Source organism: Protopterus annectens, chromosome 16.part0 (genome assembly GCF_019279795.1).
Source record: "Protopterus annectens isolate FY-2018-M chromosome 16.part0, PAN1.0, whole genome shotgun sequence".
Classification (NCBI taxonomy): Eukaryota; Metazoa; Chordata; order Ceratodontiformes; family Protopteridae; genus Protopterus; species Protopterus annectens.
Window position 1 is genome coordinate 671,625,419 of NC_056750.1, and position 72,089 is coordinate 671,697,507.

Consider the following 72,089-nt stretch of genomic DNA (forward strand, 5'->3'; position numbering starts at 1 on the left):
CTTCCCAACTTGCCACCCTAGAATCCACATCTAATGAATCCATGAGGTTGCTGTCACACCCGGCTGAGGGAGCAGCTAGAGCTGCGGGCGTAGGCATAGTCATGAGACGTCACGCCTGGATGCGCATCTGTGACCTCGCGGACTTCTTCAAGTCTTCCTTTCTAAATGCCCCTATCTAGCCCTCAGCACTGTTTGGTGCATAGGTCAAGGATGCACTAGCCAGGTGCGAGCCAGACGGGAAGACCTTGTCTGCCATTGGCCTACGTTTCTCCAAGCCTCAGCATTCATTCTCCAGGAACCAGAGGAGCAGAAAAATGTGGCACAAGAAGTTTCAAGGTCCTTTCCAAGATGCACATGGCAAGGACTCCTCTAAAGGCAGTGGGGGTGCCAATAATGGAAGATGCCCCTTTCGGGCAGAGGGGGTCCACAGAACCAGGGCTCCAGATATTCCTTCTCAGGTAGACCATATCAGTGCTCCTGAGGTGCTGCCCGATTGCTTTCCTCTGAAGCAGCCAAGGCACATTTCTCTCTACACCAAGATGCCTGGCTGTCCATTACAAATGATCAGTGGGTGCAGAGAATCATTACCAGAGGCTACTATATTCCACTAATCTCCTATCGAAGACCTCCAAAATCCCTTCCCGATGTTCCACCCAGTCAAAGTGAGGAGGTAGCTTCCGAAATACGAAAGCTACTTCAAAACCGAGCCATCCAGAAGGTCCCCTCAGATCAGTGTGGATCAGGGTTCTACTCAAGATTCTTTCTGGTACCAAAGAAAACAGAGGACTGGAGGCCCATTCTGGATCTCAGTCATCTAAACAAATCAGTAGTTCAGACCAAGTTCTGCATGGTCATGATTCGGTCCATCCTCCCCTATCTGGAGGAGGGTGTGTGGATGTGCTCATTAGATCTCCAGGATGCGTATTACCATATGAAAATGGACAAGTGCTCCAGGAGCCTCCTTTACTTCCAGCTGGGAGCCAGTCACTACCAGTTCAGAGCCCTGCCTTTCGGTCTCTTGATGGCCCCCAGTGTGTTCACGAAATGTCTGGCAGTAGTAACAGCTCATCTGAGACTTCAGGTGTTTCCATATCTAGATGATTGGCTCCTCTCCGCCCCCACCAAGTGTCTCCTGGTCAGGGCCCTCTGCTACACCTTGGCTCTAGCAGAATCATTAGGCATCACTATACACTGGAAGAAATCAAGCCTCCATCCATTGCAACAACTGGAATTCATAGGGGCAATATTCAACACGCAGTCAAGCCTAATTTCTCCTCCTGCCCACAGGCTTCAGAGACTCAGGGCACAAGTTCAGGTGATACTCTGCCAAAGCAAGGTGTGTGCAAGAGAGATTCTTCAAGTCTTAGGATCTGTGGCAGCAGCCATCCCCATAGTCCCCTTAGCCAGACTGCACATGAGATTACTACAGTGACTCCTTCAAGCCTAGTGGCTACCCAACCTTCATCCCCTGCACTCAAAGGTTCTCATCACCAACATTTGCAAACAAGATCTCCTCTGGTGGATGCGTACAGACAAAAATCTTTAGTGTCATCCCTTCCAGGTTCCACAGCCCAACACCACGGTGACCACGGATACTTCCCTGATGGGGTGGGGCGGCCACTTCCAGGGAAAATCAGTCCAAGGCACGTGTTCTGATGTAGCGTTCAGTTTGCATATCAATGTCCTGGAGTTAAGAGCGGTGCTGTTGGCATTGCAAGCTTTTCATCCGCTTCTTCCATCAGGAACAATTGTAGTCCAGTTGGACAACATGTCCATGGTCTGGTACATAAACAAACAGGGAGGGACCAAGTCTTACCCCCTTTGTCGCAAGGCCATGAGAATTTAGCAATGGGCAATAGCTTCCAACCACTTCCTGATCGCAACGCATATCCTGGGGAGCTCCAACATGATAGCGGACAGACTGAGCAGATGCATACTTCATCCGCACAAGTGGTCTCTCAACCCGAGTGTGGCGATGGAAATTTTCAGTCGCTGGGGCCAGCCATGCTGCGACCTTTTCGCCTCCCCTTCAAATGTGAAATGCAGCAGCTACTATGTCCTCTTTCCTCCTCTCTGGGAGTCACCGAGAGACGCTCTAGTCAACGATTGGCCCATGGGTCTCCTTTATGCTTACCCTCTGATTCCTCTTTCTGCAGAAGGTGATTCAGTTGAGAAGCAAAGTGATCCTCATTGCTCCATTTTGGCCTCGTCAAGTGTGGTTTCCCTTCCTCCGACCTCATCTGTTATGACCTCCTTGGATCCTAGACACTTGTCAGGAACTAATTTCTCACCCACAAGGGCTGACTCCTCTGAATCTGTCCACCGTCAAGTTGACAGCTTCATTTTCTCCACTTCCATTAGTTGCCAGGCAAGAAACCCTTTCTTCACCTGTTCAGGAGATTATTTTGGCTTCTCATAAACCATCCACCAGAAAACTTTACAGGGATAAATGGAAAAGATTCTGCATTTGGTCATGTAATCAGGAGCTAGACCCATTCACAGCCCCCGTGGCCACTATTCTTCATTACTTGGCTGAGCTGTTCACAAAATTTGCCTCAGCTTCTACCATTCGAGTCCATCTAGCAGCTATTTCCAACTTCCATGATGGGTCTGTAGGAGTACCACTCATCTCCACTCGTCTTTGCAAGTCCTTCCTCAAGGGTATTTTTCACAGCAGGCCTCCCATTAGACAGCCAGTGGAGGCATGGAATTTGTCATGGGTTCTGCAGGCTCTTTCTCTGCCCGTGTTTGAGCCAGCTGCCACCTGTAACCTAAAATTCTTATCTTGGAAATCCTTACTCCTGGTGGCTATAACTGCAGCAAGAAGAATTTCAGAATTGCAAGCGTTATGTATCAAGAGCCCTTATATGATCTTTCATAAGGACAGAGTATCACTTCGAACTAACCCATCCTTTCTCCCCAAAGTGGTTTCTGACTTTTCCATTAACCAGTCCATTGAGCTCCCTGTGTTTTTCCCAAATTACTCAAACAAGGGAGAATACTGCCTACATTCCCTGGATGTTCATAGACAATTATGCTTTTATCTGGACAGAACTAAATCATTCCGCAAGTCACACCAGCATTACGTTTCTTTTGCAGGCCCTAGAATGGGAAGTTCAATATCAAATGTTACTCTGCCTAAATGGCTCAGGCATTGCATTTCCTTCACATACGGAGGGAACTAAGCTGGGCCAAATCAAAGCTCACTCAACTAGAGCTATTGCAACATCTGTTGCCTTCCACTCTAGGGCCTCCATGGATGACATTTGTGCAGCTGCCATTTGGGCTAAGCCCTACACTTTTATCAAGCATTACAAATTGGATCTGATCTCCAGGGGAAGAGCAGCCTTTAGCTCAATGGTTCTCAGGAATGTTCTTCCATAAGGGCCACCCAGGTTCTCCATGTAGCTGGGGACTCGGACTTGGTCTCGGTCCCATCAGTGATGAATAGGAAGAAGATTAACAACTTCTTCTTCCAGTCATCACACCCTCCCACTGACCCCCTCCTAAGGTTCCTGGCGGATCTTCTGGGTCTTCGTGGTGTATTAGGATTTTCTGCACAGAGATGGCCTCTGGTTTATTCTTTCTCTATATGTTGCATGCAAACTTGATCTGAGATAACTGAGCAAAGAGCATCGTGGGTAGCAGCTTAGCTTAAGAGTTTTTGGTGCACGCAAGCTTGGTATAAGACTGACTCAGTTCTGAGGGCTCAGAACCGAACCCATCAGTGATGACTGGAAGAAGATCAACAACTCAGATGGAACGTTATAGTAAGACATAACTTCTTTTTTGGTGGCTGTCCATTTCTGTGTAGGGTGGCAATGACTATGAGCTTCTGAGGAGTGTGGTAAATCAGCATGCATACAACCCAACAGCCTACAAGTGTATTGGAGGTAATGCATATGATTTAGGAGGAAACCAGTATGTCAGTGAATCCACAATGCCAAGGTGAATGAGGGGACAATAAAGCAACTGCCCAGCAAAATGTGTCTGAACAAGATGATTACTAAGAAATGTTAGGGTGTGCTAGCTATAGTCAATACACTTTGATGTGAACTACTGACTGGAGTGTAAGGCCTGTTTCTGGGGTCTATATTAGAACATCGAAGTTTCAAAACTTCGAATGTTCTAATATTGAACCCTATTCAGCAAAGGATGAAAACATTGAACATACAGAACAGCGATTTTTTTTCCTAGTGAAAAAATTTGCTGTTCCAAAACGCATACACACAACACAAGCACACCAAACAAACAGCAATCCACACACATACACCTAAAATCTTACACCTAACCCTACACTAAACTATACACACACCACTAACTATCCACTTACCTTAACCCAAACCCTAACCCTATGGTCCGTCACTATCGCACACTCACCTCACCCACTCCCTAACCCTAACTCACCTACCCCGCCCTAACCCTCATGTCCACACAATCGCACACATACCTAACCCACGCCCTAACTCACCTAACCCCCCCTAACCCTCACGTCCACACAATCGCACACATACCTAACCCGCACCCTAACCCTAACTACCCTAACCTGCACTCAATCGCACACTTACCTGAACCCGACCTGTAGCTTTCCACCACAGTGCTGAAAATACCAAAGCAACAGAAATGGACAACTGAATTCTTTCCCTAGAAAAAAATTTATTTTTCTGTTGCTTCGATATTTTCATCTTTCACTGAATAGGGTTCGATATTAGAACATTCGAAGTATTGAAGCTTCGATGTTCTAATATAGACCCCTGTTTCTGTATAAGATGCTTAAGGTTCCTGTCCACACCTCCAAACAATTACTTTGGGATCTTGGCATCACAAATGTGTTTGATGCATGAATCTCCTACACCAAGTCAAAAAATATCATCAGTTGCATTTCATTCATGGCCTGGTGGACACGGGTGACAGGCAGAAGTGCCTGTCTCTTGTCATGGCACCATTGTCCCACAAATGTGAGTTTGGCTACAACATATTATTTACCTGTATACTGGAACAGAGGGAGGATAATGTTGTGCACTTAGCACCAGATTACAGCATGTGTGCCTCAAGTTGGCAGGGATTAAGGCAATACGCAGACATTTCCAGGAGTCAAACATTAAGGGATGCAACTTTCATTATGGAGATATATTGTGGCTGCAGTTTCTGGACCGACGTTTGTCAACAGAGTATGGAATGGACCCACAGTTTTCCCTGCAAGCACAGCAGCTACTAGCCGTCACCTACATCCCACCTGGTGACATCCCCTCTGCTTTGGACACCCTTTGGAAGTACCTGACAGGAGACTCTTCTGCATGCACTGAATTTCTTTGAGAAGAACTATGTGACAGAAAAGGTACATCATATGACTGGAAAGGTGTCTCACAAGCATTACTATTCTTCCTGCTATGGCACTGAATTCTAGAATTGCTTGACATTATGCCAGCCTCCCTGACCACTACCCAGAATGTTGCAGAATCCTAGGCTAGGAGAATATGCCTGTTGCTGCCAAAGAAACAGCTGATAGTCACTGACCTAGTAGTTCTTTTCCAGAAGATGCAGGATATGATGGAAGAGATCTGTGAACAGACCATCTGTGGATTTCCCCCTTCACTCAAACAGCACTGGTCCTCTGACAATTCTCCAGAACTCAGCAGGTCCTGCAGAATCATGATACCCAACTGATTCCATCCATCCTACAAGCTCTTGTATACAGTCTATTCATGTAACAGCTTTGTAAGGTAATAAGCGCATTCATTACCTTTATTTGTAAAAATGGAACGGAATCTACACTGGTTGTCTTTTCAAAATGAAATTATGTTTTTTTTTAATGAAATGATGTTTTTGTATGTAATTTTATTGTTTAAGTGTTTTGAGGTTCTTATTGGCTGAATGGAATCGGAGCTGTTATAAAAGAAGAAGTGTGTAAGGTGTTTTTATCTGATAAAGTTCCTTTTTACAAATAAAGGGAACAAAAGTGCTTATTACCTTACAGTGGTCTCGTTTTTATTGCAAGGAAGCTTTGCTTGTGGTGTTTTTATTTTTTGTTTTGACATGAGTGTATTGGATTCCTGTAACAGCTTTGGTAGACTAGACATGGACTCCTTTGGATGGTGTCTTGGGTCAAGGATGTCAGGAGGCATGCGCATTGTACTGATTTCAGTACAACTTCTTTGGAAGAGGGGGTATGACTAGGACCCTGAAGTTGCCCCATGATTTAGTAAAAAAAAAAAAAAAAAACATTCTAAAACAAGGATTTGAGACTGCGCTGGAATTTCCATCTAAATGAGATTTTTACAAAGGGTGCATTTTTTCACACCTACCTCTTAATCGGTCCATAGGTAGGTGATAATGATATGTAAATTACCTTACAGAATGGGTGACCTGTAGATCGCATCCTGATTGGAGAACAAGCATTCTACAACAGGGTGTTAATCTCCAGGCAATGCCCACTGAAAAAAACAGTCCACTGCTTCACAGTAGCATATTAAGCTGCCGTGGAGGACAGACTGAAAGTAAGATAATGGACACCATTATTTTACGCCTGCTAAGCAGTGCTTTTGCTGTTTAGCACGTGCAAAATAAAAATAAAACCTGAAAATTAGAGGTGTGTGTGTATGCATGTATGAGAGTGAGAGCGAGATCGAGCGAGCTATTATTTTCCAATCGGCAAACAGTGCTTTCCTGATTTAGTGAGTGTAAAAATAAATGAAATAGAAAGTGTGTGTGTTTCTTTCTGTGTGTGTGAGTGTATGCATGCCTGCATGCATGAAAGAGGAAGTGTGTGTGTGTGTGTGTGTGTGTGTGTGTGAGAGAGAGAGACAGTGCGTGTAGACTGAGACTGGAATTCTTTCTCCCTCTCACATATACATTAGACACCTTCTGTGTGTATTTGTTAACTAAATTTACCTGGAATGCCCCTAGTAGGGAGCCTGATGTGATTTAAACATAAATGAACTGCTGAGAGATAGAGTGAACAAACTGGCGAAAAAGGCACAGAGAGTCGCAGATAAACCAACGGGCTTTAATCCAAAAGTAAAAACTCACAAAATTACAACGATAAAAAGCAGTGAATGAAGCGCTTTTCGTCCTGCTCACTAGCAGGACTTCTTCAGATCTGAAGAAGTTTATCTGTGACTCTCTGTGCCTTTTTCGCCAGCCTGATGTGATTTGTACAGTAACTATTTCCACCCCAACCCTGGCCCTACCATCTCCAACCCCAGTCCTCATAATCAGACTAGAAACCACAACTTCTCCCATATTACAGCCAATAGAAAGCCAAGTGACTTCCTTCTGCTAAGCCTAAATATTACAAGTATATCCAACAAAGTCCATGAACTCCATGCCACCATACACTTGTACTCCCCAGATATAGTCATCCTGACAGAAACCTGGCTAAAACCTCACATTACCAGTGAGCAAATACTCCCTACAGGTTATGGCATGCTAAGGGTAGACCGGCTATACAAGAAAGGAGGCGGTGTAGCTATAATATTTAAACAGCATCTAAACATCCAGATCTTAAAATCATCAGCGCCACAAATAGGCAATGAAGAAATAATATATACCAACCTTAAAATAAACCAAAACAAAACCATCAACATAATTGGATGTTACTTCCCACCTGGCCAAAACATCCCTCCACTAGAAAACCTCCTGAGCTGGTCTACCCACCATCTCCCCCAAGAAACTATAATTTTAGGTGATTTCAATATTGACTGGCAATCCTGTTCTGGCAACCATCCAACCCATCATGTAAACCTTCATGGCTTCACCCAAATAGTCCAGTCGCCAAACAGGATAAATAAAAACTCCAGCAAGCACACTACCCCGGATTGGATACTAGTCAGTAAGAGCCCCAGTCATATATAACAGGCTGCTTATTAGATAGCCTCAGTTATCACTCCCCAACATTCCTACTCAAAACATACCTATACCAAGCTAAACCTGTCATCTACCATCAAATACGTAAAAAAACTAAACTTTAACCGACTCACATTCATCTCATCCCTCAAAGAATGTAACTGGCATCCTCTAAAGTACCTCAGTCTTGATGACGCAGTTGAATTTTTTAATACTACCTTCCTGAGCATCCTTAATTGCCATGCCCCCATATGACTTTCCAGAATCAAAGCAACAACCCTCCCCATGGCGACAGAAAACCACTAAGTCAGAAATGAAAAACAGGGATAAAGCCTGGGAGAACTGGTGCAAAACCAAAACCCCCTCAACTAGACAGAAATTCCTAGAACTACGCAATAGAGTCAAAAAGCTAATAAAACAGGACAAAGTCCAATACTACCAGTCTGCCCTAGACGTCTCCCAACACAGCCCCAAACAATTCTGGTCCTCCATAAACTCCATCCTCCACCCAGGTAAAGTCAGTACCCCTCCTCCTAACATCCCTCACTCCTCAGAAAATATTGCTACCTCATTCAACACACACTTCACACAAACCATACTATCACTAGCTAAACAACACAACCCCCCTCCCCTCCAACTAGTAATCTCCCCACTGCCTTCTCTTTTTCTCCTGTACCTACCTCCAACATAAAAAAACTCTTAACTAAACTTAAGCCCACCAAATTAGCAGCAGACAACCTCCCAAGTGAATACCTACAAATCGCAGCTGATGCTCTGGCCTACCCAGTATCCATCTTGATTAACCGATCTCTGTCAGAAAGTTACGTTCCCACACTGTGGAAAGTATCACATAAAATTCCCCTCCACAAAGGCGGACCCACCACAGAACTAACCAATTACCACCCCATAGCTATTCTCTCTCCACTCTCCAAAATACTAGAGAGATGCATACACTCTCAGGTCTCAGACTACCTCCTTACTAGCAACCTCCTTTCCAGTACTCAGCATGGTTTCTGACCAAACCATAGCACCACCACTGCCTTACTCTCCTTTACTAACACTATCCTTCAGCATAAAAACAATGGGTATCTCTCCTCTGCTACTTTCCTAGACCTATCTAAAGCATTTGACATTGTCCTACACTAACAACTTATCTCTGCCCTAACCTATCCTTCTCACAATCAGTCACCAACTGGTTTCAGAGTTACCTGTCTGACCGCCAACAATCCATTGTATGGCAGAATGGCATATCTCCCCAACTGCCTGTCTCAATAGGGGTTCCCCAAGGATCCATCCTTGGACCCCTACTCTTCTCTGTTTTCACCAATAATTTAGCCTCTGCCACCAAACATGGCGCACTCATACAATATGCAGATGACTCAACCATCATCTGCTCAGCCTAGTCCCTACCCAAACTGCAAAAAGTCACACAGGAAGCCTTTTCCTCTGTTGAAACTTGGTTATGCGATGCCCAATTAATACTCAAACCAAACAAAACTAAACTACTCATCTTCCAACCCACCAAACATACTCAAAACAACTCTCACTTTAACATCACAGCAAAAGACACCACTATATACCCAACTAAACACACCAAATTGCTAGGAGTGGAAATAGACAATAAACTAAAATTTGACATTCACATATCCATGACCATAAAAAAAGTCCACAAAAAACTAGGAGCGTTATACAGAAATAAGCAACTTCTCACCAAAGCAGCAAAGATTTCAATAGCAAATTCCCACCTTATCTCCACCCTACTTTATGCCTCTCCAATATATACCAACCTAAGGCAATGCGATCTAAACAGGCTAGAAACCTGCTACAACAAAATCGCCAAATTCGCCACAGGGGCATCCTACCGTAGTCACCACCGTCTCTTACTTGCTGAACTGGGCTGGCTTGAACTCCCTCACCTCCTTCAGTGGTATCAACTCTCACTCACCCACAAACTAGTAAACTATCCACTAAATGTCCCATCCCTCCAGAATCTACTCCAACCCTATCGCACCACCAGACCACTAAGATCCAGCAACAAAAATCACTTGCAGATCACTAAAGCCAATAACTCTGCTGGTGAAGCACTATTCTCTTGCACCATAGCCAAATTATGGAACTCCCTCCCACCCACAATTACCTCCATACCATCATGCACCCACTTCAAAACTTTACTAAAAGCATACCTAAAAACAGGCTATGCCCTTGTAACTCCCACTCTAATATCACCCACCCCATCCAACCACTACCTTTCTTTCCACTCCACTAACTACCTTGATTATAGCAAGCTCAGATGCTCATAAGCCTAGTACTTATTATACAGCAGGAACTTCTTATTGTAACATTTGTTAATGTCTGTTATGTACTTCACAGATAAAGATTCTAGTTGTCTACTGATGTACTATGTTCTTCATCTGTAAATATGTTGTAAGTAATTGCTATGTAAATTGTTAATCACTATGTAACCGAATGTAACTACTGTCTGTTTATTTTAACTGTGGAGCTTTTCTCTCTATGGACCTACGTCCAGTCGGACACTCCCGGTCAACAAATATAAATAAATAAATAAAAATAAGTACACTACAAGGATGAGATTGATTTTAAACTTATAAATTTCCTTGTATAAGGGCATATGTCTTCAGATTTTTCTTCTACAGTTACCCATTCCACACAGATACTAAGCTGAAACTGGTACATTAAGGAAAAGTGTAAACCTCTGTGCATTTCCAGTATGAAAAGTAGGAATTGGCTTGCTGTTGGCTGTTAACAAATTAAACTTGTCAGTGATGGGAAGTTGTAGTTTTTCTGTGGTGTTTTGTTTCATTTATCACTGTCTCCAATGAGAAAACTCCAGGGTGTCATATCAGATATGCCAGTCCTTGCTTTTTGTTTCACAATGCTTTAATATGGTTAATAAATACATATAATAATTGGGAATTTGCACACTGCTGCTGGTTATAAACCTGAAGTTAAACAAAATCATACACACATATTTTACATCCATATCAACAGAAGGGTGGCTTGACAGTTAATGGGTGCCAACTGAAAAAAAAAAAAGAAATTAATTTATATGATGCTGTAGCCTGGTTGTGTGTGTGTGTGGGGGGGGGGGGGCAGCAGTCTGAGAGCAGTGAGTACAAGTTTGAAAATCCCAAATACACCCCTGTTTTGTGCTGATCACCAGCATGTTTCCCTCTGTGCTGGTGAGTCCTATCTTTGGTGATGTTGTGTCTGAAATGTAATGTAACATACAGGTGTGATGTGTACATGCCCCAGTCAGCAGTCTTTTGGGGTACATTGCTACATGTCTGTTTACATTTGTAAGGTTCCTGCTGTGGATGTTTTATGTTTTGTAACCTTTCTGTTACTGTACTAATAAAGTTCATATGTTTCTGGCATTAGATGTTTTGATAAAGCTGGAAACACTGCTTGCCATGTCTGTCTCTCTTCCACATGCCCCCAACATTCAAGCTTCCTTCCCCACTTCTGCTCATTTATGTTTTTCTGTCTTCATGGCTGAATGCTGCCAACATCCTGCCCCATGATATTACCTTTCACTGTTCTCCATCTCTTTTTGTGTGCTTCATGTTTCCAGCTTGTTCACAGTCATACCTCTCAATCTCTTATGGCAAGAAATCTGAACAAAGCCATAAATAAAAGTGGGATAAACTCCCAAAGATAGGGACAATTTTTAAATATTGCTCTTACAAACTCAGAAAGTTGATAGAATAGCAAGTTTTGTATTAGCATGAATTTTCTGAAGGACATAAAGTCTGAAACTTAAATGTCTGTCATTATTTTCTAACTTCAATCTTTAAAGATTTACCACTAATTTGCCAGAAATCCACAATTTTATGAAAAACAAACCAAAAATATGAGGCCGAAATCTGGACATTCTGTGAAAATCTATACAGCTGAGAGGTATGTTCCCAGTATATCAGCTAAGGCAGATTATAGTGGTATTTTGGAGAAAAATGAAAACAAGCCTATTTCTCAAAACTGTACACTAGGATGCCTTTTTAAATGTATCATCTTTGTACAACAGTGCATAGACATAATGAGACATAAATTCAAATTATTTAAATGAAACAATTCCACTAGTAATGTGCACTTCGCAAATTATGCTAAATATTCTTTATAAAAAAATTACAACTGAAAATAAAACTTACAAGAAATTGCTTAAAAGAAAATGTTAGAAATAGCTAAACATGTTTTGTGTTACGATAAAGATGCAAAAATGTGGGCCCAGTGTTCAAAATTTATCACTAGAAATTACACATTTTCAGTTTGATAAGAATGGAGTATTGGAATAGTAGCAGATATAACTAATGAATATTTTAAACAATAAACAGTTTATAACTTCTATAGTTTTTACCTTAGAAGACATTTGAAAAGCAGTAAAAGTGCTAAAAGACAAGCATGGGATTCAATAAAGCCTACACAATAATTTTGAGTGTGTACATATCGCACAGTGATTCACACACAGCTGCAAAAATATTTAGATTCAGTAGACTGTGCGTAGCAGTGTGCACTCACAGAAACTTTTGTGGCATGCAAATTGCAGCATAAGTAGCTGAATTGTCTGCTAATAAAGTAAACCAACATGGTGGAGTGATTCAGCAACCTCTAAAGCAACCTTGTAGACTCGTTCGTGTTGGCTGTGTATTCAAAAACTTTCTGACTATAGCCACTTAAAGGAGTCTACACGGAAACAAGAGCAAGTAAGAGCTCTTACATTTGTACAGAAATTACCTTAACATGTAACACCACGCACATTACCTAATTACACAGTGTGGATTCTAGAAAATCAGAGTAACAAATATAAAAATACCTTTTTAAATGGCATGACATAAATGCAGCTTTGCTGCCCCACTCCCAAATGAAGAATATGCTCATTAGTAATACAGGCTGCTAAAACGTTTAAATGTCATAAAACAGAGTATTATACTGTAATCTAAGCACATGCATTATGTAGCTGATGGATTACAGTACCATTTTATTAAAACAAGTATTCCTCCGTGCAGATATATAGGCAAAATAATACCCTCCCTTGTGTTTACAACATTGGGCTCCTGTGCAGTTTCCCTGCCTACACTGTTACTAACCATGTAGATTCCAGGCTGTCAGCACTGTGAAGATGCAAATGAGGTCAAAACTCATTGGCATTGTTGAATCTCAAAACAGCAATGGTGGTGCAGTGGTTTAGCATTGTCGCCTCACAGCAAGAGGTTCTCCCATTCGATTCTTGACTGGACTGCCTTCTGTGTGGAGTCTGCATGTCCTACCCGTGGTCGAGTGATGTTTAAAGACATGCAGGTAGTGTGTGTATGGGTATGCCTTCTTTGAAGGTTGGGCATTGGGCTGGCAACTTGGCATGTAAAAAAATCTACTGCCAGTCCATTAGTGGACCGAAGTTCTGCTGTGGCCACCCCTAACCGGGAAAAGCCGAAAGACATTACTATTGTTGAATCTCAGAAAAGAGTAACCATGTAGGGATGTTCACTTTGTGTAGGCACTTCTGCAGTGTTTGTGTTGAATGCATGGCAACAGTGAATGATGACATCAGGGGGTCAGATTACACTTGCAGAGGTGAACATGTACAGCTGTGAAGGGTGAAAGTGCACAGTTCCCAAGTTCTGTGTCATCTTTATTATTTTCTTGTTAAAATGTGTGGTCTCTGTCCTGCTTTTTTTTCTTTGCCATTGTTTGTGCAGTATGGCATTTAGAGCAACCCCAAGAAACAGAAAATTGAATGGCAGGTTTCTCTGGGTTGTTACATAACTATCCCTGTGGCAGCACATGTATGTATTAGGGCTGCAGTATAGATGGTCCTGTGTTTGACTACAGGGTGTGCAACCTTTCTTTCAATTTTTATGGTTCATGTTTGCACAATATCATGAGAACGGAGGAAATAAATATCAGTTTTGCCTATGCTTACCTTATTTTTGCAAAGGTGCATGGACATGAGCATAGTGCATTAATGAGCAAGCAACAGGTGTGTTTACTAGATGCTAATTATAGCCTAAGCAGGTGAATCGCATGTTAATCATCCAATCCAACACAGTGGGGACTATTCACCAATGTATAAACCATCCATGTAGCCTCCATTCTGTTTTGTTCCTCAATACTTCAATACCATTGGAGTAGAGACAAGGTAATTTTAACTGAAGCAATGCTAGGGGCTGCTGCAGCTATTCTACATCTGTATGTGCTAGAGGCTGAAGCCAGTGCTGATGGTGCAGCTGACAATAGGCCTAGGCCAAGAAGGAGAAGAGTGTTAAGGCCCAAGGTAACTTTCCAGGTCCTACATGAGCTGGAGATTGTAGAGCACTACAGGATGGACAGGGACACATTACAAGAATTCTGTGAGCTCTGCCACCCTCAACTCAGAGCCAGAGCCAACCAAGGGGAACCCATCTCAGTGGAAACTAAGGTTTGTGTAGCCCTTAGAATATTTGCTACTGGTACTTTTCAAAGACCAACTGGGGATATACTGGGTGTGTCGCAGGCGTCAGCCTCCAGGATCCTTCATCGGTTTATGGATGCTGTGCTCATACATGCCAGTGAGTACATATTTTCCCTGTAGTTATGAAGAGAGGGCCTGCAATATGGAACTGTTTTACCATGTAGTGCACTAACCTAAAGTACTGGGTGTCATAGATTACACTCATATACATTAAGGCACCACCTGCTCAGCAGGGTAGAATCTACATTGACCGCAAGGGATACCACTCCATCAACTGACAAGTAGTGTGTAATGCCCAGGGAATTATCTTGGATGTATGTGCTAGCAACCCTGGCAGTTATCATGGCCAACCATATGTTTGCTGGGAGGACATCCCACTGGGCCATTTACTGGGGGATGCTGGCTATGTCCTGAAACTGTGACTGATGACACCCATCAGAAGTACGCACATACCCACAGAAGAATGCCATAATGAGGTACATTCTCAAACTAAAAACATCATAGAGCATGTGTTTGGGCTTCTGATCTCATGGTTCTGGTGCTTGGATATATCCATAGGTTCACAGATGTGTACTAGGCTAATGGCCCTGGAGCCATTAAAAGCCTAGCCCATGGGATTACCCTGGCATCGTGCCACCCGACCTTGGTTCCCAGTGCCTGTCGAGTAGAGCCACTGAAGTGATAACCAGAGCAAATTTTCTATATCCAATCCACTCATGAAGATTTCTCTTGAAGAGGGCCAGTGAGGTGCTATGTTTGACATGTATGTGAAGCTCATTCCATAGCATGGGCAAGTCTCTAGGTTATGAACCTGTCACTCCAGCATGTTCTGCTGATTGTGGTAATGAGGTTGAGATCTGTGGAGCATGTCTTGTGGAGGGATTGGGATTTCTTTAGATGTAGCATTTCTGACAGAGCTGGGTCAGACATGGCTTTGTAAGTCAAGCAGAGATTGCCTCAAAGTAGGCAATATGAGACAGAGAATAGTTGGAGTTTTTTGAGTCTGTCCATATAGGACAAGTGTTTAAGGCCTAGGATCCTATTTGTGAGGTACTTTTGTGGCCTCTCCAGTTGTTGTAGGTGTCTAGTGAGGTACATGCCAAATGGGGCATTGTACTCAATGACTGGCCTAATGAGGGAAGAGTAGAGAGAGACAATGACCTCTTTCTTCCTGGGTGCAAAACCCTTAGTAAGGAGATGTGCCACACAGAAGGACTTTCTGACCACAGTGACAATGTGGTGGTCAAAAGAGAGGTTGCTGTCAACCTGTGTTCCCAGCTCTCTTATAATGCCTTCTGTGTTGAATGGACTACCATCGATGTGGTAATTCATGGGAACTGGGTTTTTCCCAAAGGGGATGACGGCACATTTTTTGGCATTGAGCTTAAGGCCATGCTTCTGATACCAGTTGTTGGTCTCAGTGAGGCCTTTCTGTAGGATGTCAACATCAATTGGGAGTTAATAATGGCTCCCAACTTGCAATTGTCTGTGAACTTTGTCAGCCAGAGTCCCTTCATGTTGGCCTGGACTTCTGAGCAGTAGATACCAAACAGGAGAGGACCCAGGACCGACCCCTGTGGGACTCCATTCGTGACCGGTCAGCAGTCTGACTTGGATTCAGCTACTTTCACACTGTGGGTTCTGCGAGCCAGTTTGCAACTCACCTAGTGATATAGGGTTTGATGCCTAGCTTAGTGAGTTTTTCTATGATTCCTGAGTGGGGAATGATATCGGAGACCTTGGCCAGATCAAGGTAGGCTGTATGAACCAACTTGCCTTCATCTACAGCTCTGGTGACTGACTCTAAGAAGTCAACCAAGTTGAGCAAGCATGATCTACCCTTCACACAACCAAACTGTGTGGGATCCAGAGTTTGGAGATTCCCTATATCCTTGTTTATTAGGTCCATGATGATGCGTTCCATAGCTTTGCATATTAGACTTGTCAGTCTAATGGGGTGAGAGTTCTCAGGGTCTGTAGTCACTCCTCCTTTGTGGAGAGGGATGACTGTAGCAGTGCACCATTTGGTAAGGACAAAGCCTGAGGTGAATCTGTGATTGAACAGGGCACACAGGTGAGGTGCCAGTTCACTCAGTAGTTCATGTAGAACACAGCCAGGGATATTATAAAGTCCAATAGAAGCTGTATTCTTGGCCTTGGCCAATGCTGTTTTTAACCTGTGCATCAGTAATACTGGGTACCTGGCAATCTACTGGTATTGTATTTGGTCCTTTGGAGGGGGAGGGGTAAAGTTGGCATTGAATCTGTTGGCCAGTATATTAGCAATATCTGTTGGCCTGGTATAGGAGGTACCATTGTGCAGTAGCTCAGAGAAAATCTGGGTATTGCCATGGAGATTCTTTACATAACTATAGAAGGCCTTGTGGTTGTCTTTACTATCTGCTAAAATTCTGTTTTCATAGCTAACGTTACAGGATTTGATGAAGGATCTCAACTTTTTGTTGAGACTGATAAGGGAGTTTTTTCTGGCCTTGGGACTTCACCTTATTCTGCATCAGTTTCCTCCTTCTGTTGTAGAGTTTGTTTGTGGCAGGGGACCAACAGATTGGCTTCCTTTTTGGGTATGGTGAGATTCATGTATTTGTGTATGTGTTTGTACAGTGCATTGGTGTATGATTCGGTGGTCATGCAACTATTCTCCATTTGCATGGGTGCCGTGAAGTTAGCCACCTCTGTTTTTAGGAGACCAATGTTAGCTTTGGAGAAGTTTTCATGGTGGTTACCTTTGCAGGGGGGAGGTGGATTTCCAAGGTGATTAGTTTGTGGTTGGATCTAACCAGGGAGAAGTTGACTATTGGTGTAGAGCAATGGTCACCCGTGTTAGTTATGACCAGGTCAAGGATGTTGCTACCTCTAGTAGGGGTAAGAACGAGCTGGTCCAGGGCATTGGAATTAATGAATTCCAGGAAATGTTGGGCAAGTGTATTGGTACATGAGTAGTTTTCCCAGTTAATGGAGGGATAGTTGAAGTCGCCCAGTATGAGAATGTTAGTTTGGACCCTGATATTCTCCAGGGTGCTTAGGAATGTGCAGTGTGAGTCTTGGGACATGGTTGGGGACCTATAACAGGCTACAACCTGAATCGCTGTCTTACCCAGTGTTCACTGCACCTGAGGTATCTCTGATGCATTATGTTGGGCTACCAGTCTGGAGGTGTGTGGATCCTTTATGAATATGAAAACACCACCACCTTTGGAGCTTCAGTCCAAGTTCTGAGGCTGAAAGGTGTGGAATGAGTTATAGCCTGGTAGTGCAGGGGTGCTTTCTGCTACCTTGAACCAGGTCTCTGTTACAGCACAAATGTCGATGTTCTCCATTTTAAGGAGTGCTTCGAGCAAGTGCATTTTGAGATTTAGGCTTCTGGTGTTGAACAGCATGACACTTAGATTGCATTTGTTTTTAGCTGTTAGAGGGGTAATTTGGTCTTTGGAACACCACCTAAAAAAGGCACTATAGAGGTGGTAAATACCTTGGTCAGTATCCAGAAGCCTGGGGGTGACAGATGCAGGCCATCTCTGGCAAAGCATTGAGGACTGTCAATCATGTCATCCCAGGCAGACAGATACTGGATCCCCTTAGAATGATACCAGAACCTTAGCCAATTGCTGAAATCAATTGTTTTCTGCTTGTACTGTGGTATCATTCTGGGTGAGGGTAGGATGCTGCTCAGGGCTAGGGTCATACCCACCTGAGCTACATAATCTGAGAGCTCCTCCATGCCTTTTTTCAGTAGTCCAGGGAGGAATGTCTCAGGTCATTCACACCCACATGTACAAATATGAGTGCATGCATTATGTGGTGGATCCTGGCACCTGACAGGCAGCTAGCTGACTGTTACTTTCTCCTTATTCAACCTAGTGAGTGGGACATCAGTGTGCCTCACTATCAAGTAACTTATGACTAGTGTGCTGGGCATGCTGTTTTGTCTTAGGGGTTTTGGTTGAGTGGCACACTGTTTAGGAGAGTTATGTGTCTCATGATTAGTGTTATGTTGTGGTGGTCGAGTGTGTTTCTGCCTTGGAGGTCTCGGCTGTTTGGGTAGATTTTTATTGAGAGCCTCCACGAAGGTAGGTGTGTGGTTTGTGTTCTTTTGTGAAGGCAGTGCTGGTGTGTGTTCTGGAGGGCTATGTTTTCCATGTGGTGTGGTGCAAGTGTTGACCTCCTCTTGACCAGCTATTCCAGTCTTGGCTGGAGTGTCTGTGGCTTCCAATTTAAATATATAAGTGTATCTCTCACAAGTTTGAGTATTGGGAGGTAAGAGGAGAGAGTTGTAGGTGTACATGAGGCAGCTGCATTTTTGCTAAAAAATTCCAAATAGGTTTCAGTGCTTCATAGAGCCACTTTTCTTCTAAGTAGTCTAATTTACAAGGTTCTAAAACAAAATCACTTCCCCCTTTATGAGTGAAAGTACCTTTACAAAGACAACCCTTACGTATTCAGAAGTACACAGGAGAACTGTTTCCATTTAAAACAGCCATCTCTAGACTGATACCTGCTACCTGGAGCCACCTGCCTACAGATATCAAAAATCTGGAAACCATTAACATTTTTAAAGATGCAGTTAAAGAGCATATTTTTACTGAATCTACCTGCAACTGCTACCACGACAATGGCTAGGTAACTTATTCCATACCATGAATTCTAGAATACATTTAATACATTTTTCTCAGACTCTTAATGTGGTATCTTATATGCAAATATTTAAGAAATATACAGGAGTTTATGTATTATATGTATGATTGCACTGTTTTTTATGAACATCTTAGCTTGCATTTTGTATATATCATTTTGTTTCAATGCACTCTAACTGGATCTTCTAATGTTACTTATTTTGCATTCAATCTTACTATGTTCAGAATTTTGCTATGTACTCATTCTGTATATAATATTGTTGACTGAAAAATCGTGATACATTTTCTGCTTTTTGAGTGCAGGTTATTGCTGAAAAGAGTCAATAGACTAGCCCACTTACCCAGTGAACACATGGTAAATAATTTATTTTGTTATTATTTATATGACATTTGTTAACCGGGTTGATCTGACTGAGCCAAAGCCCATTTTCGGCGAAGACCCAAGGAGAAAAGCTCCAGAGCATGACAAACATTATCAGAATACATAGATTGAAACATAAAATTTAAACATAAATTGAAACTTAACCTAGTTGTGTAATCAAAAAAGATACAAAATAGTGGAACAATTTAGGAAGCTAAAACTACATCATATCTGAAATAAGGAAATATACAGGAAACATAAATTAAGACGTCACTTAGCTGTGTAAGCAAAGAGATACAAAATAGTGGAACGATAGTGGAACGATTTTGGAATTTCAAACTGCAAAATATTTGAGATAAGGGAGTATACATAGAAAAACATTGTAAAATTAGTAAGAATAGTTGAGGAGGCAGATATAGTGTACTGTTACAGATAAGAAGCATAAGATGTGAAGACATAACTTAGGAGTTAGGGGGAATGTTAGCAAGAGTTGTTTAATAAAATAAAGTATGTCACACAGTCCATTTCAAAATCCTTTGATTGTGCTTTTAGCTTGTATACTATTCATATACTGCAATGCTACTATACTAAAAAGCACCACTAACGTTAACTACTCATACTAACAAGCACCACTAACTTTACTCATTTTATTCCACAACATTATTATTTTGTTGTTGCCCTACTTTCATATTTCAGACACACTCTTATAAAATTATTACTGCCTCCACACATTCTACAGATTTGATGTTTTTTGAGGGAGGGCTTTAAATTTTACTGTATGTTACTATTGACACCACAGTGATTACTCTATAATACAAACAAGTGTTCATAAACAGATGTGCATGTGAACAGATTTTTACACAGAGCCAGCACTCATCCACAACACATAATTCAAGGGATTGTCAGAAGCTAATATTTTACAGTAAGTAGACTGAATACCAATGAACATGTTTATCATGAACAAATGTTGGAAATGTGTCGTGAATTTAAAGTTAGACAATATAGCGATACTCTTCCAGATGACACAAAAAATACGTGGATAGTTTAAGGAATAAGTCAACAAGTCCATATTTCATGCATAACGGCTATTTAAGGCAAAGCAAGGATAAAGAAAAATTTAACGTTTTCATTAGATATCTCACTAACTTTAATGTTAGAACCGATAGAGTCCTAAATATTATTAAGAATAATTGGACCATTCTTAGTGCACATCCTGAGCTTAGTAAAATTGTGGGGAACATCCACACTTCTCATATAGAAAAAGAAAGAATTTAAAACAAAGACTTGGTTACAAAAAAGTTAATAATACTAAAAGACCTACACCTAATAATAAAAAGGGCTCTTTCCTGTGTTATGACTGCATACATTATAAGTTTATATCAAAGGATACATTTTTTATACACCCAGACACACAAAAGAAATTTGAAATTAATTGTTTTGCAATTTGTATAACTGAGAATGTTGTTTATTTAGCCACCAGCTTAGCATGTTTAGCCTTCTACATAGGGAAATGCAGTAGGAGATTTAAAGATAGAATTCTGAGCATGTCTCTGATATTAAAATAAATGTTCTGACTAATGCTCTGTCTAAATATCATGAAGAGAAAGGAACGAATTATAAGTTCAATTTCAGAGTGGTACAAGTGATACAACCTAACATCGGAGGAGGTGACTTAAATAACAAGCTTGACATAGTTGAATATAAGTGGATTGTGAGACTCAATGCAGACAAAGCTCCTGGCCTTAATGCAGCTGTTAGTATTAAATCTAATTTAAAAGAAAAACAAATGAAATTATAATGGTCAGATATGGTTCAATTTAATGCATTTTACTTTTTCTAAATATGTTGTATTTATTTTTTCATTTTGAAGAAGTTTGATGTTTTATTTAGCAACGGTTTTAAATTTGATTCATTTAAATTTAAGAATTTATTAATGTCTAATTGTTATGTGTTCATGATTGGTTGGCTGTGTCTTCTGCTTTAAATATAATGGATTGAATTAACTTGCTTTTTATATCACACTGAAGAAGGGTATTTCACCTGAAGGTGTTGTGTACAGAGTTACTTGTTTTATGCTATTAAAATATTTATTGCTTCCTAACGTCAGTCCGGTTGTTTTGAAAGAATCGTTGCCTTTTTACTGTTGACTACGTTTGCACGAGATCTGTTCCTTTTTCGTCTTAAATCCTGTGATACCCACACCCAGTTATGGGTTATTGCTAAAACATCCAGCTGTCACTCTGGCTTTCTGTTATGAAACAAATAATGAAAAACATTTGCTGCAACACAAGTAATGAAAACAGTTCCTGGAACACAACACCATGCAGCATCTTCTATGCCCAGCAGGAAACATGTAAAATGCTACTTCTGACATCATGTCAGAAGTGCAGTGATAGACTTAAAACCTTTACTCACAATTGCATAACCACCTTGAGTCACATGACTAGCACCCAAGACTTTTCAAAGAAATATTGCATGATATACGTAGTATATGAATCTAGTCTCAAGAGTAAAATATTCATCTAAAATGCAATTTAATAGAGATTAAGCAGGAGGACGTATACTCATCTGTTTTTGTAACTGAGGGAGAAGAGACTAGTCTAAGCTTTAAAATTTTAGAATTCTTCAAAGAGTTGTTTTTAAGCTTAGAAAAAAACATGAAGAAAGGAAACATGTCAGATTAGAAAAACACCTTAGAAACAAAGTACCCAGTTTATTAACTTAAGTACTTTCCTTCTAAAAAAACGAGGACCTTCATTACAACAATTGGAACAATTTGTCTCTGCCATTTTAATGTACCATTGATAAAACCACATGAAAAGCATCTACAATCAGGATGTAATAACTATTATTAAATCAACTTATGCAAGTTACCTAAGACAAGTTGTTATAAATATAAACATACTGCACTATTAAAACACTAAAAACATTTTGAATAAATATCTAAATATTTTATTGAGCATCTAAATGTTTTAAATAACATTTAATATTAATACTTTTGTTCAGACCAGGCTGCTGTCATAACTCTTTAAACTACCCATCTTGTTTTAATGCTTAATAGTCTAATATAAAAAAATAAATATTTCTTATGTCTTATCGATTTAGTGCTATACTTGTGCAAAGCACTGGTATTATTTCTTATTATAGTTTAAAGGTATTTGCATAGTCTCTGTCAGAGACTCCATGTGTTTTTCCTCACATAGAAGCTCTCAAAGGAAGAACACCTTGCTACACAAACTACCAGAGACTGGATGGTAGTATAGTGCGATATAATGCCATATGTTGTATCTAAATGCTTAACTGCAACACAAGTCTACCATCTATTTACTTACATTGTTTGCAAAGCCTACATGGATACACCCCCTTGAGTTTACTTCTTGATATCCAAATGAAAGTAAATCCACTCTTTTCAAATGCCTGTTTTAAGTTTCTGAGTTTTAGGGAGGAGTTGGTATAATGGTTAAGATATTTACCTCACAGACACCAGGTACAGGGTTTAATTCTTGCCTTTGAAGAGCAATTGGCTAGACTTGAAATGGCCTGCAAGGGCAGATAGTCAAGTACTTACCTATGACCTATAAACACAGTGGTATTTCTTATAACTTTAATTAACTCTAAATTACCTTGCATAACTTTCCAGTTATTATGTATAATATTTTAAGCTCTAAATTACCTTGCATAACTTTCCAGTTATTATGTATAATATTTTAATAACCATATTATTTTAATGACATAGAAATAGCAAAGCCATGTTTACTTATTCAAGTATTGTGCATACCACATAGGGGATCTTTGTTCAACACGATAACCAAAGAAAAATGAATGCACAAAAATCCTTCTTTTTTTACAATTGACTGAAGATGCTTTACAGGTATATATGGAAATGCAGGGCACTGACTACTTGGACTATGATAAGCAAAAGCTATGAACTTTTGTCTACAGCAGGAATTACTCATAAAATACATCTTATTTAATTAACACCTCAACACAAGATCTTAAATATACTGTTAAATAATGGTTAGAGCTAATGCAAATATTAGTGCAGAAATTATAGCATCATAGGTGTTTCCCAGGCTAAAGACCACAAGGACCATTTTAAGCCTAATTATGCATTCCAAATCTCTTACAAGTTCTTGTTCCCTTAGTAAGTGTAAGCAGGGCCTTGGGAGATGAAACATTTACAAGCAGGGGCTTGGGTGATGAAACATTTACAAGCAGGGGCCTGGAAGATGAAACATTTACAGGCTGTCTGTGCCCATTAGCGACATGGGTGCTAAACCAAGATGAATTTCCTGTTCCCCATCCAACTGGCGAAGTTACACTTGAATTAGGTTAGGGAGGAACTCTGCTTCACACGGATGGGGAGCCTGTTCCAGAGAAGGGATAGTCTCTGGGATACATACCTCTCTTTCTCCAATGGATCCTATTTATATCCTAGACAAGGTTTAAGTCTTTCAAATGGGTAATTCTGGTGATGTTTGTTTTACTTCCTATTAACAGATTTAAATTAACAGATTTAAAAGAGATTTGTCTGTTAATATAAAAAAGAGAATATATCAAAATGAACCCACAAGTTTAAATATACTGATCACTATAGTTGAATATGTTCTAAAGTGAAATTGTGTGTAAAACTGAAACATGTACATATAAACCTAAACCAGTATTGCATTTGAAACATAATGTGCCTGTTTCTGAGCTAAACTGTTTCAGGTAAGGAAAAAGGTCATATAGCCAACATTTGTATCAGTGTTACTGCCATGAATTTAAAAAAAATATCCATAGAATGTGATAAGCTAGATGTTAAATCTAAGGAAACTACAATGTTCATCATATTGATCACTGCTGCAGTAGTCTAAGCTCTATGGGTTTTATCCTGCCAAGGATATAACAGACCACTAGGTTCTAAAGCCTCTGGGCACCTCCCACATGCCAAAACTGTCAGTCAACTTGAGATGAGCTGAATAAAAAGGCTGGTTTGGGCACTAAGCTCCTCAGAGCTTTCCTGATGTTGGAGAGAGTGCTCCTCTGTGGGCTTTTGAGGATCGACAGTCAGTTTGTGGTGTTCCTTTACTGTCAGATAGGTTCCTGTTGGGGAAAAAAAACTTTCACATTAAAAAAATAGTTGATTTATTGCACTTTTCTGTTTTGGAAAGTTATTTTAAGCTAGGAATTTGTGTTTTAACAGACTGTTACGAGACTTAACTATACTTTTAAAAAAGAGTGCATTTTTTTTTCAGTTTAAAAGTTGTTTAAAATAATTGAAAAACATTTTTCTGCATTGCTTTTGCTCTGTTTTTGTGTGAAAAAGTAACTTTTAAAGACTTTAAATTTTTACCAGCTCTTGCTCCTTGTTTTCCACAGGAAAGAGGCACCATATTTGCTTGACCATTGGACAAAAACTACCAGTCCCTTGACCAGTCCTTTTTCAAGCCACAAAAAGAAAATTTTAAACAAACAGACTTTGCCACTGCATCAGGCTACTAATTTGCCTCAACCACAGGTGGGTGACAATGCTGTTACCAATGTTGGTTCCTCAGACCATAGCACCCACAGCCACTATGTACCAGGAGTTAACCACACCCTCTGCGGCTGTTGGGGTCCCCTCAGTGGGCAAGAAGGAGGCACTTTTGTCAGTCCTGGGAGAGGAAACATGGAAGACTTCCTTGTTTAGTCAAAATGTTTTGCCCATCCCTGGGGAGGCTGCTTCAGCCATTATTCATTCTGTTGGCCCCATTTTCCCTGTCAAAAGGAAACAGAAAAAATAAACATATATCTACTCCTCCTGAAATTTCTTTAAATAGGAATACTTTACTGTGTCTTGTCTGGTGTATGGTTTAATTCAGGCTATTGATGCTTCTTATAAGGTGCTTTCTGGTAAAAGAGAGATATCACTTTTCCTGAAGAAATTCAAAATTCTGAATCTGGATAGGAAGATGAAGGGACGGATACAGGGTTTTCTCCTCAGCTTTCTGATTCAGACTCAGATGAAAGCTCAGTTTTTGATTCTCCTTGTGAGGGTTTCTCTTTCTCTGAAACTATTTCCAGAATGTGCCAATGTTTCCATTGGGAGAACACTGAAGTTTCTCAGGCCCTCATAAAATACTATGAGCTGTTGCAGAAGGATTATTCAAAACTTTCACTCATTCCTCCAGTTCTCTTAGCTTTGGAGGATGTGTGTGTCACTGCCTGCAATTTTTCTGATAGACAGCTGCCTCTAAAAAGACAGATAGACTGTATAAAGTTTATTTATTTTACTTTTGATTACTGGGAAGGTCCAGCTGGACGCATGTCCTTTTTTAGCGGAGGCCCGGGGAGAAACGATCCACATAGTACATATAAGTTGAGTAAACTTTGAGTATATAACACATACAAGTTAATAAAGTTTGAGGATATTATAAATTACTCAGATTTAAACATACATAATGAACAGATTCCATACAAACATTATATAGTTACTGTACAGAAGTAGTTAGAAATACACATACAGAAATTTTTCTGAGCACAAAGTGCCACCTATTTATCAGAGCTTAAAGAAGTTCCTTAAGCTTTTACGTTTTTATACACATCCTAAAACTGATCCAGTAGCTGTAGTTTTAGTTAATCCTACTGTTGTTAAACATTTTAATTCCAACCCTACTGTTTCTGACAAGAATGGGAAGATTATTGATTGCTTACAGAGTGTGTATGACTCAGTTGATGCTTCTTCCAGGGCTATGGCCACTGCTACTGTTTTGAGGATATTTGCCTGGCTACATTCTCAGAACCTCCCAGATGATGTGAAAAATGAGATTTTAAATTGTCCTTTGGAGGATAGAGATTTTGTTTTTGGTTCCTCAGCTGAAGAGGATATCTAAAAAATGTGATGAAAGGGTTAAGGTGATATAGGGAATTTCTAACATTTTTCAGCTCTCCTTTTCCAAATTTTCAAAGGGATTCTCTAACCCCACATCCAGTTTTGGCAAAAAAAGTAAAAATAAATAAATACACACGTATATAAATAAACAGTCTCAACAAAATGCTGGTAAACAGATGCTTAAGAAGAAATCGCAGAGAAGTTCCAAGAATAATTCATGAATCCCCCCCCCAAACTAAGGACAGTCTAACAAACTGAATGATTATTTAAGGGGCTTTGTTACCTAACACCCCCATCTCCCCATTCCCACACTGGTCATCCCTTTTCCTTTCCAGAAAACTTGAATCACCATGTTTCTCTTTGGCAGCAGATAGTAGTTCTGATGACCATTCACCAAGGTTACAGGTCTCAGTTGATGAAAATCCTTCCTTCCCATGGGAGAAGGGGATTCCTCATTTACCAGACCAGACTCTTTTATTTCACTCTGTCCTTCAACACATGCTGTCCCAGAGAGTAATAGAACCAGTTCCTCCTTCTGAAGTTAGGAAAGATTTCTATTCGAGGATGTTTTTTGTGCCAAAGAAAGATTTTTTGGAGACCATTTCTGAATCTTTCTTTCCTAAACCTGTTTATGATAGTGCCAAGTTCAAAATGCTGTTACTTCACAACCTGTTACCTCTTTTTCCTTATTTAAGTTTCCTAGTAACACTAGATTTAAAAATGATTTTCATGCCATCCCTATTCATCCAGACTTCAGGAATTTCGTAAGGTTCTGGATCATGTTATTAGTTCTCTGTCTTACTTTTTGGACTGTCCACTGCACCAAGAGTGTTCACTAGCTCATTCATTGCAGTCTACAGTGCATCTACATTTTTTCATATATAGATGACTTGCTTTTCTTTGCAGAGTCTTTTTCAAAATGTCAGAAATTTTTTTTTATTCCTTCACACAGGAATCTTCATGGGGTGTCAGCTAGACACCTTGGCTCAAAGAGCTTTTATTCCACAGGAAAAAAAAAAAACAGAAGTTTTCCACTCAGACTTCAGTCGCTGGGAGGCAGTACCTCAGGATTTTGGATTTCATGGCATTTATGATTCTCATGATAGCCCTGGCAAGACTCCACATGAGAAAGAAACAATGGTATCTGAAGTGGTACTCCATTCTTTTGGAAGTAGTCAGGGGCAATTACCATAAACTTCCTCTCAGAATGGATTTACTCGCACAAGATCAGGGATGTTTGATACTCTCTGACCCCAATCAACGTCAACTGACTGACTGGATGATAGGGTCGTAATTCCCTTTAGGCACCTGTTTACTAAGGATGAACTAATGGAGGCAAGAAAGCCTGCTACTAGAAAATCATATAGCAGGTTTTCCATTTGGTGCCAGCAATATAATCAGCACCTGTTCAGGGCTAGTTGTGTTATGGTTCTACAATATTTGTGTGAGTTAATATCCTATGGCCTTTATTACTCTTCCATCAAGGTTAATTTATTGTTCATTTCAGCATGTCTGCCCATGGAATCTCCGCTTTCAATGCATTCTCATGTCAAAATGCTTTTGGTTCACAAGTAAGAACTAGGCTAGCTGCCCTTGATGGCAGTTTTAAGCCAAGCCAATTTCCTTTAAGTGATGAGAATCAAACCCTGTACCTTGTGTCTATAAGGTAAACACCTTAACCTTTATGCCAACTGTAAACCTAAGGAGTTTTGCATATGAGGCATCCAAGGAAACCAGTGTCCCCTCCTTGGGATCTTAATTTTGTGTTGCAAAAGCTAACACATATTACATTTGAACCAGCTAATCTGGCTAACGTGAGGTTCTTGACATGGGACATTGCTTTATTGATTGCTGTGACCTCTGCAAGTAGAGTATCTGAGTTGCAAACTCTTATGGTAAGTCAACCTTACCTCATTTTCCACAGGGAAAGGGTTTATTTTGGAACTAATCCTTCTTTTATGCCTAAAGTGTTATCCGAGTTTACTTTAAGCCAAACTATCCATCTCCCCATTTTCTTTCTCAAGCTCAAATGAGGAAGGAAAGATACTCCATCACTGGATCTCCACAGACAACTCATGTAGTATCCTGACAGAAGTAAATCGTTTAGCTCTTCAGATCAATTGTTCATTTCTTGTGAAGGTATAAAGAAAGGACAACCTCTATCAAAACAGATCATTTCCAAATGGTTGCCTCAGGTTACTACTTTTTGTTATACTCACCACAACAAAACTATTTCAGAGGGGGTCAAGGCCCACTCTACACGGCCTTAGCTTCATCTATGGATTTTTGGAAAGGGTTGGGTTCTAGAAGGATTCTAGAAGCAGTAACTACAACCTTTATACATACATTTACATAGCACTGCAAGCTTGATTCCTTCTCTAGGACAAGAGGTTTTGCTTGGACCATTCTCCAGGGGCTCCTGGACCCTTCCCCTTCCACCTCCCAAATATGGTTAGCTAGGACAATCTACCCATATAATTAAGGTTACTGCATTTGTGAGCAATACGATGAACATTGTATAGTTGTGTAAGTAAATTTACCATAACAATAGATGTCAGAATGATCACTGCTGCAATAGCCACTGCCTCCCTGCACCCCCTTTATTGTTGTGTTGTTTATGCCATTGTGTTTCTTGCGTAGTCCTTTCATGGCTCAGCCTTCCTTTCTCTGTTGGCATGAAATCTCTGAAGGGCTTGGCACCCAAACTTGTCTTTTTAGTCAGCTCAACTTGAGATGACATGGTTTGGGTGCATAGAAGGTGCCCTGAACATTTGCAAGCTGTCTGGTTGGTATATGCTTGGCAGGATACTGCCCATATAGCTGAGGCTATTCCATCACTGATCATTAAAGCATCTGTTGTTATGGTGTGCTTTCTGTCACTGACAATGACTTAAAATTAATGAAAAGCACAATACAGTACTTGTGAAAGATGTTGTTGTTGTTGGTCTTTTGGCTTTTCCCGGTTAGGGATCGCCACAGCGGAACTCCGATCCGCTAATGATTGGCAGTATATTTTCACGAATGCTGAGGTGCCAGTTCTATGCCCAACCTTCAATGAAGGCATGCCCATTTATGGATGTCTTTCGAATGCCCACCCAACTGTGGGGAGGACATGCAGACTCCACACAGAAGGCACTGCCCGCACTCCAGCTGAGAACTGAACGGGAGAACCACTTGCTATGAGGCAACAACACTACCGCTGCACCACTGTGGATAGTACTTGTGGAAGATACAATTGCAAATGTTGCTGCATTTGAGCACTATGGTTAATTTAGTTAGAAGTTCCTATGTGGGCAAGCATAACCTTAATAACAAGCAAAAAGCAGAGCCAGTTTGTGTTCTTGGATGTAGATACAAGTATTCCAATAATCTGAAGTTTCAAACCATCACTGTAAAACATAAGAATAAGGAAACTGAAAATAATGAACTTCTTACTAAAGTGTTGCTGTTTAAGGGAGGAAGCTGATTATAGGTGTGCTATTTGAATGCATTGCTTTTGACATTACTGGGCCATAGGTAAGCTCTAGTAGTTGTTATAATATTTTAGCTGTAAAATTTCCAGAAGCTGTACTATTATGAAATGCTAATGCTAAACTTATTACCAGAGAATTTGTGCTATTATTCTGCACCATTCAAATGCATTGCTTTGTACATTATTTGGCTATTGTTAAAACCTAGTAGTTGCTGTTACTATATTTTGGTCATATCAGATCTACGCTCCAAATTTTCCAGAAGCTGTATTGTTATGCAATGCTAATACTAAGTTTATTACCAGGGAATTGGTGTTATTATTCTGTAGAGTGTGGATCCTAAAGAGATACTTCCCAACCAAGGTATAATCTTTATGTCACAGGATATGCAGCAACTATGCTATTACTTTCAGGTTAAAGAACACGATTTTACTATGTGCAGACTAATGGTTTAATAGAGAGGTTCAGTAGAACACTGAAATTCATGCTAAGAAAACAAACTGAAGCAGACATCAAGACATGGCTTTAGTTGTTACCCTACTTGTTATTTGCCATAAGAGAAGTACCACAAGCATCAGTGGAGCTTGTCATTTGAATTCTTGAACAATAGTTTGCTAAATTCTCAGGGGGGAGCTTCATTAGCCTGAGCTGAGGTTTGGGTGGAGACTCATGTTGCCTCAGTCCTCAAGGAAGGTGTCTCCAACTACCTAGAGTGAGAAGCTGTGTCATTGTGGGTCAGGAGTGGGATGCTTTTGGTAAGGAATATGTTAATTTAGTGCTTGCAGCAAAATTCATCTTAGCTGGACCAGAAGTTGGCTTTATGTTTGGGATTTTTACTTGAATGGTGGACACGTGTACATTGCCATTTTCTTGTTGGTGAGGTTATATATACATGTAAATATATATATATATATATATATATATATATATATATATATATATATATATATATATATATATATATATATGTATAGAGAGAGAGAGAGTAGAGAGGCCCAGGAAAAGAGGCTGAGAGAGCGGCAGCATTTAAAATTAGCCCAGGAGAGGTGCAAGAACATAGCCAGGTATTTTTAGGTGATCCTTTAAATGTAGTTTGAAAGAAATATTGATTTTTAATATTGAGAGAGATAGGTATGGAATTCCAGGTTTTAGAGAGAGAAATAGAGGAGGAGGAGGAGTATCAGGAGCCTTCACCAGTATTGTTTGATTTAGTTACAGTAATATATTGTCAGAAGAACACAGTGATCTTTTGGGTCTGTAGAGTTGAACATTTTACTTAGACTTGGCCATTTGTCTGTTTCATATATTGTTTATATGTCATGACAAGCTGTGAGCATGTTAAATGGTGCCTTAATTCCAGCCACTGAAAGCACTTTTGTGCAAAGTAGTGATGTGTCCTACAACGATGGCTGTCAGCAAATTTTGCAAATTTATTAGAATATTGGTTGAATAAGGAGAGTTTATTTGATTGTAAATTGAAAAGTATGGGGGCTGCATATAGGAGAGTAGGGATGAGAAGAAAAAAGGCATTGCTTATCCTAGCCAGCTCTGTTAGGTAGGGTTTGCTCTATAGAGGCATCCCAATTTTTGATGGGTTTTCCTTGCAGCCTGTTTTATGTAGTAGTTGAATTTTAGTTTTTTATCAATGCTAATCCTTAGTAGTTTGACATCAGTTACCATGTCTGTCTTGGTATTATTTGATGATAGAATTGAGAAGGAATTTTTTGGGGTGAATAGTTGCTTTGGGATGAATAAGATACGTTTGGAATTTTTGCAGGATTAGAAGGAGCTGTGAGTCAGTTAGCCAAGTCTCAATCTGTAAGAAATCTTCATGGGTGTACTGTTGTAGTTTAATCACATTGTTGGCAGAGCAGATTATTGTGGAATTGACTGCATATTGGATGATAGTTGCTTGTTTGGTTGCTAAATGCAGATCATTAATGAATATAATAAAAAATATTAAACCCAATACAGAGTCTTGAGGGTGCACCAGCGGTAACTAGGATAAAGGAAGAGACGCTGTTTTGCCACTTTACAGTTTATTGTCTAAGAGGTAACTGTTAAACCAGGATAGTGAGAGTTTATCAAAGTGTAGAGAAGACATCTTGCATAATAACTTTTGTTGTGATACAGTGTCAAAGATTTTGGACGGATCAAAGAATATGGAAGAGACAAGGTTATTGTCATTTTTGCCTTGATTTCCTGAGTAACAATGCTTAGTAATGCAGTGGTAGTGGTGTGATGTAGACAGAAACCATGCTACATAGGGTAAAGTAGTAACTTTTCAGTAATGCAGGAAAGAACTTGGGATTGTATATACTTGGTCCTTGGTTATTAGACATAATGTTTACAAGATACAAGCACAAATTAATTATTTTTTACAGTAATGCAAAAAATCTGACAGACTAGAGTACAATAGGTACAGTGCAAGTTGCAACCATTGCAAAACTTATAAAAAATTAAAAATAATACATACAGTACATTGATAGAAATGTAGAACAACTTAGAAAAAGTGTATAATTTTGCATGCATGTCTTTCTATGGATAGACAAGATGGCATTTTAGGCTGATATGAATTTTCATTTTAAAATAAAGATGGGCATAACGATTGAGGTGCTTCGAGATAATAGAAGGAAATAAATAGTTGTCTAGCAGGTGGTCGACATTACCTGTACCGAATCTGGTAACGCCGACATCGCAGCATCGAATCTCACAACACTAGAAACCCAAAATATTGTAACACACTGAATCTGAAAGTCCCTGACACTCCAATCAAAGGAACAAATACTAGCATGGGTCACACAGGGGTGCAAGTTCAGGAGTCAGAATTCTATGTTTCCAGCATTCTGGGTTTTGATGTTGTGATGTCTGTGTTACCAGATTCAGTACAGGTAGCATTGAGCATCTGAAAGACAAGTGAAATAAACATAGAAGGCAAACAGTAAATCTTTAAAAAACGTATCATGGAGACAAGTAGAAGATACAGTATATGCTACTATTCAAATACTTAAAATGAACTGGAATGGGTAATAAGAAAAGTAACGTTTTCCTTCATCACAGCACTTGGTTTTCTTTGATTAGGTCTTGGCTCTGCTACCGTCAGCGTGGGATTTGCATTTCCTCTTTGTTGCTGCCGTGGTGTGATCAATACACAGAAAAACGCCAAGTCAGCTTTTATGTGCAACTCTTTACATAAGAATTCAAAATATGAATTACAAAGGTGAAGAGCTTAGACATAATAAGACTGTTACCCCTTCACAACTTCAACAGCCTTGACATTGTCGTCCTGATTGTTCTGATAATTTTGTTGCAAGATCAAAGTAATGATGGAATCCTAACAGAAAATATGATTTTTTCCAAAATGATGACAGTGGTATGCTTTTGGAAGAAACCTGAAAATGCACGTTTTTAATGTTCGCACAATAATACAGAAAAAAGGCTAGATGACCAACAAGCAAAGAATCTGAATGCTGTCTTCATTTGTCCTTTTTATAAAGCTACTTGTATCTAGTTTAGGGACAAGTCCTGCCACCCAAAAACAGCAAGACATGCCCAAGCTTCACATGTGATACTCTTCCCTGCAGAGCACAAGTGGCCACAAATCCATGTTTCCATGTGGACCCAGGGCATGCCACCCATCAAGCTGTCAGCATGCCACTGAAGTATGAAAGGAAACTGAACACTGAAATGTGGAAATCAACATTAAAAAGCAAACACCATAGATGAGAGTGAGACTGAAGATTTAAAGTATTGTGAGAAAGTAGTGGTAACCACTGTATTAACACACGCACACACACAAACACACAAACACACTTGTTGCAGTTGCGTATTCCCATAAAAAGTGTAATATGATGCTGCATGGATTTGGTCAGCTAATTTTTATTTAATTTTAGTTTATTTAATTTTGTATCCTGATTATCCATTTTGGCAAGGCCTATTTACATGACAGTCCTGTTGAGAAAACCTTCATTGAAATCAAAAAATAATGATATAGCATATTTAATAACTAGCAGATTATCACAGTGTGTTACATCACTTATTCACATATGTGAGAACAAGGGCAGAACAATAACTGGAGCTAATATAGACTAAGTGACAAGTAACACATAAAGTTTTATGTAAAGTCGCAAATTGTCTACAAGCCAAATAAAGAGTAAAAAAAAAACTGGCAGAAAACTAAGTTATCATACTTCTGTTGGTGTTGGGTTTCATTTAATAGAGGGTATGAGATCACAGCTTTTAATTAGCGGTTAACTACCAAAAATAAAAAGTAGTAAATGATTAAATAGTTGTGAAAGCCAAAAAGATATGATAATACAAAACCTAAGTAGTGAACATACTGAAGCAAGGAAGTAGGTGATGACTGGGAGCAGAACATGATCTGGAATAAAGGGAAGAGTAAAGCACAGAGGCAGATAGGAAAGACATCACAAATGTGGCATGGTCAGAGGGATTTGGTATGAAACCAGTCCTTGGGCCAGTGGAAATATTACTGGAGTATGACTGATACGGCACATATTTCATTAATACGTTATTCAAGTTTTAAGAAGGTTAACAAATAATCTCTTCAGGTAAGATGTAGGCATATCGTCAAATTTATTGTCACACCAGGGTTTAGTACGGAGAGTGTTGCTAGATGACTGTAGTGTCTGGTTTGATTATACTAGCTAAGGGGTGAGATATTTTTAAGAAAATGACAAGTGAAGTGTATTCTTTGACTAAAAATAAAGTGTGTGCATTTTAGTTTGCCAACTGACAGCCACGCTGGTCTGTGCAGTGGCAATGAATTTCTCTTTAGGAGGTATTTATTATAAATTTAGCTGTAGCATGCTGTTTCAAGTTTGACCAACTGAGACAGATGTTAATATTTTTATATTGGATTGTACTATCATGGAGCTTGGGAAAGATGAGGGCATTAACTTGTATTAGATTGCATTTACTGGTTAGGAAATGTTTCACAAACTGAAGAGATTATAGTTAAGTCTTTTTCGGAGTAAGGTTGTAGATAATGGTCATATTGTAACTTACTGCAATAATATAACTATATAACTAATATATAACTAATAATAGTACTTAAAGTGATTTGAGAATAGGATCCTCACTCCAAGCATGTGACTTTCAGAATAAAGTATTTATACTTTGGGGCACACATCCTTAATCAGTAACAAAGTGTATTTACTGTTAATTCTATTTGTAAGGGAGACTGGCACCCTCTCAGTTCCTTTTCTATTTGACAAAAAATTGGGTGGCACTCACAGGACTGCCAACCTCGTTTACCAATGGAATTAATGTAAACTAAACTAATATAATATACTATAATGTAATATAATAAACTTGCCATGATATGGGTGCTATGACATCACTCTGAGTTAAATTATACTGTTTATGGGGCAGGAATACTAAAACAGTGCTCTTCACTTTATTTTACAGTAATAATAATTTAAAGATGAAGATTAAATACTAATATTATTAATAATCCCATCAGAGTGAATGCTGTTGTGTTGTGTGAACTTCTTACATTATGTGAATTGTGCAGTGGGGGGGGGGTTCTTCATGCTGACATGTTGGAGTGTATTTGAGGCTGGTGGTTCAAGGGACTGGAATGTATTCATGGATGATGTTCCTTTTTATTTTACAGTAGTTAAAGTTAAAAAAACTTTAGGGAGACCTCCCTAAAAGCCTGGCTTGCTACCCCTAATAAATCTTGCACATTTATGATTTACTTCAAAATCACTTACAGTTTCTGTATCCTCTTGATAATTACACTTTGTATAAGTCCCCAACAAATCTGCTACCCGAGGTTGCTGCCTACATCCCTGAATTTTATTCCCTATTAGATAGGTGTTTTGAGGCACCCATACCTATCTGGCACAGACTTAATGGCAAGTTTAAGACTAAACCCATATGGTGGAATTCATACGTCAACATATTCAATAACAAAAAGAAAAAATAAACTCTTGGCCATCTATAAAAGATCTCTTTTTCATAATTTTAAGTTAAAAAGAGGTAAGTGACTCAAGCTACCAAAAAGAAATGCAAGGTTGATTATGGACTTGAGGTTGTAGTCAATTCAAAAGGCAACCATAATGCCCTTTTATGCTTTATCAGGAAGCTTAAAATAATCAAAAGTTCTGTATTGAACTTATATCTAATGGTACCCCCTTCTAAGGGTACTGTCAATATTCTTCAAGATAAATTCTCTTCAAAACTTAACCTATCAATTTTTTCTTCTTATAGGTTCATAGGTAGATACTAGGCTATCTGCCCTAGGGCATTTACAAGCCTAGCCAGAGTGTGTTTGGCTTTTGCCACCCTTTTAGATTAGATGACAGTGCCCCAGTATAGTAGGTCACAGAAGATAGCCCATTTAAGGTTAGTTTAAAGTGCCCCTGTCTAGCAGTGACACAGAGGAGATCCCAGGGGTAAATCTACGGTCTCCCATCCAATCGTCGAGATTCTTCTTGAAGAGGGTCATTGAGGGGCTCTGCCTAACATGGATTGGGATTTTGTTCCAGAGTGAGGGGAACCTCTGGGATATGAATCTGTCTCTCCAGCATGTCCTGTTTATTTCTGTGCTGAGGTTTAAGTCACTGGGCCGTGTAGCTCTAAGGGATTTGGATTTCCTGAGGTGGAGCATGTCCATTAATTCTGGGTTGGACATGGCTTTATACGTCAGGCACAGATCGCCTCTGAGTAGGCGGTAAGCAACTGAGTAGAGCTGGAGTTTCTTTAGTCTAACTGCATAGGGCATCTGCTTGAGTCCCTTAATCCTCTTGGTGATGTACTTTTGGGGTCTTTCTAGTTGTTGCAAGTGTCGGGTAAGGTACATCCCAAATGGGGCATTGTATTCAATTATGGGCCTGATGAATGATGAGTAGAGGGGCACAATGACCTCCCTTGATCTAGATGTGAGCCCTTTCATGATAAGGTGGGCTATATAGAAGGTCCTTCTAACCACTTTGGCAATGTGATTGTCAAAGGAAAGATTACTATCTACTTGGGTCCCCAGATCCCTAATTACTTGTTTCGTACTTAATGGATTACCACCTCTGTGGTAATTTGTGGGCACTTTGTTTTTCCCAAAGGGGATGACTATGCACTTTTTGGCATTTAGCTTCAGGCCATGGCTCTGGCACCAGTTATCCATCTCTGTGAGACCATTTTGGAGGATGCTTGTGTCAGTCAGCGAGTCGATTATTGCCCCCAGTTTGCAGTCGTCTGCGAACTTGGTCAGCCAAAGTCCTCCTGTGTTAATCTGTACCTCAGAGAAATATATACCGAACAAGAGAGGTCCCAGGACTGAGCCTTGTGGGACGCCACTTGTAACTGGTTTAGAGTCTGACATGGCACCTGCAATTCTGACCATGTGGGTTCTATCCCTAAGCCAGTTTGTAACCCATCTTGTGACATAGGGGTTGATATTTAAGCTGGTGAGCTTGTTTATGATGCCCGACTGGGGTATTGTGTCGAAGGCTTTTGTGAGGTCAAGGTAGGCTGTGTGGACTACCTTCCCTTCATCTATGGCCTTAGTGACTGTTTCAAAGATGTTGACCAGGTTCAAGAGGCAAGATCTGCCCTTAACAAAGCCGAATTGGGTAGGATCCAGTGTTTGGAGGTTCCCAATGTCTTTGTTTATGAGTTCCATGATGATACACTCCATAGCTTTGCAGACCAGACTAGTCAGGCTTATAGGGCGATAGTTACCGGGGTCCGTTGTGGCACCACCTTTATGGAGTGGGACCACTGTTGCTGTACACCATTCTTTGGGTACATATCCTGTTGTAAGGCTGAGACTGAACAGTGATTTTAAGTGAGGGTTCAGTTCTTCTTGGAGCTCGTGTAAAATGCAGCCCGGGACACCGTCCGGTCCCATAGATGCTGTGTTTTTTGCTTTGGAGAGGGCAGCTCTCACCTGTGCATCTGTGATGTCAGGGGGGCTACACTTTGTTGGGATAGTCATTTACACATTTGGGGGGGAGGGGGGGGAGAAGTTTGCACTGAACCTGTCTGCCAGGATGTTGGCAAGGTCTGTGGGTTCAGTGTATTTTTTGTCATTTTGCACTAACTCAGAGCATATCTGGGAGTTTCCACCCAAGTTCAAGACATAACTAAAGAAGGCTTTATGATTATCTTTAGCGTCTTGTGCAATTTTTCTTTTGTAGCTAGCCTTGGATGCTTTTATGAGGGATCGTAGTTTCTTGCTAGTACTGATCAGAGTTGCCTTCCCTTTTTGAGATTTTGCTCTATCCTGTAGTAACTTCCTCCTTCTGTTGTATAGCCTATTTATGGCTGGGGTCCACCAGACAGGTCTCCTACCTTTGGAGGAGTGTGTCTTGGTTTTGTTTGGGATAGCACAATCTATGCATTATTGTAAGTATCCATAGAATGCATTTGTAAGGGATTCTGTGGTTTGGGTCGTAATTTCCACTGGCTCGGGGGCTTTGTAGGATTCCATCTCAGTTCTGAGAAGTGTGAAGTTTGCTTTCGAGAAGTTTTTGACTGTGGTTTTCTTTGCTGGGGGTGTGGACGGGATATGGACATCCATAGTGATTAATTTATGGTCAGATCTTACTAAAGAAGGGTATACCTCAGGTATAGAACATAGAGTACCCATGTTGGTGATAATCAGGTCCAATATGTTTTCCCCTCTTGTGGGAGTGATGACCAGTTGTTCCATAGCATTTGAGTTTATAAATTCTAGGAACCGTTGGGTGAGGGTGTTGGGGTTTGAGTAGTGCTCCCAGTCTATGTTTGGGTAGTTGAAGTCTCCCAATATAATGGTGTTTGGAGAGACCTTCATATTCTCCAGTGTCTTCAGGAAAGCCGAGTGAGGTTCCTGAGTTTGGGAGGGTGGTCTGTAGCAGTCATCAAGACTGTGGATGAGAGTAAGGCAGTGCATACAGCCTATCTCTACCTGGCCAAGGCCTTTGATACCATTCCCCATTCAGGTATCATTGATAAACTCACCAATCTAGGCATCAATCCTTACATCACTAGGTGGGTTGCAAATTGGCTCACAGACAAGACCCATAGAGTGAAAGTTGAGGATTCCAAGTTAGACTGTCGATCAGTCATGAATGGAGTCCAACAGGGCTCAGTCCTGGGCCCTCTCCTGTTTGGCATCTACTTCTCAGAAGTCCAGGCCAACACAGAAGGAATCTGGCTGACCAAGTTCATTGATGACTGCAAGCTGGGAGTCATTATCAACTCCCTAAGTGATGCAGACATCTTACAAAAGGGCCTCTCTGGTGTCAGAACCATGGCCTGAAGCTTAACTCCAAAAAATGCGTTATCATCCCCTTTGGAAAAAAATCAATTCCCATGAATTACCACATTGATGAGAGCCCACTGAACACTGAAGGTGCCATAAGAGTCTGGGCACCCAGATCGACAGTTAACTCACCTTTGACCACCACATTGCCACTGTGGTCCAAAAGTCCTTCTATGTGGCACATCTTATAACCAAAGGTTTTGCATCCAGGACGAAAGAAGTCATCATCCCTCTCTACTCATCCTTCATTAGACCAGTCATCGAATATAACGTCGTGTTTGGCTTGTACCTGACCAGGCATCTACAACAGCTGGAGAGGCCACAAAAGTACCTCACAAAAAAAATCCTAGGCCTTAAACACATATCCTACATAGACAGACTCAAGAAACTTCAGCTGTTCTCAGTCTCTTATCATCTACTTAGAGGTGATCTCTGCTTGACTTACAAAGCTATGTCCAACCCAGCCATACTTGAAATGCTACACCTAAAGAAATCCAAACCCCCCAGTGCCACACACTCCAGAGATCACAACCTCATTACCACAATTAATAGAACATGCTAGAGGCACAGGTTCATCACCCAAAGACTGCCCGTACTCTGGAATATGCTTCCCATTCATGTCAAGCAGAGCATCTCACTGGCCCTCTTCAAGAGAAATCTTGATAAGTGGATGGGTAACAGAAAGTTCACTCCAGGGATCATTCCAGTTGCACTGCTGGATATGGGCACTGTGAACTAAGATCAGGTAGCATGGTGCCTGGGCAATTTTTTTTAGGCTAGGTTTGTAAAGGCTCCAGGGCCATTAGCCTAGTACATACCTATGAACCTAAATGTGTCTGTGCTTCTTGATGGTCTCTTTGGTCATATACTTAGTAGTTTGTTAACTACACTAGCTTGTAAACAATACCTGTTCAGTCTGTCTTCATAGTTTGTTACTTTCTGTTTAATCATCATGGTTTTAAACCATTCTGGTTGCAATTTTATGTTTTTTCACTGCTCAAGTTATCCAAGTGATGTTTACTTTTAAATGCAGTAAAAAGATGCTCAGCAAAAAAAAATGAGTAATAGATAATAAATACTACAATGTGCTCTCTATCCCATGTCGAGCTATTCAGTGTTGTTTCTGGTGAATGTATTTATATTTTATTTATTTATTTTACTTATATTTGTTTACCAGGCTGGTGCACTGATCAATATTGACCAAGTTCTACCTTAGCCCGGGTGAAATAAAAAACATTTCACATACAAAATCTACAGAAATGTAAGCAATAACAGAGTAGTTCAGACTAATTACATAGGAAAAAAATGAATCTACATTGAGCAGAGTGTAACATACAATATATATATATTAGATTCTAAAGTGGGTCAGTCTTCGGTGAATCTTGAGAGAGGAATAGAGACTGGGAAAGGAGATAGGTTAGACGATATATCCTGTATTGATTCAGAGCATTTGGTTTGGATGACAAAGTGCTTTTTGAGCTGCATTCACAATTTGGAATAAGTGTAGATTTCCGTAATTTCGATGGGGAGAACCTGCCAAAAAGTAGGTGCCTGAGAGGCGAAAGCATGTGTAGTGCTGTGGGGTTTGTTTCTAGGAGTAATGAGAGTCTGTATGCCATGTGAATAGCATCACAGGTTGTATGAGGTTTTCTTGTGAAGTCTATCTGTAAGGGAAGTAAATGTGTGGAGTTGGAGTAGTTTGTTGAGTTGAAACCTTAAAAGTAAGTTAGATCTTTGTTTTATGGGTAGCCATTTGTCTTTTTCTAGGGTGATACAGTGATGCTTACAGAGGGGTGGATTCGTAATGAATCAGCAGATGCTGTTAGAGATAGTCTGGGGTGTGGCAATGTTTTTCTTAGAGGCAGAAGCAAAAATTGGGACCCCATATTCAAATTGAGAAAGGAGAACTTCTGTGCCAATAGCTGGTTGGGATAGAAAAGAATAAAATTTACCTGTTGGTAACAACATCAGAGCACAGTTAAAGGTATGAAGAAAATGAAAATATCCCACCTGTTAATATTCATGCAATGTGTCTGCCTGCCTGCACATAACAAGCTGCACATGGTTACACTAAAGATTGCCATGACATTTTCCTTTGTTAACACGAAAGCCAAGCTGAAGTCACAGTAAACAACTATTAGTTACAGGATATAGGTCTGTGGCATTCTGTCATTACAATATACAGATTTTCTCTTATTTAATTTGCAACATTTTCTTTTAGAAATGTGCTGTTCTTCTTCCAGTACTTTATAGTTTACATTTGCAGAATATTGTGTTGCATGTTGGCCTGTCATTAAAAAAAAAAAATAGTTATTTCCTTTTTTTTTTTTTAGCCCTTGACTGACCTCTAGTGGCTAAATGGAGAAAGCTCCATGCAACTAAACTAGGACCAGTTTACTATCCAATGGTTGAAGTTCAAACTGTAAAGTTATCATAATGTAGAATCATATTATCTAAATTCATAACATGAAAGCTTTCAAAATGTCAAAATTCCAAATTTCAACATTTTCGATCGTTTTCAACATTTTTCCATCTTTTGCAAAACCAAACTTCCACCAAACCAAACCCAGTGTGATTAAACACTACTCTTAACAGAAACTAGTCAGTATGAAACCAAGCTACCCCCCCCCAAACTATAGATTCTAATTCCAGGATCGCACTACAGTGGGGAAAAGGGCATATACACTGCCACTACTATGTTCGGACGAAATGAAATTCAGCGAAATGAGTTTTTGGCGATTTGGGCTTTCAGCGATGACAGTAAAGTGCTTGAGTTCATTTAACCGAATTGCATTGTAGTTTTAACATTCTGAATGGGTGTTTATGGCAGTCAAATAAAGGATTTTCACATATATGTTATTCAGATATGTTACTTTCAACTATTGGCCTTTCAACCATTTGATAGTAAACCACTACGACCAGCACTGTGGCTGTGGTGTTACCTTTGTAATTCCTGATCCCATCAAAGTCTCAGTCTCTCTCTGTCTTTCTCTCTCTATGTCTCAGTGCTGGGCTGAAAGAAGAAAAAGAATTTTAACAGTACCACTTTTGCAGTGTGCTCCTGCTTTTAATTATGTTTCTTTCATGCAAATATTTGTTCATTTTTTTTGTACTCAGTCGGCCTTTCACCGACTATTCCTTATCTGAAAATAATACTTTATTAAACCTTAATTTTCCCATCTGCTTTTATCGTGACCACTTCCACCACCATCCAGCTTAAATAACAGGACACTCAGAAAAAGCCAATGCACTTTTCAGTCCTCTATGTTGAAATGAAGAATAGAAAGGAAAGCACAAAAGTAAGCTTGCCATAACAGTAGCGGTTCAAATGCAACAGCTTACCACATTTAGGAGGTGGAAATGGAAGTGTCCAGGAGCCCCTTGAGAATGGTTCTAGGAAAGCCTGATCAAGGCCTAGAGAAGGAATCAAGCTTGTAATGCCTTGTAAGCATATGTATAGAGGACCAAGTTGCTACTTCTAGAATTCTTCTATAATCCAAGCCTTTCTAAAAATCCATAGATGAAGCCAAGGCCTGGTAGAGTGGTAGTTTTGTTCTGGTGTGTATAACAAAAGGTAATAGCTTGAGACAACCATTTGGAAGTAGTCTGTTTTGGCACAGATTCTCCCTTCTTCTTACATTCACAAGAAACTGATTGAAGATCAAAAAGATTTAGTTCTGTTATGATATTACTTGAGTTGTTCTTGGAAATCCAAGGTATAAACTATCCTTTCTCCCTCATTTTTCGATTCAGGAAAGAAAACAGGGAGATGGAGAGTTTGGCTTAAGGTAAACTCAGATACCACTTTAGGCATAAAAGTAGAATTATCTCTTAAAGAAATCCTGTATCTGTGGAAAATGAGATAGGGCTGATTCATCATAAGAGCTTTCAACTTAGGCATTGTTATTGCAGATGTCACAGCAATCATTAAGACAATTTTCCATGTTAAAAAAGTCAGCTAAATTACCTAGTAGAAATGGAGCAGGTATTAGTTTTTCTAACACAAAGTTAAGATCCCAAGGAGGGACCACCAGTTTTCTTACATGCTTCTTATACAAAACCGCTTTCAAAAACATTTTGACATGAGAATGTATTGAAATAGGAGGGTCCATGGCCAGACATGCTGAAATGGCCAATAAATGAACCTTTATGGAGGAATAATAAGACCTAGGGCCATGTGATAGTAACTCACACAAATATTGTAAAAACAGAAAAAATAGCTCTGAATGAGTGCAGGTTATGGTGTCAGCACCATCTTGAAAAATCTTTTCCATTTAGTAATATATGTTTTGCTAGTAGCAAGCTTTCTTGCCTCCATTAGTACCTGCTGAATGTCCTCAGTAGACAGGTGCCTTAAGGGAACTAGGGCCCTATCATCCAGGCAGCCAACTGAAGTTGACTGGGTTTGGTTGTATCAAACACCCCTTTTCTTGTGTGAGTAGATTCATTCTTTGAAGATGCCTGTGGTAATTGCCAATAACCATTTCTACAAGAAAGGAGAACCACTGTTTCCTGAGCCAGAAGGGATTCACCACAATGATCTTGGGGGATTCCTTCTGAGTCTTCAGAAGTACCCTGAATAACAGCCAAAAGTGTAGAAATGCACACAGGAACATTCCTGTCTAAATGAAGAAACATAAATTTGTCTTCCAGGCATTCTTGCATGGAGTCCTGCAGCAAAATCTTGCCAGCTGATTCTTCAGAGAGGAGGCAAATAGGTCTACTTGAGGAACTCCCCAAACATGGATCAACTCTGAGAAGACCCCCAATCTAGTTTACTTCCATGAGGGTCTGCCCTTGTCCTGCTCAGCTTGTCTGCCACACAGTTTTGCTCTGATAGAATGTAGGATCCCTTTAGAGTTGTATTGTGCTGTGAGGCTACATCCCAAGCTAAAATGCCTAGTCTGCAGAAGACGTGGTCTGGTCTGGGAAACCAGCTTTGGTGTAAATAACATTTGCACACTTGGTGATATAGTGCAATACCTTTCTCACTAATTGTTCACAATATAGCTTTTGTCCAGGTTCACAGTTTCTTACTAAGATTATGGCTAAGGAGATCCTAGAGAAGATCAGCAACTTTACCCAGTTCTGGTGTCAGTACTACTGAGAGGGAGTTGGTTTAGCAGCGTGGCTGAAATTCTGCTTTATTATGAAGTTCTATTAATTACTTTAATATTGCTCATTTCTTATGCAATAGTATATATATTTCTCATTTTGACATTCAAAATCCTCCAAAATAAAGGATCAGTGTACTTTTCCACAGTGCCTGTGGCATTCTAAAGTGAAAAACTACATAATAATTTATGAAGTGCTATAGTCCACAAGTCATTTAAACATAATCGCACTTGAATGTACTGTGCCTTTAGTTTCATTTTTAAGTCTGAATATTTTCCCAATTTGTCAGACAATTAATTATTTATTTCGGTGAGGAAAGTTTAGAAATGTGGGCATGGTACATTAGTACTCATGTTGGATAAGTTGTGTGTGTAATTATACTCTGCGGCAGTTACAGAATCTTACTCCTTTTCTTTAATGAGTCCTTCTAGCTGATGGTGATTGATGAACTGTGATAACTTAAGTTTCTTTTATTATTGTTTGCCCTTAATGTATTTGTGGGGACAGCTAGACAGACAAACAGAGTGACCAGAGAAGAAGAAGTGAATTGTCTTTGAGAAGAAAAGACAAAAGTTCCAGAAGAGTTACCTACCAGGCAGGTAAGTATGTGGTGCTGGTACTTGGGGAACCATGAGTAGAACTTTACAGTCTCTCCTTAGCAAATGGTATGGAACTACAAGAATAGACTTCAGCAGCGTTGGTTCCTTTATGTAAAGGTGAGTCTAGTAAAGAATAAGGTAACTGCAGGTCATATCTTTTCACAGTTTATTCTGGTGACAGTCATGAAAAAGGATTTGCATGGCAGATTAAGGAAATTCATGAAAGCTAGTTGTTTCATTGATTGCAGACATTATGACTTTACAGATTGATTTGATCCAATTTGACTCCATTTTCTGAGTGAGTTACTGCTAAAGTGTGCAAGAAGGCATTGTGACCCCTACCACTGCTACCAATATGTGATGGGCACCAATATGTGTTGTCCCTATGCTGAGCTAATAATCAAGGAGACTGAATCCTGACCACTGACACTGGAGAGGGACGTGCACTTGGAATACAAATGGATACACTCAGTATTTCCAGATGCATGCCTCTCTGCATCAAGTACAATTTCCCTTAAGAGCACACAAGGAACACACTCAGCCCAGGGTCTGGATGTCTCTATATCTGTCTCTCTCCAGATTTCAAATACGACTCCCCACTGGTACAGCTGTAGGGTTAGGTCCTCAGCCAAGTGTCCAAGCCAAGTTCTCCAGCACCCTCTCTGTAAATCCAGTGCTTCATGTCCCTCTCCCAAGTAGATGGCACACACACACACCCTGAGAGATTTGATTTGCACACGCATGCACACACACACACATGCACACGCACACACACACACACACACACGCACACACACACACACACACACACACACACACACACACACACACACACACACACACACATACACCCCTCTGGGAAAGGCTGGCACAGGTCTATCAGCTATATGCCCCCTTCTGCCTAGACTATAAGGTAGTTACCACTGCCACCAGACACTTCACAATCAGCTACTCTATGGACCTTAACTAAGGGTGTCCAATTATTCTGTGTAATATTAATACTATTACAAATGGTAGTAGTTCACCAAGATGACTAGGCCTTCTGGAGTGGCCCACACAGTGTGAACAAATAAATACAAGTACTCTCAGAGGTTAGATACTCTCTGCAAGAACCAGCCACAATAAAGGTTTTAAGTATATTTAATAATAGATAATTAAAAGAACATGAAAATATTGAATATATATTCACAGTAACTCACAGAGGTCAAATCACAGAAAATATTGAAAAAAACATTGATAGACAGACTCATACAAGTTAAGAAAAACACTCTCTAAGCTAAGCTTCACTATATTTCTGACTGAATCTAAGAGAACTTACTGTTCCCTGATAACTTACTTGGGCAAGGCAAGATGAAATACATGAGCAGTCTTTCTAGTCAGGCTCCCAAACAGAATGCTCAGTATTCTGCAATTCCCTGTAAAATATAATATCCAAGATGACTTGCAAAATGACCTCATCTGGTCACCTGACTCTAGGTTCCCACAATATCTCCTTTTGAAGTTTGAGACAGGAATTGACCATAGACGGCTGCAATACACATCCAAACATTTATGGCAGTGCCTGGAAGCCTCCCCTCTTTTCAGTGAGATAATGAGCAAAGGCTCTGTCCCAGACCCAGTGTCTCCAGTCCTACTCAGCACTGTAGGGTGCCTTTTAATGATTTAACAGCTCATTTACATTTCCCTAAGTTTTCTTAAAATAAGCCAGCTGGTAAACCTTTGCTGTGCCGGTGTCCTCTATTAAAACATATACATTTAATTCTGTTACCATAATTCATGCATATTTCTCTTCATTTCAGCAGGGTGCACTGTTGATACATTTTAACACAATTAACACAAGCAAAGCTCTCAAATATATTTTTGCACAAGCATCTGTACAAATCAGCTTAATATACAAATGACATACAATTATTTACAAAATTCCAGCTATCTGTGCTGGCACAAGTCTTACATCCATTGCCCTACTTTTCTCTGGCATGGTTGGCAGTACCTCCTATTTTCACAGGAATAATTTGGTGTGATGTATTTGTAATCCCATAAACTGTTGACATTGTGCTATTCATGAGATTCCTGCAAAAATTAATGGGCAAGGGTGCAGAGAGCAAAATGGAGAGGTGGACTGAAAACGTATTCCCTATGATTCAGAAAGACTTAGAAGCTTTATCTAGGAAGGTTTTCACATCACACTAAGCCTTTCTGAGTCATAGACCACCCTGGTTACTGAGGTTTTCTCTTCATAGTGGTGTCATGGTCAAAGACGCATGCTGATGCAGCAGTCCAGGGAAGTGGCTAAAGCTAATAAGCCAGGGGCTCACCTCTGGAAATGTTCACCGGTCTTGAATTAATATAGAATTGCTTAGTCAAGTAAAATTTTACCCTGGAAGGAAAAGTGAACACCAACAAAAGACAGTGGTCACCCATTCATTCCTAAAGGATTATTCATGGTGCAAGTAAGTACAGTGAGTCATGGCAGTGGGGTGGTATCACTGTGTGTGTGTGTGTGTGTCATTTGGTATGCATGTAGAGAAAGTGCCTCAGTTAACATGATGCATGGCCGTTATGGAAAACACTATCAAGGTCAAGTCTGCCAAGTCAGTGTTCAGCACCGAGAATTGGTAGTAAGCCAGTATTTAGGTCTTTCTCATTGTATCTATACCTTTCTCTGAATAAGAATTTCTCACCATCACACTAATTCATGAGCAGGCACTAGGCAGTTGGCATGTGTGGTGAGCCTTTTACTGATTCCTGTGGATTATCTTGTTGGAAACAAAAATTAGTGGCAAGAGAAGACAGGAGAAAGGTTAGCACGCAATGAAGAGCCATATGGCTCAGTGTTGGTGCCACTCCTGTTAAATATTATCTTACTGAGTTTGAAAAACTAGATTAACTTACATATTGATGATACAAAGACTGGCACAGTAGTCACAAGAGGGGACATTTCAGAAAGACTTGAAATGGTTGATATTGCGGCAAATAAATTACAAGTCTGGAATCTACTGTAAGAGAGTGCAAGGTAAAATTATGGACAGAGGACCCATGGAAAATCCTATATTCTTCAAATAACCCTTAGTGGAACACAGGAGTAAAATCATTTGGGAACAAAAATCAGCCACAAGCTTAATAATGCTATGCAGTCTGCAGAAACAATGATAATGGCAAATAAAGTGGTGGACTGCACAGTGTGGTTAGTGGAGAACAGAAAGTCTGAGGTCATCCTTCCATTATGTAGGGTATTGGTAAGGCCACACCTTGGGTACCGGGTACTATGTAAAGTTATTTAAGTGTATATCCTAGGAGCAGATTCCAGAGAGGCTGAGGTCAACTTTCCACCGTACCCACACACACTGATAAGGACACATTTAGGGTGCTGTGTTCAATTCTGGTGGTACATAGCATGGGGTGTGGCTTCCAGAAATGCTGAGGTCATACTCTAATTGTACAGGGCACTATTAAGGACACATCTGGAGTACTGTGTATAGCTCTGGGGCTAAATACATGATGCATGGATTCCAGTGGTGTTTTGGTCATCCTCCCATAGTACAGGATACTGTTAAGGGCATATCAGGGCTACTGTATACAGTTCTGGGGCCACACCGCATAAAGAGTAGGTTCCAGAAATGCTGATGCCATGCTTCTGTTGAGCAAGGTACTAGTATAGCCACATAAAGAATACTCTGTGCAATTCTGAAGGTCATATAAAGAAATCAAAATTGTGCTAGTAGAATGCATGAGATGCAAATGTCAGACAGACAAAGGGTACTGAGAAGCTAGGGTGTGAGCAGAGTTTGAGAAAACTTGGCCGTTATCTTATGAAGACAGAAAACAAAAGGGATATGATCTGAACACACCATATTGCTTCAGAGCAAATGAGGGGGACAGAGAAAAGTGGAAGTTTCTGGAAGTAGAGGATATTCTTACATCTAGAAGCATAACTGTTTAAATCAGACTTCAGAAAAGAATGCTTGTATTTCACAGACAGGAGGGTTAAAACCTTGGAAAGTATTACTTAAGGCAATGGCCAAGTATGAATCATTAAGATGGATTCAGAGGTGCTTGTGGCACAGCAAGGAAAAGGTGGGTCAGGGCTACAGGAGGAATAGATATGCAGGTAGTAACTGCAACACTTAGGTGAGTTTACCTGACCATAGACGGTACTTTCTGACAACATACTTTTATGTTCCTATATAATGTGCTTTGGTTCTTCACCCTCTAAGCTGTGCTTATATTTTAAGCATGCATGCTGCATATAATATTAAAAACATTATAAGCTGAGCAATAATAATATTTATATAATGACAAAAGTACTGAATGTGCTGAAATGCTATGTCACCCTAACCACAGTGACAAGTGTTGCAAAGTGACATCATTGTCCATGGGATGGACAGTAGGTAACTCCTCAAACATTTATATAATTTAGGTTTTACTCACTCACCAAACTTCACAGTGTCATTGCCAAATCAGTCCTGAATAATTGTACCACATGCACTTTGATTTTCTTTTTCATATTTAAAGCCATCTAAAACCCTATAACATAGACACAGAATTGTGAAACATCCATGCCCTTTATTGTAGAAAGTCTTTTCTTTATAAAAGTTACAAAATGTACTAGATCAGGAATGCTGTGCATTTGGGATCTCTCTTTTCACTGCACCAAAGACTTGTCGGCATACATTACGTACTTGGCTTATTTTATTTATTTTCTTAGCAGGTAGCTACATTTAATTATTGGGGCCCTTTTTCCATCACAATCTTTAGCAACCTTCCGGATGTAACTTAACAATGTTTATGTATCACATAAGTTTATGGGCTTTTATAGTTTCAGTTAACAACATTCACTGTTGTTTAAAATCTTTTAAGTCCTTCTTACATAGCTTGGCTAGAATAAACCAAAATTTAGCTTTGTCACTGCACTACCAGTTATGACAATTTCACCATAAGATTTAAGTGGAGGCAGAGTTTCCCACTTGCACCATTCAGAGGGTTGTACTTTCTATGCATCTTAAATTATACAACTAATTGTAAAGTCACCATGACTTAGAAGAACTAGCGAGTTTGTGTCTGTGGTGATCTCTGAGAAGATATTGTTTCTGGCAGAACTACCTCATTCATATAGTTGGCTCTCTGAGGGTGCGCCAGTCAATGATGGCCAAATAGAGTGTAGGATTATGGTTTAGCATATTTGTTAATGCTTTTCACATTTAAATGTTATGGTTCTTCATAGTCTAGATACAGTTTTATATTAGTACAATTAATACTGGAATGCTGATTTCATTTATGTGTGTTATCTTAAGCCACTTCACACATTCCTGTTATTTATATTATTTATATAAATATTACAATATCTGATTTTTTTTTTATTATGAACAGCACTTGCCACTAATTTTACAGATTATTTGTATAGTTCTGATTTGGGGCAGCACAGGGGTGTAGCAGTCAACATTTCTCTGATCCAGTTATTGGCTGGAGTATCATCTGTGCAGAGTCTAGACATCCCTCTTTTGTCCTTGTGGGGTTTTGCCTGGTGCCCTACTTTCCTCTGACATCTCAAAGATAGTGCTGGAGGTGAATTGGACAGCCTCCAAATTGTCCTTATGTTTGTCTATTATGAGTGAGTAAATGGATATGCATTGCCCAATGGGCTGGTGTCTCAGCTGGAATTAGTTTTACTGCCTTACAGCTGTTTAGTGCAGGATAATTCCCCACCCCCAACCTGGACAAAATTAATCAAATAATCAGATAAATTAATGACTACTTCTGGTTTAATTTTGGTATAAGTGTGTATATGTTTGTACAGTAATTCATTTAGCAAATGGATTGTAATGTATGGTTCTTTGTCTATATATGTGCCATTTTATTTATTTAATTATTTGCTGACATTTGATTACCAGGAAAGTCCTACTGGGTTGAAGCCCATTTTTCAGCGGAAACCTGGGGAGAAAAGCTCCAAATTAATGCAAAACATTTTAAGAAAAATAATTATACAATCTTCAAAAATAAAAAAAAAACTGAAGTTTAAATAATTATAACAAATTAGACATAATATAAGAACATTGGTTAAGAATTGATACAAGGTATATGACATTCATTTAATATTTAAAGAAATGTTGGATAGTTTGTAGAGAAATTATAGGTAAGTTAGTCTAATACAATCAGGAACTACAATATGAAGTGAGGTAAAAACAGGCTTGTGGTATATTTAGAGAGAAAGTCAAGGAAAAGAATTAGATAGCAGCAGGGAAGTAAGTGGAGAGTAAGGACGTATAAGGATTGAAAAGGTACTTGTTCACATTTAGGGATATAGTTTATCCTGGTAGTTCATATTTACTTCATATAATGTATTTTGTTTGTTCTATATCTGAGGTCTCCCCAGAAAAGGAATCTTGGCTTAGTTGGATATAAAGAGTAAGCAAAATAAATTAGATACATAAATAAATAAACTTTACTAATGACCTTTCTTGTCAGTCACTTATCAGAACATATAAAATTAACATAAAATATAATTATTTATAAAAACAGAGAAAATAATTCTTCAGCAGAAACAACAGAAATGTTCAAAGACTCAGCGTTAGATTTTATGATGGAAAAATACAGCAGGCTAAAATCTACTTCTAGTGCAGTAAATGAAGATATTCTGCATTTCCTTAATGTTTTCTAAGGTGAAGCCCTGGCCATCAGAGGAAGTTTAGGCTAGACTTGATTGTGAAGAGCTAGTCATAGCCATGCATTTGTTAGTCATTTATTATTTCTATTTATATATGTACTTCAGCATTCTGCATAGTACGGGACTGGTTGAGGCTTCTTATTCCTTAGATACCATAAACTGCCATCTGTATTCCCTGTCCCTCCATTGTTGTTGACACTTCTCTTCTTCTGTCTCATCTTACACCCCTCCCCCCAGTTGTTCCTTAAAAAAATATTCCTATACGGAGCTTGTTTATAATCATAATATTCTTTGTTATTAGATACATGAGATAACTGGTTTAATGACTTACTTTATGTTTGTTATTAAATGAGGAAATGTATTTTTTCTTTTTGTGTATATGCTGGTGGGTAACCTTTCTTAGCCTTATACTCTGCTAGGTCTCTTTGAATCTTCTTACATTTTCTTTTAAACATAGTCCGTGTTTATTAAACATTTCCACAAATTCAGCATATAAAGTGTCTGTATACTCAATACCAAAGGGAAATTTGTGCACCCTTAATCCCCTTTGGAACAATTTTCTTAGTCAAACTTTCAGACAGGTAGGCATTTTCCATTTGCAAAGTTTTAACCTTAAACATTTTACTTTCAAAGGAATAAATCTTTCTTTCAAACTCCCATTGTTGGTACTAGGTTCAATATACACAGTTTTTTTAGTTGTATCTTTTCCAACATCACAGTTAGACAAAACAAATGGTTTCTTAAACAAACATTCATAGTCCAACTTTTCAGTCTTTTTTTGTTCTTTAATGGAATTCCCACAACAAACGGCTCCACAGTCAGTCCCTTGATGCAAACCACTGTCTTTATTAAAAATAAGGGTTGTACCTGTTTGTTTTGGCCTAGTTCTAGTCCTCTGTATTTCATTTTCATCATTTTGTCTGTTATACTGTCCTGGGGGTATTTCAAGCAGAAACTTAACGTTTCTCGTCATCAAAAAAAACTCCAAATCTGTTTTTTTACTCGTAAATGCTTCAAGACTATCTCCTTGTCTTGCCCTGCTTTGTTCTACCTTTGCTTCACTTCCTGGAGATGAATTCTGCTTCCGTTTGGAGGATCCAAAGTGAAACGAGCCCTCTGATTGACTAAGAAGATCAATGGGACAATTCTCCTTTCACGAATCCAAACTCAGAATGCATTTTATTAAACTCTTCCTTATGCACTGGTGAAAATAAGGAAGGGATATCATCCAAAAAGTCCATACTGCTTAGGTTACTTACACCAAACACAACTAAAAACAACCAAAAGTAACCACAGTGTCTATAATACACCAAAGAAAAATGTCCCAAGGCAAACACTGTCAGCAGCAGGAATCACTTATAGTCAACCAACTCTTCAGTACAAGCTGTCTTTATTCTACCACATAAAAAACATACAGATTGAGCACTTTCCTCCCCCAAACTGGGGACTTCATCAGAATCTAATTACACTCCATAACAAATTCATTTAAATACTGTTTAAAATGCATGATGTCACCACCATTCTCATTTATTTAAAGGTACCACTACATTAAATCTACCAAATAATATATGCCAACTGATGAAACTGTATAGCACATGGTTAAAACCAAACTCTGAATAAAAAAAAAACATTTTATATTTCATGCACATTAATAAATGTAAACTTTAAAATTTTTTTAAATGCCAACTTTTATATGTTTTGACATTATCTAAAATATGTTAAATTCCCACCCAGTGTTTATGTGAGAAGTACCCAAAGTAAAAAAAAAAAAAAACTTAAGAGGTAGCTTTCTTAACTAATATTGGTTTTAGGGATACCATTTCATTTAAACCTGGTGCATATGTTGCTGCTAATTTTATTTGCCACTTAGTCTCTCGTTCCTCTACGTAGTTCCTTTAATCACCCCCCCCCCAAACAGGATTTGCCTTAACTCACTCCACAATGCCAAATAAAAACTGAACAAAGTTTACACATACTGTAGAGCATTTATATAGGGCATTGCTCAAATTCTTTGTAGCAGCTGGTACTGATGCTCATATATCCTGTCCCTAAGGCACATTTCCGTCTTACCTATATAGTAAGCTGTACAGGATTTACAAACTGCCAAATAAATCACCCCTGATGTCTGAAAATTACCTTTTTTAAAAAACACTTTGGATCTCAAAGTGTTTTGTAAAGTTAGTGTGTTCTTAACTTGAATGTATTTGCATTGTGCACAAGCACCACATTTTGTCATACCAACATTTTCTACTGTTTCGCCTTTTTTAGTAAGTTCAAAAGCTCCTCTAAGGATAAGCCCTGTTTTATATGCAAAAGTAGGTTCCTTCCCTACCACTGATAATACTTTAAGGTTGTTCTTCAGAATAGACCAATTATTTTCAAAAATCTTTTTCACTTGTTTAACCTGTCCACTGAATGGGATGACCATAGCTGTATGAAACTGTTTCTCTTCTTCAGAGGTTTCTTCTACTTGTAATGAATTGCTTATCATATTCTAAGTTTCTCTCCACCATATTGACAGGATACCCTCTTTCATAAAACAAGTGTGCAACTTTTTGTAATTCTCCATCTACATCATTTCCATCAGAGGTCATACGAGCAACCCGAACTTATTGACCTTTAACAATATTATTCTTTTAATGGTGGGGGTGATTACTAGTATACTCTAAATAGGAATTACTAAATGTAGATTTCCTATAAATGTTTGATTTAAATTCATTACTGTTTTTTTTTGTATATGTGTGTCCAAATAACTAATACTTTCTACATTACTTATGTAAGTAAACTTCAAAAAATTGGATGAACTATTCAAAAATTCAGCAAATTATTTTTTATTAACCTCCGTCCCTGTCCACAAAATAAAAATATCATCCAAAAAATGCACATACATTTTGATGTACCTGAACCACTCACTAGCAAATACTTTAGCTTGTTCCCATTGGTTCCCATTCCAGGTTGGCATAGATGGGGACACACAATGCCCCCATCACCACACCCTTATTTTGCTTAAAATATTCTCTCTCATAGTATATATAAATAAAAAATAGTTTTATGCAGTATGAGTAACATGGAATGAGAGAATGAATGAAATCATGTTTAATGGAAATAGTTATTGTCAACTTCTTCTTCTTCTTCTTTTGGCTTTTCCCGGTTAGGGGTTGCCACAGCGGATCACCTGTCCACTCATGATTGGCAGTGGAGTTTTATGGTGTCGAGTTGCCAGCCCGGCGCCCAACCTTCCACGGAATGCACACTCACAAGCACTCACACCTAGGGCCAATTTAGAGTGTCCAATCTACCTACAGCATGTCTTTGGGATGTGGGATGAAACCGGGGCACCCAGAGAAAACCCACGAGACCACAGGGAGGACATGCAGACTCCACACAGAAGGCACCCCAGCTGAGGATCGAACCGGAGAACCTCTTGCTGTGAGGTGGCAACGCTAACCGCTGCACCACCATGGCCGCCCGAAACAGTTATTGTCAACAGTATTAAAAAAAAGATTAGATAGTGGTTATGGAAAAAAGAGTGGGGGGGGTCAGAATTAAATAATGTATAAATACAAAGAAAGATGAATAATCCTTATGTATAAATATAAATATATATATAATTGCTTAACTTTGTCAATATTTACAGATGAATATGTAAATGTTATATATTAGTTGTCATTTATATAAGCAGTCATGTAAATAAGATGAAAGTAAAGGACCACTAATCTTTTCCATTGGTGCTATGGAATCTTTTACAACCACCTGAGCTACTACCAACTCAAGCAGATGAGGCCTAGGTTTAGTACCTCATCTGAAAGATAGCAAACTCAGCAGTACCGCACCCCCCTTATGCTGCACTACAGTGTCACTAATCAATCCACCTGGTGTAGGAACAGACCCACAGCCTTCTGCACCAAATGTGAATGTGCTACCTGTTGTGCTACTGCCACTGTATATATATATATATATATATAGAGAGAGAGAGAGAGAGTTAGTTCAAAACTCAGAATACCAAACAAATATGCAAAAAACTGTTTTTACATGGGCCACACTACTACTTACACACACACACACACACACACATATATATATATATATATATATATATATATATATATATATATATATATATATATATATGAACTCCACTATAGTAGGAAAAGGACAAAATCCATTCCCCAATATACCGCAATGTCCCACAACCAGCTTCAGGCATTTTCATCTAAAATGCAGGTAGCAAATGAATTTGACATAGTGAAAATTTGCTGAAATGAATGCAGTATATATATATATATATATATATATATATATATATATATATATATATATATACACACACACACACACACACAGATTCACTTTATAATCCTGAAATCAAGAAATATTGAATTTCAGAATTTCGAGATCATAAAGCTGAAATCCCAGAAGCGTGAATTTCAAAATCGCAACTCCTACACTAATTATACTCCACACACATACATATACACACACCTCCCCCACACACAAACACACAAACCTACACTACATACAAGCATGGGGGCAAGCCCCCATGTACCCCCACATCCTCCCTGTTTAATATACAAACTCCAAGGTCACACTACACAGACAAACACACGAAAACACCACCATACAAAATACATTCCCCTTGCACACGCACATCACAGTAACAAAACACACTGAAACACACCAATGCCCCTAACCAAAACCCTTAAACATAAATACCTACCTGAACTTCCAGATATCCATTCACACACTGCAACACCAGAAGCGCTAATGCAACATCTCCAGACTTCAGGATTTTAAAATTCGCACTTCTGGGGTTTCAGAGTTTTGAGCTATCGGCTTTATAATCTCGGAATTCTGAAATTCGATATTTCAGAATTTTGGGATTATAAAGTGTTCCTATATATAAATATATATATATATATATATATATATATATATATATATATATATATATATATATATATCCCCAATGAGATTCCCAATGTTTCCCAATTATAACACCATGGATTAGTTTATATAATACTGTAACAGAATGTATTAGTTTCCCTTAAATGGTGTGAAACTTTACAGGTAGAATGGGATATTCTTTTTCCCATGTTTGTATGTGATTTTTATGAACATGATTTATATCAACCTTCTGCTTGTCATTAAATGTATGCTTTCACAAGCAAAGTGCTTTAACTAAAGTAACCATACTGCTTGAATCAAGTAGACATTGCAGTTCCTTGCCTTCCAGAAATATTGTGCATTTCATTGAATTTCTCATTGTACGATAACAGAATACAGACTCTGTAAGTTTGCCACCTACTTCATCACATTCCATGGGTATTTCTTTCTCAGCATGCATTTCAAATGTTGCACTTCGTTGCAGTATCACTGTTCCCTTTTTATACAAATTATGGTTACTTGGCCTTTCTTCCCATACCTGTGAAAAGGTAGCTTCGTACTAATCATGTTATGTTTCAATGGCAGTGCTGACTTGTTCGCTGCTGGTTTACGACCAAAAAGCAAGTAAAACAACTTTACAGACTAGGAACCACAAAAACGAGCACCAGCAGCCAAATCCAAAGCAAACCGAGTTTAATTAATAACGTAAGCAACAAAACGCTTTTGGAGAGCCCAGTGTCTCTCCTTCCTCAGACAAATTTTACAAACAGCTTGCAATCACATTTATACAATTTAAAATCAATTGGATAATCAGACAATTTGAATTAATTAAATAAAATCAATGACAAGCATATATATATATATAATTTATAATATAACTAACACACTAATTAGATGTTGCCACACTCTGTTCCTCATCATTACCATAAAATATTATATGCATGTGAGTTTGTGGGCGTCTGCTTACTAAAACACTCGTAATTCATTCTTAAAGTAAAAATACATATGTAAAAACACCCACACACACACACATAGGAAGTAAAACCTTAAAATATTTAAAATAAACAATAAGGATTAATTGATAACAGGTTATAAATGCAGAAAACACTTGCTTTGAATCTGACAAGTTTTTTCATAGGTGACCTGCTAACATCACCAGACACCAGCGTGAATTTCTAGGCTTGCTGAAAAATTGTAATATTAGAGTCATGAAACCAGACAAGGGGGGTGGTCTGGTGTTTATGGATGATTTTTTGTATGTTCAGAAAATGATGTCTCTCCTTAACACTGATTTTTATGAAGTAGTGAGTATTAATCAGGTTAATGTTGCTTATGCAAAAATCAGGGGAATGATTGAAGATCTGTTCCTTGAGAGATTTATTGACCTAGACCAGTACCAATATTTGAATATTTTAGCCCCCAAGTTACCAGTTCTGTTTGGTATCCCGAAAATTCACAAAAGTTTATCACAACCCCCTTTTCGCCCTATTGTTGATAGTCGTGGCTCTATGACCTGTGCTTGTGCCAAGCTTATTGACAGTATTTTAAGGCCCTTAATCAATCAGGAACCCCAGATCTGCAAAGATTCTTGGAGTTTTCTTTATGAAATTAAAAGGATCCCCTTTGATGTTAGTTATTGGTTTTTAACAATTGACATCAAAGATTTGTACACAGTTATTCCACAAGACCTCGGTATTCAGTGGGTCCGTGAATTCTTTCATGATAAAAAGACAGATGATAATACCATTAATTTGGTTGAGATTTTATTGGAAATTGTCCTAAATAACAACTTTATGCTGTTTGATAAAAAAATCTACTTACAAAAATCTGGGGTGGCCATGGGGTCGCCATGCGGTGGCAGTTTTGCCAACTGTGTATTAGCCTTTTGGGAAAGGTCTTTTTTATTTACTGATGTGAGTTTTAAGGAAAATGTCACCTGGTATACACGATACCAGGACGACATGTTCTTTATCTGGAAAGCACCACCTTCTGAGGTCCCTGCCTTTTTAAGGACCATTTCTAAATTGACTTCCTTTTTGGAATTCACTTATAACCTGCAGGAGTTTAGTATTAACTTTTTGGACATACTGGTTAGTAAAGACGTGATGAATTCAAGATACAAGAGTGTTATTTATCGTAAGCCTACTTACTCTAATGCATTTTTGCATTTTACTAGCTGTCATCCCAATCATCAAAAGAAGGCTGTAGTGAAAGGTCAGTTAGTAAGGGCAGCTAGGATGGTGTCGGATTTCAAAGACTTTCTGTTTGAATGTGAACAGTTAAGCCACATGTTTCTAAACAGAGGGTATCCTTCTTTAATGTTATCTGATATTAGCACTGAAGTTATAAACAAGAGAAGATCCATTTTTTATAAACCAATCCTTTCGTTTACTTGTACCAGTGTTGAATCGGCCCATACAGATGTATCAGGATTGGTTGTTGACACCAAATTAAATTCCCCTTTTGTAACTAGGTTTTTGTGCACCTTTTCTGTAGATCATTATTACATTAGGAAGGTGTTTAATAAAAATCGGGCTTTGATTTTAGATGATAATTTTCTGTCCCACCAATTGGGGGAAGCCCCAAAAATTACTTTTAGAAGGGGGCGTAATTTAAAAAGCATGCTTGAGTTTCAATCACGTCCTGCTCGTCAACGAGCGTTAGCAATGACTAAGTGTGGGGCATGTAATCAATGTAAGTATGTATTGACAGATTCTAAAGTTAAAGTTAGGAATGTTGAATATTATATAACAGGGAAATATAGTTGTGAGACAAATGGGGTGGTCTACCTGGCCTTGTGTCAGAAATGCGCTGCTTTTTATATAGGGAAAACTGAAAGGAAGTTTAAGCAGCGCATTTATGAACACATATATGCTATTTCAAGGTATGATTCTAACAATGCCCTTGTTAGGCACATTGGTGCATTCCCTGATCATCATTTTAAGTTTATGATCTTGGGGAAAGTGATGGTAGACAACAAGGGAGGCCCATGGCAAATCCATTAAGATATTAATGAATTGGCCTGGCAGATCCGTACTGGTGCATATATGCACCCTGGTTTAAATGAGTATGTTTCTATCTCCTGTGTTTTAAAACTGTTATCTTTGAAAAGGTAGTTCCCTTATGTGTGGGATATAGCTAGTTGCTGTGTGTGTATAATGTTAAGAAGAACGCTTGCTTTTACTTTTGGTTTTTCATGTTAATTAAATTTGGTTTAAATTGTTAAATATAGTTTATGGTATTGTTAAAAGCAAGTGTTTTCTGCATTTATAACCTGTTATCAATTAATCCTTATTGTTTATTTTAAATATTTTAAGGTTTTACTTCGTGTGTGTGTGTGTGTGTGTGTGTGTGTGTGTGTGTGTGTGTATGTGTGTGTGTGTGTGTGTGTGTGTGTGTGTGTGTGTGTGTGTGGGTGTTTTTACATATGTATTTTTACTTTAAAAATGAATTACGAGTGTTTTAGTATGCAGACACCCACAAACTCACATGCATATAATATTTTATGGTAATGATGAGGAACAGAGTGTGGCAACATCTAATTAGTGTGTTAGTTATATTATAAATTATATATATATATATATATATATATATATATATATATATATATATATATATATATATATATGCTTGTCATTGATTTTATTTAATTAATTCAAATTGTCTGATTATCCAATTGATTTTAAATTGTATAAATGTGATTGCAAGCTGTTTGTAAAATTTGTCTGAGGAAGGAGAGACACTGGGCTCTCCGAAAGCGTTTTGTTGCTTACGTTATTAATTAAACTCGGTTTGCTTTGGATTTGCCTCGCTGCTGGTTTAGGTTTCATTTCAGACATTTCAGTTTTAAAACAAAGACTCATTTGTTATAACATTTTCAACTGCAGTAATGTGTTTATGTGAATTTTGGTATCACACTGATACATACCCACTGTCTTATATCTCATTCACACCTATAGCTCAGTTTGGTATGCCCAACTAAAGTACTTAGTTCCTTGTGCCATCCACACATTGTTGATTAACAGTTAATGAATGATGACATATGAAAGGGCATATTATGCTGAACAAAATGACATTAAGAATAGTTGTCTAGAATGCACTACAGTGGAGAGATTAGTTTTTTTTTTTGCTATTGCATTTAAAATGATATTTATATTAATATTTTTGAAACTGAGTGAGTTCCCATCTATTGGGTGGCATAGTGTGACTCCACGTAACTTAAAAATTATGGAATTGTGTCAGTTGACATCTTAATGCTGAAAAAACGCACTCACTCTTGCACTGTAAGCATGCTGAGTTTTATTTAAACTGTTAGTTATGTATACATAGTTTACATATTTCTATAACTATCTCAAAACAAGCACCCAGGAGGGAACTGCATATCATTATATGAAGTTTAAGGTTGTATATCTTTTAAGATATAATAAGGTGTTTAGGAAAGTCTACAGAAAAGTGCATATTGGGATATTTATTGTATACTATGGTAGTGCACTGATATAAAGATTCTGTATTAACTTTTATTGTATGGAATCGATTTTTCTAAACAACTCTGTTCTTTCTTTTTAGACAGCATCTGATTTTCACAAACTATTTATATTTGTATGGCTTATGTTTTCAGCTTGCTTTACAAAAAGCTCAGGAAATTAAGGATGTTTGAAGGCTACTAGATATGTGACATTCCACAGACACTAGGTATGAATAAGTTAACAGGCAGTGCTTCTTCAAATTTAGAAGCATTAAGCAATTATATCATTTCTGCTTTATTATTGGAATCAGGTTTTAACTATAATGTATTTGAACTTTCTATTGGTTTACAGGCACCAAACGTCCAGCTGTGAAATTTAACAGCTTGCATTTCAGGAAAAACACCTGCTCTAGACAAAGCTCTTTTTTTGCGGTTTATCATAATTCAAGTAATCAGAATCTTCCATTTCTGTGTACTATTTTAAAGCATATCCCGTGAACTGTGAATAGAGGATTTTTGTCCATTCTGATTTTGTTCCAAATTTCTTGTGTAGAAAAGACATCAAAATAATCAAGTATAGCTCTGTATCATCTTCCTTGGACAGTTTCTGGACAGATGAGGAAGATTTTTGGGACTCACTAATGCAACAACAATCATTTTACTTGCTTTTGGCAGCCCATTAACTGCTTATTATAGACAACCCTCTCTGCAGCACAGTTTCAATTAATTCCCCAGTGTTTACTTTGGTTTCAGAAATACCTTAGTGGAGCACAAGCTATTTTGTATTTGGTAACTGCAACTGACTTATATAGTTCACTTCAGGATTACTGTATTTCATTTACTAGCTTGGAATGTAACAGAGGTTCGCAGACAATTTCTCAAGATAGGAAAAACAGCACTATGAAATGTAAAGTTTCTTTTCAAGTTTGTTAGAATTAGCTTTACTGCATGAACAGTTACCTTTAAATGCAATGGAATACAATCACTCTTCTTTGTTGTAGGTTATTAGCAAAAATAAGAAAACATCCATTTTCACTGTGAGTTAGCGATACAGCTAGCTGCCATAGAACACCACTTCTTCTGCCTCCTGTCGACACCAGGTGTGGCATTTTGATTACACTAGACAGAGAAGCAGTGAGAATTTGCGCTGGCTGTGCTTAAGCATGTTTAAGGCACAACTTAGAATTACCAGATGTTCTGGGGCAGAGCCGTTTGAACCATTCTGCAAAAGTAGTATGCAAATGAAGGTATGAGTTTGTAAGTGAAGAATATGTGCAATATCTGTGACTCTGTTATGTTAATTAGGAGCTCTTTTTGCCTTTGTGTGATTCACAGTTGCTTTTTGATGTGCAGCTGTGCTGTGCACATAAGACTTATAAAAAGTAAAGTTACACATTTTTTATCTACTTTGCAATCCATGAAGATGCTTGCATTCTCTGCCAGCTTACATGTTTCCACTTCTGAGGTGCTAGTCTTGGATCCACCCAAATCAGGTTCACTGTGGTGGTCCACAGCTGAGAAAAAGAAGACAGAGGCAAAGGCTAGCATACCTGAACGTTGATGATCAAGAAATCTTGGACAGATTTAGAGTAGACAGTGACATAGTATGGGCTTTGGTGAGTTTGTATGTCCCACAGACAGGGACTGGGGGAATGCAAGGCCTTCTTATACTTGTGGATACCAAGGTATGTATAGCCCACACTATACTTCCCACAAGGATCTTCCAGTGACAAACAGGGGATATTTCTGCACGGAGGGTGCTTCAGCAGTTTCTCAACATACTCTTGGCACATACGGATCAGTGTATCTATTTCCTAGTGTCACCACAGGACCAAGACAGTCCTAAGTGTACCTTCTCCCTGATTGCATGCCTTCCTGAGGTGCCTGGGTGTGATAGAGTGGACTAAAGTTGACATTAGTGCATCCTCTATATCACAATAGGATGTGGCACCAGAACAGCAAGGATTACCACTCTATCAGCTGCCAGGTAGTGTGTGATGCATGGAGGTGCATTGCCAGTGTGACAGCCCAGCATCCTGTCAGTGCCCATGATTCCCATATTTGGCACACATGCTCACTTTACTACCTCTAATAGGATTCCTCATGGTCACCTACATGGTAAGTGCAATGCATTTTACTGTTCCTAACCATAGGTATGTCAGTATTTGTAGACCAGTATAGGTGGTACTTTTTATGTGTCCCTCCCCCTTTTGTTTTGCAGATGATGTAGGCTATACACTTGTACCATGGATGATGACACCAGTCTGTAACCCCAGGGAGCTGCCACAGAATGCATCATCAACACACTATCCCAAACATGGATAGTAAGAAAGGCTTTCTCAAAGCCCATTTCCATTGTCTTAATGTGTCTGTGGGTGTCCTTTAATATGCATTTGCAACTGCATACAGGATATTTACTACCTGTTACATGTGTCCCAACATGATCGTGCATCAGTCTGGTGTGCAACTGCCACAAACAATCACTGATCATGGCAGTGCAGCTCCCTCTACTGTTCCTCCCACTAGTGACCATAGTGAAGGTGGCCATTGAATAGCGGTAGCCCAGCAACCCCTGTGGCAGGCTCATGCATGCAATATGGCTGTGCAGGCAAAGAGGCAGCATTTAGTCCACAACTATGGGCCATGACATTCTCTTACTGACAGTGAAAAAAAATTCACACAGATAATACTTGATACTTGCAATGTTATTCTTGGGCTATGCTGTATGGTGCATGGTCAGCTACATTGTACATCAGACATTTTATATTTTTAACAAAATAAGTATTGCCATTCATAAATTTATCATCAGCTATCATTTGTACAGTATGGAGGGGTTAAGTGTCACAAGTCCTAGCTATACTGACAGGGACTGACTGTGTAAAAGCAGGTGTTATGAAACATGTTTATGTCTACACTGTTTTGTTTTCTTTCACTGCAGTGCCCACAACAGAGTATGACTGTTACTAAGCTCATATTACTTGAACTGGAAAAATATTTTTCTCTCTCTTTTATTTATTTGTTTTCTGGGGTATTCTCTCTTTAGTGTTTTTTCAGATTTCATTAAGAAGTATAGTAGTAGCAGTGTATTGAAATTGACTGCTGGCTGAGTACTGTTTTTCTATTACTGATTTTCAAAATGTAAGTTATATTTGGAAGGTGTCAGGCATAGTGTCCCCTAAGGATAGTGTGGGTGATGGTCCCCTAGATTGAAAACAAGTGCTGGCATCTGAACTTGATGCGGAGTTGTTCTGATGATAGGATCTAGTGATGCATGGAACCTACTGACATTGAGCTAACTGTATAGCAGTACCTGCAGTTTGACTGAGAGGTTCTGCCACATTTTGTGGAAGCCTGATGAGGTATGGCTGACACTTTCTTTTGGGAATCCAAATTAATGCCTGCATCCCTTTCTTGAGATGCATGTGGTGTCCAGTCTACTCATTAACAATGTGTGTGGACAGTTCCCTGACCAGATTCACAAGTGTTCACAATTTGTGTCTAATAAACCTTTGCCACTGTGTACATGGATGCAGACATGCATACTATGTGTACAGTCGTACTACACATGACAATCATTTTCCCTGGTCTCTACCATTCCCATGTACTGGTAAAATTCTTCACATGGTCAGTGCAATACTCTAATCATCTTTGCCTGACTGATTGGCAGTAGCCTCGGTTTGAACTATGACACGGCCCATCTGATACTGGGTAGCAAACTGCATGTCTCTAGAGCTAACTGTGAAATATGTCTTTGCCTGGCACCTCTGTGTACAGATGTTACAATGGGTACCACTACCTCTGAAAGGGTAGTCTCGTCATGAAGTTGTTCAGGTTTTGCACAAGAAGCAAGTGTTTAGCTGCATGGTCTCCCCACCCCCTGCAATGATATGTCCTCATTCTGCTGAGTGTGTGAGACTCTGTCACTGCCCAAGGAGTTATCCATCAGCTGTGATGAAGGAGGCCCTGCCAATACACTTTGAGACTATGTGCCACGTTCTTCAGGCTGTGCAATGAGTATGAGAGATATGACATCATATGGCATCATCATCTACAGCCATTCTGCTGTTGACATCAGCCTGCTACACTCAGGCACAGGAAGAGGTTGTTTCTGCTATTGACCCTGTGACAAAATATGTGAAGATGTGATTAACTGGTGTGTGACAGGTATAATTATTTTTATGGATACACCGCATAACCACACTAGACACTCTAAATCGGCCATAGTTGTGAGTGTGTGTGTGTGTGGTGAGGAAGGACAACTGCAGCTAATACTGAAATGGCTTCATGTAAACGAATATGAATTTCTCAAAAATAGGTGTGTGATTCATGCTTAAAGATAGACTATAACAAACTGCCACAAATGCAAGGGAAAACTTTGCAACTCTCTAAGCATTCATGCACTGGTCTTCTCTTGCCTGAAGTATGACTTCATCGTTGGCATTCAGAAATTGACAATGAGTGATCTTCTACACTTGTCAAATCCTGAGCATGAGTTTACTTCATGGTATATTATGTTACTGCAGGATTTGGGATCATTCAACTGCTTAAACTGAAATTGTGTTCTCAGCTTAGTTCTGTGTACTGTTTGTCAGTTTAAAGCTGCACATACAGACTGGGTGAGTGTCCATTGATTGCTGCTGCAGTAATTGTATTGGCTTCCTTATCTGATTTCAGATCAACTTTAAAATAATGACACTGATGAGATTTTTGTCCGTTTGTCTCTTACCGGATTATTAATTCAAGGTGTCACCTCAGGTGCTGCACGTTGCCATGCAGGGGCTGCAGTAGTTCCATCGGCATGGCTGCAAACATATGGTATTCATTCTCTTACCTTTCAAGCACTGTGTTATTGATATTTACTATCTCAGTGACTTTCAGACTTCTCTACTTTGGCCTTTTTAAAGAGCTCCATAAAATCCATTTTTTCGGACCTTTTTTAATTAAAAAACCCTTAAATTATTAATTTGCTGTATTCACTGACTGCAGTGTGTTGCTCTTATTGTTTGTTTATCAACATTAATTACTTTACCATAGCTAATGCCAATTTGTCGATTTGTATGAATTATGCTAACATTGTTCAAGTGCTTGTGTAATGATATAGTTTAATATATCTGAAGTTGAAACTGAAGAGGATGAAGGTGGGGGCAGGGAGTAGATCAGGCATTACCAGCGTAGTTAGAGCAGTGAGATGTGGCTCTGTCATTGTGGTGTTGTCAAAACTTCCAGTGGAATTCATGTCCTTAAGGAATAAAGGATTAGCCAGAGAAAAAGTCCTCACTACTGTTTGCTTCAGTGAAGTTTATTTTGAGGATATCTAAGGGTAATGGCACAGCTGGTCTGGAAATTAAGGTTGCACTTGCATTTGGTTAGTCTGCTTGTGAAGAAGGTAAACACTTTTAGGTTCCAAGATTTTAAAAAGGGGGTAGAATTTTGGGGGGCAGATTTTACTTTGTATAGGTGATTCATATGGGTTATGATGGTCCAGTGTGAGGGGAACTAATATGAGTCTTTTGCTTCATCCCAAAGGTCACCACACTTATTTTTTAGTGCTGATGAAAAACCAGCAAAGAAGATGTTTGGGAGTTGATTGTAACTGATAGTTTAATGAAGGAGCAGGAGTTCAAGGAGTAGTAGAGTGTGTCACGTGCATAATTAATTACTTTGACTTGGAGATAAACAAATGGGAGCTGATTTACAAGAAGAAGAGCAGAAGGGAAGCACACATCCTTTTGGCATATATGATAGGAGAGCTAAGGAGATAGATGGAAGGTCTGATTGTGGAGTGAAGTCATTTGAGTAGACAGCTGGAAATAAAGCCAGTTATTTTAGGGCATGAATTAAAAAAAGCTGTGGACAGATAACATTTTAGCTCTCTGTGTTGCATGCTGTAAAACATTTGAAAAATAACTGGATCTGACAGTGCTATAAGTACTAAAGACCACCCCTTTCACAAACCTATAAAATACTGATATGAGAGAAAGGGAGAGAATGCAGCTTACACTTTGTAGCTCTGCTGTTTATTTTTTGAGAAACATTTGAAGTTTCTCTAGCAAAGAAAGTACTTCATTAAGTAAGTGCAGAAAAGATGAACAGTATTTACAGCTGACCAAAATGCTGTTTTATATAGTGGCAAAATAATTTCTCCTGTGCAACCTTATATTCCCTTTAGTTTTACATGAGTTATGCCAAATGTAATCCTAACTACTGTAGAAAAATATCAGCCAAAACTGAGACTCTCATATGTAAGTGGACTTAGGAACCTTTCAGTAGTGGCCATTTTCAATGTGTCCCCATCAGTTTTATAACTCAAGCATCTATTATCCTTCTTGCTTTATGATTAACAAACCTCTTGTTATTTTGTAATCCCATACCTCTCAACTGTCCAGATTTTTGTAGAATGTCCATATTTTAGCCTGATATATTTCCTCTGTTCCTCATAAAATTTGTGGTACTCTAGCAAATCATTGAGCATAGAAGTCATTAAATAATGACAGACATTTGTGCTTCAGAGTTAACATCCTCCAGAAAATGCACATTAATGCAAAATCTTTTATTCTTTCAACTTTCTAAGATTGTAAGACCAATATTTAATATCTGTCCCTATTTTAGGGTCTTTGTCTGTCAGTTATTGTTGTCTTTGTCCAGATTTCTTGAGCTAAGAGCCTGAGATATATGCATAAGCATACAGTACTTAAATCCTCTATTGCACCATCGCATCTGAAATGGAGGTAACACTACTGCCCACCTTGCAGACATCAACATATTCTGTCACCCTAAATTCTGTAATTATTTTGTCTGTCTTGTCTGCACTTTAGGAAAATGTTTTTTCTTAATTTTATTAACATGTCACTATTTGGTCTCTGTACTTATTGTATTTAGTTATATTTCTTTAATTTATTGATGTTTTTTCATTCTCCATAAATAGTTATGGCTTATTCAACCTGAGGCTTCATTCATTTTTCATACATGTCAACCAGACTTATGATAATTAAAAACCTTCAGCTTTTTTCATTTCTGCTTCTGCCTCCTTTATTTTTATGACTTGGTGGTTCAGAAACTTGGGGCAATTACCTTCCTTGCCCTAAATATTACTTTCAACGCTGCTTAGCACCATTTTTCATTTCCCAACCATACAAATACAATCCAGATATTAGACCAATGTATTTTACTGAACTTGTTTTATGAGTATGTGTCAGCTTTAGGTGAAATCCAAAGACAGAAAAAAACATTAAACTGACATCCTCCCTTTCTCATACCTGTTGCACTTTATTAGTGTCAACAAGCATACATTACTTTGTCATGCCAGCAGAAGATGCCTTGCACATTACAGATTATATTGGGTGAAAACAGGAGAAAGTATGTTGAACAAACCTTTATACTATGTAAATATTTTAAGTTGCAACACTACACTCCCATTCCTCTTTAACTAAAAAAAATAGCACAAAAGCATTATACAGTATGTTTTAGATTAGCATTGCTGTCATATGTTAATTGCACTTTGATGAAGTCTCTAACTATAGACACCAAAGGCACCAAAATTTACCCAGTGGTGCCAGGTGGCCACACTTGCCTCTGTTTCAGAATATCACTGGCCATATAATTCATGGCTGCAGTAGCCCAGTGAGTAAATAAAAGCACATTTAGGCAAGGCACATCTTAATAGCTACAATGCATAAAGGAATTTTTTCTCATTTTCCTTCTGTATCACTTCTAAAGGAAGGGGGGGGGGACAGTACATTTGCAGTTTCATTATTTTGCAGAGAAAGATAAACTGCTGAGAAATGATGCTCCTGAAGGGTCAGAAACTGTCACGCACCAGTATTTTTGTTCTTTATGGACATCCTATTTTCTATGATTTTTCAACCCAATGAAAATTTGTTTCTTTCAGTAGCAATGTAATGTTTAGACAACACACTTAATACATAAGCCATCTTTTTTCTATAATTGAAAAGATTTTTCCTCAGTTATAAAACCAATAATCTATGGTATGCAATGCTAATCATCTTTATAGTTTTGGTTTAACACAACTTTACACCCCCCCCCGCCATATGGATGTTGGAGTGCGTAATAGGAAAAGCATTTTGAAGTCTGGATGATACAACATGGGAAGTATCAAAATAGGTATTTAACATGAGCCAAACCAGTTTCACCTGCTGTGAACCATCTGATGATTTTCTTGTGGGAGATTTAAGTCTAGCAAAAGTGGAATAAATCTCCTGCGATACTTAACCAATCTTGTGATAGCTGTGTTTTTTGTATTTTTTTATTTTATTTTTTTTTTTTTGAAAAAAAAAGCACTCTCATATTTGCTGTACTTTAAAGTTTGTAAGAGATTTTTGCCGGGGGATCTATTTTATACAAGAAAAAACAACAATCTCTCCTTTCAAATCATCTTCTAAAGCAGACCTGAAATATTTACCAATGAAAACTCTTTATTTTGATAATTTCTTGTTAAAGAATAATTTTACAATTCAAGGCTTTATGCATAAAAACTCCTTATATGATCTTCCAGATGGATCCTAACTTTATACTCAGAGTACTTACCGAGTCCAATTTGAATAAATCAATTAGTCTAACAGTATTCTTACTAAAAGAGGTGCGTAAATCTTACACTTCATTGATATACATATAGAAATAAGATTGTATGTGGACAGAACAAAGATCAGTCAAAAAGAATTCTCAGTCATTTGTTTTTCTATGCTTCCAATGAACTGGGTTCTAAGGGGACTTTCAGACTACGTGAAATTTTGCAATGCAAAATACAGCAAAGAAGTGTTGTCATACTTTCAGTTCATTGAACTGAAACCATGGCTACTTCACAGACTTTAAAAAAAATGCATTTGTAGAAGATATTTGCCGTTGTGACGTGGACATCTCTGAAAACATTTGCAAGACACTATGAACTAGATAAGCTGGGTGTGATCTCTGTATCTTCACAAACCTTTTTCAAAACACATTGCTAGATTATATTTCACAGTTGTGACGTTCACATCTCTGAAAACATTTGCAAGACACTACAAACTGGATAATCTGGATGTGATGGGTGCATCTTGGTCTTTCTTTGGGACCATGGTCATAGCAAGTATGCCCTCATGATGCCAAGGAGGATGAGCATGGGGTTCTGTCCTAATGGTTTGAAGAAGGAGGACTAGATCATGTTAGGGACAAAAGTTATGTGCTTATGTTATGTACTTAACATAACAATAGAACTGCATGACTGTAATTTGTTTTCTTACAATACCCACACCCCTTCCACAGGCAGATGAGGGCTGAAGGTCTCAGGCTGTATAACTCAATTGCTGGTTTATATATCTGCTTCACTTTTTAGCTATACATCAAAGATCTTAAGAAGCAGTAAGGAGCACTGAGCAGTATGAATGAAAAGGAGAAGTTGATGCCCAGTAAATGTACTTTTGCTGAGCCGGCTAAGTCCTTTAGACTTAGTTGTAATTGCTTATGTTTGCTTACTTTTAGACCAGGGTAGTGGACTGAAATATAAGGACCCAACCTAAAAAGTTAAAGCAATGGAATGATAAATAGCTGCTATGGTGGTGTAGAGAGATAAAGCCCTGGCTACTACCCAGCTGACCCAAGTTTAATTAACAGATGGGGCAACTGAAGGAGCGGCAGAGATAGAAGGGCATGCCCATCCTGAGGGAGGCTCAATGGTCCCTAAGGGGGGGGTGATCCAAAGATTGGTGTCACCTTCATAAGTGATTGACAAGCATGGGGGTGGGGACAGGAAAAGTGGATAGGGCATATAATACAAAAAAAAAGTACCAGTTGGAAGCCCAAATGGGCTGATGGCCAAACCCTCCCAGATGCCCTTAAGATCCACAACAGGTTCCAGTCACACCAGAATTCATCCAGGTGATAAGAGAATAGCTGGCAGACCTGGCATTGCCATGGGGTACTGGGGACCTAGCCTGTAATAATGACATCTGAGGAGACAACAAAATTAAGATAGTAATATGACAAATAAAAGAAGTAATAAAAGAAAAACATTACCTAGCATTACCTACAAACTTGATATTTACATGCATACAGTAATGCTTTGAAGTATATGGTTTGCTTGAGGAGATTGTTTCCCTTCTACTAAGTCAATCAGAATAAAACAAGAGAAAAGGATTTTGACAAGGGCATAGGAAGAAGCATGATGTTATGATACTAAAACTGAAGATGAGAAGATGAGATGGGATATAAAGATAATGGAAAAGGGTGTGGAATAAGTGAAATGAAACTGAAGATTTAGTGAAAAGACGTAGAAGAAAGATATAAATGGAAAAAGGCTGAGGATGTCTATGCTGGTGCATTAAAACAATGACATGTAGTACTATTTTTAAGGTAGTCAATTAATTTTAATGATTTTTTTTAATTTGCTGTAAGGGGTGCAGTTGTAAGTAATAGCTAGGAGTGAGTCCCATAATGAAGGTCCAAGAATGGGAAAAACATGGTCGTTGGAGGACAGGGCTTTCATTGGTCTAGTAGTAGTGAAGCTTGTGTGGAGTACCCTGAATAGCTAATCTATGGCTGACAAAGGAGGTTGTTGTTATAAATTACCTTGTATATTAGACACAGGAGGAGGAGAGAGATCTGCACATTCTTTTACAGGAAGTTAGATGGCATATTTAAGTGTGATACAGTAGTGCTTTGTTTGTGGTAACAGAGGGAGGAAGCTACAAATTCTCTTAGAGGAAGTTTAGAGGTGACAGAAGTTCATTTTGGAGGTGTAGACAAGTAGGAGAAGACTGCATTTCAACTGGGGCTACAAAATGTTTTTGCTTATAGCTGTTTGGGCCTTCAGAAGTTAGAAGGTGGGATTTTGCTGTATTCGTATAGGACTAAATTCATTTAAGATTTAACATTAGAAGAAGATAGACTACATTCATGTAGATCTATTAAGTGCATAACTTTTTGCATTCCTTTACTTTTCTAAAGTCTTTTGTGAATTTTATTATCTCTTACTCTTTATATTTTAGAAGAGTTAGTTAATACTGTCTTTTCATTTTGCTATTTAACTAAGTTTACATGATGCACTTTATTTTGGGGTGCTCAGTATTACCTAGCTTTGTGAAATAATTGAGAGGCCTTACATATATTATTACTATTCTGTTTCAATGGGTCACAAGTCTGCTCTGTGAAGCAGGAAGTAATAAAAGTACTTTTCTGTATAATGGAATGTGCCTGTTTATTTTTTATTTTTTGTAAGTCAGTCATGCCTTTCCTTTGGTTCTACACGATATAACCAAAGCTAAATTATAGACGGCCAATTTCAAAAGCAGAGCATCCAAGATTAATTCGGATGCAGTTTCATACATACTGATGTTAAAACTGATTCTACTTTCCCACTTAATCACTGACATGCAGCACTGAATACAATGCATCAAACGAAGCAATTTTTCTCCACATAGAGTACTTAAGATGTGATAAAATACACATTAGGATAACTT